This window comes from Dipodomys merriami, unplaced genomic scaffold (assembly GCF_024711535.1).
Source record: "Dipodomys merriami isolate MVZ:Mamm:240054 unplaced genomic scaffold, mDipMer1.0.p SCAF_17, whole genome shotgun sequence".
Lineage (NCBI taxonomy): Eukaryota > Metazoa > Chordata > Mammalia > Rodentia > Heteromyidae > Dipodomys > Dipodomys merriami.
This window is the reverse complement of record NW_027203048.1, coordinates 3,911,600-3,982,866: the sequence shown is the minus strand read 5'-3', so window position 1 is coordinate 3,982,866 and position 71,267 is coordinate 3,911,600. Positions and strand designations below refer to the sequence as shown.

General features: G+C 49.0%; 1 long non-coding RNA gene across 1 annotated transcript; it reads left to right on the top strand.

The window, feature by feature from the left end:
* The first annotated feature begins 35,487 nt into the window (after positions 1-35,487).
* On the top strand, positions 35,488-39,236 carry LOC138828998 (uncharacterized). The gene is made up of 3 exons (XR_011372462.1): positions 35,488-35,567; positions 35,936-35,985; positions 39,100-39,236. It is a non-coding gene; the product is annotated as an uncharacterized lncRNA (long non-coding RNA).
* The last annotated feature ends 32,031 nt before the right edge of the window (positions 39,237-71,267 follow it).

The window sequence follows — 71,267 nt, the reverse complement described above, 5'->3', positions numbered from 1 at the left end:
GGGCTGAAGCAGCCTGAAATAAGATGATGTTTGTCTTAGCATTTGGGGGAGTTGCGGGGAGGAGGGGCTTTTGCAAGTATTCCCTAAGTAGTGGTACAGCTCATTTCTTCTCTGCCTCAGGCAGCTCAGGGCCCCTGCATGCCAGTGGGCAAATAGGGGTGTCACTTGAATGGCTCTCAGATCCAGCCACTGGAGCCCATGTTCTTGCAAATAGTGGGGTGGAGGTGGGCAGCCTTCCAGGGAGCTGTCCAAGAGGATGCAGTGGTTCTGCTGCTGCCGAAAGGGAGCATGTCCCCTGGAGCTCTGCACCTGGAGCATGTCTGACCTACATCTCAGCTCTTCAGCAAAGTCAGTGAACCTCTTCTGTGTCACAGAAGGTATAGACCAACAGAGACATTGCTTTGGTCTCCGAAGAGCCCAGGGGTTCTGCGGCAAGAACACAAATGGGTTATTAGAGTATAGAAATCCAAGGACATGGTGGGCCCTCATGGCTCACGCCTGTCATCCTAGCTACTCAGGAGGCTGAGATCTGAGGATTGTGGTTCAAAGCCAGCCCAGGCAGGAAAGTCTCATCTCCAATTAACCACCAGAAAACCAGAAGTGATGCTGTGGCTCAAAGTAGTAGAGCGCAAGCCTTAAGCAAAATAGGAAAAGACATACCAAAAATAAAAAAAAAAAAGAGCTCCAGGGACAGCACCCAGGCCCTGAGTTCAAGTCCCACAACTGACCAAAAAGAAAAGAAGAAAGAAATCCAAGGACACAACTACAGGGATGCAGAGGAAGGGTACCTCCTGTAGTTCAGGAAGCTGGAGGAGGAGGAGGTCACTAAACAAGAGCCTCTCAGAGGGGCTAGCCAGAAAAGACAGCAGGACAGGATGCTCCCAGCACGTGCTAGGTGTACTCGTGGACCCACAGGAGCCACTCAGTGTGAGGCATCTTTATTGGGGATAGGAACCAGCGAAGGGTAGGCTGGCTGCCAAGGACTAGTAAAGGGCTTCATATCAAGGTCTAGGGTAAAGAGGTAGAGTGATGCGTGTTGGAGCTGACTTATGAGAGCTGATTGTGTACTTGTGTTCAGTAACCTCACATGGGTGGTTTGAATTGGCCATGGTGGGAGTACTTACAATATGAAAATTGCCAAGTGCTATCGCTCAGAGCCTGATTCTTTCCTTCCTACCTTTCTTTCTTTCTTTCTTTCTTTCTTTCTTTCTTTCTTTCTTTCTTTCTTTCTTTCTTTCTTTCTTTCTTTCTTTCTTTCTTTCTTCCCTTCCTTCCTTCCTTCCTTCCTTCCCTTCCCTCCTTCCTTCCCTTCCCTCCTTCCTTCCTTCCTTCCTTTCTTTCTTTCTTTCTTTCTTTCTTGCCTTTCGAGGGAAGGTGGGCAGCCTTTGGTGGCTTTTGAGTTAAGATGGGATACTTAGCTTTGTTCCCTAGAAGGATGCTGTGCTATGACAGAAGGAAGGGAAGATGGTGGAAGAGGAGGAGCCCCATGACTTCTCAGAGGGGGGTAGGAAGCTGTGTGAGAAGGGTCTAGGTAGCAGGGGAGGGACAGGCCCCTGCCTGGAAACCTGATTCCTGCTGTGTGGGGGCTCAGCCTGGGGGTGGGGAAGAGGATTAGGTAGCTCTCTTAGCCTTCCTTGGCTGGAGTCTGAGAATCTGCAGTAAAATCCTTAATGAAAAACACCTGGGCTCTGTCCCAGAGCTGGGCCTGGGAAGGGGATGGGAAGGGGATTAGGGGGTTGGAAGTGAGGGTAGAGAGAGACCATGTATTATTGCATCCACTTGTTTGATCATGGTTAACTCTGTGTCCTCCAGCTCCCTCACCTGGCCCTGGGGGAAGGAATAGGAGGAGGAAGAGGGAATGAGGAGCTGAAGAAAGAGGAGCTGAGGCAGACAGCCATAGACTCGCCACTCACACTGTGCCACGCCACCGTCTGTATGGGTGAGCCTGACCTCCAGAACCAAACAGGCCCATAGCCACCTCTGCCGTAGCTCTGGGAGAAGCTGGCTTCCAGGCCCTCTGCCGCTTTTCTGGAGGGAGATGCCCACGGCAGGCCTTGCTGGGGTTAGGAGGGCACTTTCCCCCAGGAAGTGCTTCTGTTTGGCTTTTCAGGAAGGCTCAGGGCTGGCCTAGATGCAGGCATGGGCCCCGGGGCACCATGCGGACTGGCCCAGTGCTCAGGTTCCTGGCTGAAAATGGCAGCAGTCCCAACCGGGTGGGGTTCTTGGAGAGAGGTTGCACTGACATTTAGGGACCTGAGTTCCCAGTTGTTACTGTGTGCGGCTGAGCCCCTGTCCATGTGGGATTCTGCCCAGGGATCAGTGGCCCCCAATCACAGTGCACTTGAGTATCTCTGCACACATTAGAAACAGCGCCCCCTCTGGAAAGATCACACCCTGCATAAGGTCTGGGCTGGGACACTTCCAAACAGCAGCCCTGGTCCAGAGCGCATCTGCACAGAGGCATTCCACTGGGGCCTGAGCCTGTCCTCCAAACCCAACCACTGTTCCCATATGCTCGCTGCCCTTCTCCCGCTCCCCTCACCCCCCATCCTCTCAACCCCCTTCCCAGTTAATAAACACCCCTTAAAAGGATGAAGGGACTTTGAGGATGGAGAGGGGCACTGGGAAAGCGCGACCCCCTGCCGTCAGCGCTGCCACCGGCAGCTCCCAGCAAGGGAAGCCCCACAGGCCTTCTGGGCGCCATGTGAGGATGGAGGCCCAGGCATCTGGAGATGAAAGGCTGAGGACCAGCTGCAGCCCCAGCCACCACCCAGGAGGCGGCCCAGCCGGTCTTCCCAGGGCTTCCCTCTGGGGCCATGTGGTCCCACCCTGTACCCCCCCCCCCCCCGCCCCCAGCCTGCAAGACACATGGCTTCTGTAGCGCACCCACAGATGGTCCTGGGCAGAGGAGACAGCCCTACTAGCTGGGTTGTTGAGTGCACACAGACACGTGCAGGTCAGCTCTTAAAAGCCAGACACTTTCCCAGTGTCTTGATCCCTCTCTGACCATTGGGGAAGGGCACAGTTAGCGGTGCCCAGGCCTAGCCCCAAGACCTGATGCTTCCCTTCTCTCCTGGGCCTCTGGTCTCCTCATCTGCAGAACAAACTCAGAAAGTTGCACATATGTTAGCAGAGGCAGAGTCAGGATTTGATTATTACCTTTTTTTTTTTTTTTTGGTCCAAGACCAGGACTCAAACTTGGTATCCCAGGCTAGTTCTCTATGGCCAGAGCTACCCCTTCAACACCTGCACCCCCCCACCTCTAGATTTGAACCCAGAACACACCTGAGAACTTTGGGGGCCAGGGAAGACAGTATTGGGGCTTGAACTTATGGCCTAGGCTCTGTCCTTTAGCTTTTTTGCTCAAAGCTAGCTTTCTACCACTTGAACCACAGCTCTGCTTCCCATTTTTTGCCTGTTAATTGGTGATAAAAGTCTTACAGGGCTGGGAAGATGGCTCAGTGGTAGAGTGCTGGCCTTGCATGCATGCATGAGGCCCTGGGTTCGATTTCTCAGTACCACATAAGCAGAAAAAACTGGAAGTGGCGCTGTGGCTCAAGTGGTAGAGCGCTAGCCTTGAGCTGAAGAGTGGAGGGACAGCGCCCAGGCCCAGAGTTCAAGCCCCACGACCGACAAAAATTAAATAAATAAATAAATAAATAAGTCTTACAGACTTTCCTACCCAGGCTGGCTTTGAACCACGATCTTTGGATCTCAGTCTCCTGAGTAGCTAGGATTACAGGGCTTGAACCACTTGCACCTGGCTCTAATTCTTTTCCACGTGGCTGGCTTTGCTGTATTCCTCTGAGGAATTTGGGGGGACACAGAGAGGTGAGGATTTTAGACCCCTCCAAATTGAGGTTCTGAGAAGAGGTGGGTGAGTTTCCCAGGCCCCTGCTCCCAGCCCAGTGCCCCTTCTTCTACAAAGTGGCTCTCTAGAAAGCTGTCCCCAGTAAAGGCCAAGAAGTCTAGTCTGTGACTGGTGGCCTCTTCTTGGGGAAGCAGAGCCAGAGATGCCCCTTCCCCCATGTCTTCAGCCATCACGGGAGGTACCACCTCCCTTTGCTCCCAATTATTGAGTCAGAGCTGCAATTGGCTCTCAAGCTGGGAGTGGCAGACATCAGTGACCTTCCTGCTGGGTGGGTCATTACCACCAGGCCCAGGCTTTCTTGACCAAGTTCCCCAGTAGCCTTCAAAGCTGAGCCCTTGGGCACAGATTCTGCAGCTCCTAGAGTCAGCAGCCGTGGAAGATGGGCTGGCAGGAGGGCACAAGGCACTGGGCTGAGGACTCAACTAATCACTGAGTCCCTGCCGGGCACTAACTGTGTGCTCAGCCCTTGGTTTTCCCCTGTAGCGGGCACCTGGCTCCTAGAGGTCTCACCACCTTTCCAGGAAGACGGATGGCAGAGCACAGGAATGTAGCAACTGTGAGCTGAAGTCACACAGCCAGGGGACAGGGAGGGGGTGTCAGGGAGCTGTGGCACAGAGGGGTTCTTGGGATGGCCAGGGGTGGAGGTGGGAAAAGATTGCAGAGCTGAGCCAGGGCACTGGTGGCTCATACCTGTCCTACTAACTACTCAGGAGGGTGCAATCTGAGGATCGCACTTCAAAGATAGCCTGGGCAGGAAAGTCCTTGAGAGTCTTATCTCCAATTAATCACCAGAAAACCGGAAGTGGAGCTGTGGCCCAAAGTGAGAATGTTAGCCTTGAGTAAATGAGCTCAGGGATAGTACCAGGCCCGAGTTCAAGCCTCACTGCTGACAAACACAAAAGCAAAACAACAATGAAGGTGTGGCTCAAGTAATAGAGTGCCCAGGCCCAGAGTTCAAGCCCAGGAGTGGCACTAAATAGGAAGATGGCGGAACTGAAAGGTTAGGAAGCCACAAGGGGCGTGTGGGAGGTGGGGCCAGGTGTGGTCTCTCTAGGGGGTGCTGGCAGAGGCCAGCTGCCCAGGGTCTCCCCGCAGCCACAGCACAGCCCCTCGGGAGCAGCCCTGGGGACTCAGGGCTTCTGTGAGTCAGGGACTGTTCTGGGAAAGTCCAACCGAGCCCCAATTCCCAGAGGCCTTCCTTCCCACCATTCCTCCCCACACAGAACGGCGTCTTCCTGTGAGGGTTAGTCACTGTGCCGGGGCCGTGCAGTCACTGTGTCCCCACCATCCAGTGCCTGCTCTTTGAAGAGAGAGCTCTCTTGGCCTTCTAGATGCTTCCTTTGTCCTGAACAGGCCCTCCATATTTATAGAGTACCCCCTCCTTGAGAGGGGCCTCTCCTGAGCCAGCCTCCCATGGGGGCCCAGGGATGGACGGGCACATGGCGTCTCCAGTCCCCCTCCGCTATCGCTCTTGGATTCCAAGCCTATCTGCACTTACAGGTGGGCTTTCAGGGAGAAGTGTTCATGGAAATGGATCCGGGAATATGAAAAGGGGCCAGAAACTTCTAGAAGGGGACCCAAGTCAGAGGCATTCCTGGAGGATGTGAGTGAAGCCATTGGGCCTTTCCCTCGCTCCACACTGACCCTCAACTTCTTTTCAGTCATGAGTGGGCGTGGGGCAGGGATGACAGCAGCAGGGAAAGTCTCTGCTCCGATGAAGGGGAGATGCTAGGGACACAGGCCAGAGCCCAGAGAGCAGCGGCAGGACCTGCTGTCCTTCCTCTTGCGCCGTCCCTCACAGGCGCATCCCTGACTCCCCCACCACTTCCACACGTCTGTTGCCCCTCCCTGGAGCCCCTGGTAGTATGGGGTGGTCCTCCGTGTGCTGGGCCATCCAGGGGGAGACTGGGGGAATCCAGTCCTGGATGGCTGGTGCACACAGCGGGGGTGTAAGCCAAGCACGGTGGACAGAGGGGCGACTGAGTAGCTCAGCTTGTGACAGTTATACCACCACCCCCTCCCCCAGCCCTCCCGGGAGACCCATCCCTTCCTGGAAAGGGATTCAGTGGAGGCTTTGTGAGATGGAACTTTCGAGGTGAACTGAGAACATCCTGCTCAAATGATCCCTGGGGCTCCTGAGCTCCTTCCTGGAAGCCAGGTCAGAATAGGCCTGAGCTAGACTTCTCTGAGAAGCCCTATGCGCAGGGCATACCCACCTAGGCGCTGGGCCTCGGGAGTCCTGCGACGGTCCTGGGCTCTCGGATGCTGCCCCCAGGGAAGCTGCGTGGTGATTGACCCTGGGAAGTGAACAGGGGACTCCCAAGCCCATCCGGGCCCTGACACACTCCTCCCCCTGCATCTTGGGAAGGGCTGAGACACCCAGTGCAGAGTCCAGGCCCTGAAGGCTCTAGACCTGGCCTGGACTCCTGCTTAGGGTGGGTTGTTTGTCAGAAGACTCTCCGAGAAGAGCTGACAAAGACCAATAAAGCCCTCTGCTATCATCCTCCTGTATGAACGAGAATGGAGTGGTTAGGTGGGGAGGCCGCCATCATGGTGGTTAATTCTCACGCTCAGGACTCCGGCATCACTGTCTGGTCTGTCTTGGGGTGTCCGAGTCTTGCTATAAGACAGGCACTCTACGACTGATGCCATGGAGACTCTGCCCCCAGCTCGGTACTACCCCGACTGTTGTACAGTCACAGCCCTGTGGAGTCCGAACCCTGGCGATATGGGGAGAAGGCCCTGCATGTGTTTCCAGCATGGGATCTGAGCAGAAAATGCTTTGGCAGAGGTATAGATGCCCTGACTTCCTGTGTAGTATCATTAGACCGCGCCCTCCGGATGGTGAAGGGCTCCAGATCCAGTGCTCAGCTGACTAATGGAGGAGTGCAGGAATAGGGGCTGGGGTGTATAAGGGAAGGCCTGGTTGAACCAGGAGGAAAGGCCTTACCTGAGCTTTTCATGCTCTGCGTCACCTGGTGAATCAGGACAGGTCAGGAGACTGGTTCTTAGGCTTGGCTCTGTTTGGATCTACCAAAGCTGCAGCCCACCCAGCCATCCCTGTTAGAGGCGTGAGCCTTGGACCCGACCCATTAGGTGGTCATCATGGGTCCCCCAAGGCATTAGCTATCAACCCACTGGGTTCCCTGTGAAGCAATGTGGCTGAATCAGGCGTAATCAGACACTCCTGAATACCAGCCTTGTTGACTGGAGCAAGAGGGGGTGGGGTGGGGGTTTGATGGCAGGCCAGCCTATCAGGAGGAGGAGACATGGCGATTCTTGTGGGCAACAGGCGAGAGACATTGTGAAAATCACCACCCCCTCAGAAGCAGGGAAGGGCGAGATAAGCCGCCGGCTGAGGGCTGACGGTGGGTGAGAGACAGCCCATCCCAAGAGAGGGTAATGCAGCACTGTGGCCAGAACGGTGAAGCGGTGAAAGCAAGTGTGTTTAACTTCTTGGGAGAAGGCAAACTAAACAGTGGCTCTGTTGAGAAATAGCCTTTCAAGTGTTTGGTTTCGGAAATTCCAAGTCATCAGAAAGCAGCACAATTAGGAAAGGCGAGAAGGCCTGAAGAAGTCTCAAGGAATGAACTTCCCAGACTCAACATGTATTCTTACCCAAGCACCCACACCTACCCGGGGAGAAAGTCTATATCGGTCCCCAGCCTCCTCAAAGCCACTACGGGTGGGCAGCTCAATAGAAGATTTAGCTGTGTGTGGATGGTATGCTTATAATCCTCACAACTCAGGAGGCTGAGAGCTGAGGATCTATGTTCAAAGCTAGCCGGGGCAGAAAAGTCCATGAGAATGTTATCTCTAACTAATCAGCAAAAAGATGGCAGTGGAGCTGTAGCTCAAATGGTAGAATACCAGCCTTAGCTAAAAAGAAAAGAAAAGGGGGCTGGGAAGGTGGCTCAGTGGTAGAGTGCTGGCCTTGCATGCATGAGGCCCTGGGTTCAGCACCACAAACACAAAAAAAGCCGGAAGTGGTGCTGTGGCTCAAATGGTAGAGTACTAGCCTTGAGCTGAAGGACAGTGCCCAGGCCCAGAGTTCAGGCCCCACGACTGACAAAAAAAAAAAAGGAAAGGAAAGCTAAGGGACAGTTTCTAGGCTCTCAGTTCAAACTCCACTAACCTGCACAGATAAACAAACAAGATTTAAGCCAAAGCCTCCCAGATGGAGTGTAGCCAATGGGTGGACCTCTCATCTTGTTCATGTCTTTCTAGCTTTACTGAATGGGTGGCCCTTCTGGATACAGAGTCCTCCTGAGCCTCCCTGAGGGATCCTGCATGCCTCTGTCATTCTGTGTGTGTGTGTGTGTGTGTGTGTGTGTCCTGGTACTAGGGCTTGGACTCAGAGCTTGGGTGCTGTTCCTTAACATTTTCACTCAAGGCTGGCACTCTGCCATTTGAGCCACAGCTTCACTTCTGGCTTTTTACTGGCTAATTAGAGATAAGAGTCTTTCCTACCTGGGCTGGCTTTGAACTGAAGCAGGGATGGGTGGGCCTTCTCCAGTCTGGGTGCTGATACTCTGTGATGGAGCCTGTGGGCCCAGCTCAGGTACTACGGTCACCTGAGGCATATCTCCAGCCAGGCTGGGCCGGCCACAGCCCTGGCAGCTTGACAGGGAGGCTGGAGACTGCACAGGCCAGGGTTGGGGAGATGGCACCGAATGTGGTTATCACACCTTACCAGGTTGGCCCTTATCCCTTCCTAGGGCCATCTCCTGAGTTTCTGGAGCCGGCCTGACTTCCTGTGTTGGGTACCTCCAGCCAGGCAGGCGGGTGCGGCAGCCATTATGCAAAGAGTGAGCTCACCTGCGCCCGCCTGGCCTGCACCAGCCTGCCTGCTGCTGGGTAATCATTGTTCAAACACCCTGGCAGGAGCATGCATGCGGAGGGAGACGTGACAGGGCAGGGCCGCCTCTGCCAGGTCTCAGCAGAGCTCTCCCAGCAGGTCCGGGTTTGCTGAACCCTATACTCCTGGGCCCCCCAGAAAGCATCCTTCAGGGGACCTAGACCACCCTTCCTAACCTACCCTTCCTTCCTTCCTTCCTTCCTTCCTTCCTTCCTTCCTTCCTTCCTTCCTTCCTTCCTTCCTTCCTCCCTCCCTCCCTCCCTCCCTCCCTCCCTTCCTTCCTTCCTTCCTTCCTTCCTTCCTTCCTTCCTTCCTTCCTTCCTTCCTGTCCTGGAGCTTGAACTCAGGGTCTGGGCTCTGTCCCTGAGCCTCTCTGTGCTCAAGGCTAGAGCTCTACCACTTGAGCCACTGTGCCCTTCCAGCATTTTCTGTTTATATGGTACTAACGAATCCAACCCAGGGCTTCATGCATGCTAGGCAAGCATTCTACCCCTAAGCCACATTCCCAGCCTCTCCTAATTCTTTAACAGGATCTCAGTACTCTTGGTTAAATTAAAAAGCCCTTTGGCAGGCATGGTTGCCCATGCCTGAAATGCTAGCTACTCAAGAGGCTGAGATCTGAGGATCGTGATTCAAAACCAGCCTGGAGAGGAAAGTCCGTGAGACTCTTATGTCCAATAAACTACTCAGAAAAAGCCCAGAAGTGGTGCTATGGATCAAGTGGTAGGGCACTAGCCTTGAACAAAAGAAGCTCATGGACAGTATCTATGCCCTGAGTTCAAGCCCCAGTACTAACACACACACACACACACACACACACACACACACACACACACACAATTAGATTCAGTCTTAATAAGAATAAACTCAGTGGTGTAGCTAGGAGAGTGGGTACTAGTGCCTAAATGCCTTGTTTCAATATTTCTACTGCTTACTGGCTGTGTGGTCTTGGCCAACTTTCATAACCTCTCTGTGCCTGTGCTGTAAAGGTGTTGATGATGATAATGCTGTACTTATAGAGCTGTTGTGAGGATTAGGACAAACATAAAGTGCTTACTGTATCAATAACCAGAAACCCCAATGCCTAGAGCCAAGACTAAAACAGTCATCACTGTACTCAGCTAATCACTAGGAGGTATGGGGGGCGGGGCTGGTCTGCCTGTACACATTGTCGAAGCACACACACGGGGTTCCTTGCGAGTTGGGTTCAACTCTTCCCATTTCCCAGCTGAGGACACTCAGTCTGGGAGGGTGTGGTGGGGGAGGTATGGGATCCAGTTCCAACTCAGCGTCCTGAGGTCTTAGGGACAAAGGAGGGTTTGAAGCCTCCTTTCTCCTGTTCTCTCCATCGCCAACTTGCCAGGTTTGCAGATCAAAGATGCAAATCTGAACTTGTCAGGCAATTAAACTTTGCCCATACTGACAATTCTCCCAAGCCCACATGGGGGTGGAGGGCCAGCGGTTCTGCTGGGAGAAAGACAGGAACTGACAAGGGCCCGCCCAATTGTGGGCTCGGAGAACCCCCAGCCAATGAGTGGAAGGAAGAGCTGGTGCCTGCCTGGGGCTGTGGCAGTGCCACTGCGGGTTCCAGGCCCTCTTGATGGGCAGAACCCATAGGGTTTTCTTGTGCAGTATTTGCTTATTTGTGGCCTGGTTTAGGTGGGCAGTGGCTGGCTGGCTGGGGAGCTTCAGGGATTATGGGAGACCTACAATTGTCTTCTTCTTCCACTTCAATGATGCTGCTATCGCTAAGATAGTGACATATGTTGGTGATGGAACTTGCGATTAAGAACCTTGGCAAGCTGGGCGCCGGTGGCTCACGCCTGTCATCCTAGCTACTCAGGTGGCTGAGATCTGAGGATCATGGTTCAAAGCCAGCCCAGACAGGAAAGTCTAGGAGACTCTTATCTCCAATTAGGTGCCTAAACCCTGGAAGTGGAACTGTGGCTCAAAGTGATAGAACCCGAGCTTTGAGGGAGAGAAAAAAAAAGAGCTCAAGGACAGCATCTGGGCCCTGAATTCAAGCCCCATGACCACCACTACCACCACCACCACCAAAACAACCTTGGCAATGAAACCCTGCCTCCCAGGAGTCTTGTTCCTCCATGGGCTCTGTGGAGGGAGATTTAGAAACACCTAGGCAGTTTAGGGAAAGATGGCTGGGACTCCACCCACCAAAGGGTCACTGTGTTGGGGGAAGGCAGGGCTGGGGGGAGGGGTCAAAGGGTATATAGTAGAGACCAGTGAAGCCATCAGGGGTCACCCAGCTCCTTTCTTTTCCAAGAACCTTGTTCTTTTCGCTTCTACAATAAACTTCTCTTTGGTTCCTATCATTTTTCCTTTTGGTTCCTAAGTCTTTACTTTTTCATCTAGTCAAACCTCCTGGGGGATAAGGTAGCTCCCTGCAGGTCTGCTCAGGGGTAATACTGGCTTGCCAGTTGGCAAGAAGGGACTGGCTCTTCCCTTCTCCTTTTCTCTTGTTTCTTCTCAAGTTCCCTCGCTGCTCCAATCTCACAATTCTTTGAGATTGGTTGAGAACACAGCCCTGAATCTCAATGATAAAACTGGTCTATTCCAGATGCACACCTTGGAGGAGAGTTCCAGGAATCAGGCAGATTGCTGGTGTTCTTGAGGGTGGGGCATTTGTAGAGTCTTACAGAAACATTGATGGGGACCCACGGGTGTTACCATAGCTAGGAAACAAGTCCATGTCAGGTACACAATCCAGAACCTTGGGAGAGAAAGGGCCTTGAGGTCTTTCTCAGGGCTCTGTGCGTGTGTCTGTGTGTGTGCACTACATACATGTATACCTGTGCATGCCTGTGTGTGCATGCATCTGCATCTGCACCTGCACTCTAGTGTGTGCTACAGTCCTCTGTAGAGGGGGTGGTAGAGTTAGTGAAGGCATCTGACCGTGGGTCCTTAAGCCTCTCTGCAGGTCCTCCACCTCCCACCTCCCATGGTATGCTGGCGTTCTTCCCAGGGGGTGCCCCCTTGCCCTGTAACTCAACACTTAGTGCCCTGTGCCCTCTCAGTCTCTTTCCATTCAAATAGGTTCTCAGAATATACTTGGAGGGGCTGGGAAAGTGGCTCGGTGGTAGCGTGCTTGCCTCCCATGCATGAGGCACTGGGTTTGATTCCTCAGCACCACATAAACAGTAAAAGCTGGAAGTGGGTGCTGTGGCTCAAGTGGTAGAGCGCTAGCCTTGAGCTGAAGAGCTGAGGGACAGCGCCCAGGCCCAGAGTTCAAGCCCCACGACCGACAAAAAAAAAAAAAAAAAGAATATACTTGGAGAAGCATTCTCCCCGAGGGGTGTAATCAGTGGTATAGTGCCTGCCTCGCAAGCATGAAGCCTGAGTTCAAACCCTGTCGTTGCCAAAAAGAAAATGGGAAAGAGGTACTTCCTGAGCAGTTGAAGTCTTCTATGCAAACTTTTCCGGCTACTCTCGCCATTCACTGACTCTTCTCTAGTCCCCAAATGCTTGGCTGGGAGCTGGGAGCTGAGCTGTATGGAGGAGTAGGATGCAAACCATCAGGCATGCCAGCTTTCCAGGCTAGCGGGCACCTGTTCCTCCTGGGGGCTGGAGACTAACGACACAGCTGGTGTGGTCTAAGGAAAGCTGGCCATCATGGTGAAGTCCAGCCCCTGACATCATCAGCTCAGCTACCTGCTTGACAACCTCCCTTAGAGGCCTCAGACAAGGAGACGCTTGCTGGCCATGGTGGGAGACAGCAAGGCGGGAAGAGGTAGTATGTGGGATACATGGTATTGGTACCAGGGAGGTATGGAGAAGTTTCTGGAAAGATCTTGAAGGGAGTGGAAAAGTCACTTTCTTCTCTCTGATCTATTTTCCACTGGCTAGACCAGAATTATCTTTCAGATTTTAGCCCATTTGGTTGTCAGTGGTGGTAGAGCCTGGAAGAATGAGGGAGGTATATAGACTATAAAACAATGGGAAGGTCTCATCTCTTTGTCAGTTTGTCATACACAGGATAGACACATGCACATATGCATGCGCGCGCACACACACACACACACACACACACACACAAACACACACACACGGTACTCACTGTTGTCTTTTTATTTTTTGAATTAATGTTATTAAGGAGTTGTATGTACAAAGAGGTTATAGTTCTATAAGTCAGGTAATGAGTATAGTGCTTAGACAATGTCATTTTCTCCTCTCTCTCTCTCTCTCTCTCTCTCTCTCTCTCTCTCTCTCTCTCCCTCTCACTCTCTCTCTCTCTCTCTTTCTCTCTCTCTCTCTCTCTGTCAGTCATGGGGCTTGAACTCAGGGCCAGAGAGCTTTCTGTCAGCTTTTTTCTCAAGGCTGGTCCTCTACCACTTTGAGCCACAGATCTACTTACAGTTTTATAGTGGCTAATTGGAGATAAGAGTCTCAAAGACTTTCCTGCCTGGGCTGGCTTTCAACCACAAGCCTCAGATCTCAGCCTCTTGAGTAGTTAGGATTATAGGTGTGAGCCACCAGTACCCAGCTGCTTCTGCTTCTCCTCCTCTTCCTCCTCCTCCTCCTCTTCTCTTCTTCCTTCTCCTCCTCTTCCTCCTCCTCCTCCTTGTTCTCCTCCTCCTCCTCCTTCTTCTTCCTCTCCTCTTCCTCCTTGTTCTCCTCCTCCTCCTCCTCCTCCTCCTCCTCCTCCTCCTCCTCCTCCTCCTCCTCCTCCTCCCTCCTCCTCCTCCTCCTCTTCTTCCTCCTCCTCCTCCTCCTCTTCCTCCCTCCTTTTTCTTCTTCTCTGGTCCTGGGGCTTGAACTCTGGGCCTGGGCACTGTTCCTGAGCTTCTTTGCTCAAAGCTAGTGCTCTACCACTTGAGCCATAATGCCACTTCTGGCTTTTTCTGAATAGTTTTTTTGGAGATAAGAGTCTCACAGACATTTTTTTTTAATTTAAAAATTTACAAATACTAAGCCGGGCGCTGGTGGCTCACGCCTGTAATCCTAGCTACTCAGGAGGCTGAGATCTGAGGATCGCGGTTCAAAGCCAGCCCGGGCAGGAGAGACCGTGAGACTCCTATCTCCAATAAAACCACCAGAAAACCGGAAGTGGCGCTGTAGCTCAAGTGGTAGAGCGCTCGCCTTGAGCTGAAGAGCTAAGGGACAACGCCCAGGCCCAGAGTTCAAGCCCCACGACCGACAAAAAAAAAAAAAAAAAAAAAAATTTACAAATACTAAAAAAAAAAAACCTTAAAAATGAAGATGTCTAATCTGCAAAGGTACATCTCTGTGCTGTCAGCAGAACCAGCCAATGGAATACGGAGCCTTCTAGCAGAGTTGACATTCAAAAAGGGAGACATGCTGGAGTCTGGTAGCCAGGCTTGCTAGAATGTTCTATATCACTTAAGCATAGACATAGGTGCCCATCGTTTCAAGCCAAACCTATTCCTTGAATAGCATTTACTTCAGTGACAAATTATTGAGCATATGGTAGTTAACGAGTTTAGGGGTAAGTATGTGTGGAACTTGCTGCCCAGCCATGGAATGTGAGTTGAAGTGCTAAGCAGCATCCCTAGAGCGGAAAGTGTAGTTCTCTCCGGCCCAGGCAAGCCTCCCTCCTGTTCATGAAGTACAGGTTTGAAGGGCCCCAGACAGGGCCACCTGCCCAGAGAATGTCAGCACCGCTGGCCAGGAGTTCTGCTGGTGGTCATGGTCACCTGCGCACTGCAGCCTTCAGCAACATCCGTGGCCCATCCAGAGAATAACAGCACCTTACCTTCTTCCAAGGTGAGCCAGACAAAGAGCACCTTCTTCCAAGGTGAGCCAGACAAAGAGCTTTCCAGACCTTGTCCCCCTTGGGGGCAGAAGCCTCCATGGGTAATAAACCAGTGAAGTGAGTGTTCCTATTTATTGTCTGTATTTTTGGGGGGTCTGGAATACTTTTTCATTTGAAAAATTTAAATAAATACAAAAATAGCATATCCACCAACAAACCATAACCACTATTTGCTGGGTCATTTTTATTTCATCTCTTTACCCGCCCACTTCCTGTTACCACTCCACCCTACTGGGTAATTTGAGTACAAATCTCAGGCAGTGGCATTCAGCTGTGCATATTTAAGTATTGATCTTCAAAAGATTTAAAGCAAGCCTTTCAGAACATAAAGTGAATACTTTTATATCTTGAAAAATGAAAAGCAAGACTTTAGCTGGGTGCCGGTGGCTCATGCTTGTAATCCTAGTTACTCAGGAGGCTAAAATCTGAGGATGGAGATTGGAAATCAGTCTGAACAGACAAATCTTGAGACTTTTATCTCCAATTAGCCAGCAAAAAGCCAGAAGTAGAGGTGTGGCTCAAGTGAAAGAGGACCAGCCTTGAGTGAAAATCTAAGGGACAACTCTCAAGCCCTGAGTTCAAGCCCCAGTGTACACACACACACACACACACACACACACACACACACACACACACACACACACACGCACACACGCACACGGAGACACTTTGATATAAAAAAATACCAGTAAGTGGGCTGGGAATGTGGCTTAGTGGTACAGTGCTTACCTAGCATGCTTGAAACCCTGGGTTGGGTTCCTCAGTACCACATACACAGAAAAAGTTGGAAGTGGTGCTGTGGCTCAAGTGGTACAGTGCTACCCTTGAGCACAGAGAGGCTCAGGGACAGAGCCCAGGCCCTGAGTTCAAGCCCCAGGACTGGCAACAACAACAACAACAACAACAAAAAGTAAGTGAAACTACGTCTCTCTCTCTCTCTCTCTGTCCTCTCTCTTTCTTACCTCTCCTCTCCTCTCCTCTCCCTCCCTCCCTCCCTCCTGTATTGAGATTTGAACTAGTATCTCACACTTCCTTCCCTTACTTGCTCTGCTGGCACTCTACTATTTGAGCCATGCATCCAGTCTGCCTTTTTGCTGTTTGTTTTGAAGGTGGAATCTTTTGGTCTTTTCTGCTTTGGCTGGCTTCGACCCAAGACCCTCTGGAGCTCAGCCTCTTGAGTAGCTAGGATTACAGGTGTGAGGCATAGGAGCGTGGCTGAATTCTCTTGAGTATGTAATGGGTATTCAGGGCATCAGGATCCCAGGGCAGCTGGCTTGAACCAGGACTGAAGGTATCAAGCGAGGCACAGGGAAGCCTTGGCTCTCCCTAACATAACCTTATCTAACACATGTGTCTCAAAGGCCACTCCCTTTCTCCAAGCCTCTATAGGCTCCCAGGACTGAAACACAAAGTTCCAATTCAGTCTACCTCCCCAGCCCTCTATGATGCTTCTACCTTCACTCCACCCTGCCCTGCCCCTCACCCCAGCTCAGCATGTTTGAGGGAGTGAGCTTCCTTGTGTCCCAGTGGGACTTCTCTGAGCCCAGGGGTCCCCCTCAAGGACAGTTGTACTGGGTGTGCCCTCTCCCTCCGCCATCAGAACTGCGTGGCCGGGGCTGCTGGCTTTCTGCATGTCCGCAGAGTGCTTGTGGGTTGAACTGGGGCGGGGGGGGGGGGAGAGGAGGGGGGCTTCTGGCAGAGTACAACTCACAGGTAACTAGAAACTTCCAGCTCTTGTGAGGCAATCACTCACAGCTCGGTCTCAGCCCACATAGCTTGGATCGGCTACAAACTACTGTGTAGTCCTTGGTCGCCCCACACTTAGGGTGTCTTCTAGACAAACAGCACCACGGTGTTGTCAGAACCTGTCCTTGGCTTCTCCTCACACCATCCAGGTCTCTATCCTGCAGGGAGACGCTGTCTGGGACCCCTGGTTCATCACAATGCCCAGTGCCTGGCCTGGCCTCGGGGGAGCCTCCAGCTTGTACCTCCTCCTGTGGCTACTCTTTTGGGCCCTTAGAATCTGTTCCTGGGAGAACACTTGAATTCACTTACTCATTAAATAAATATTTATTGAGTACCTACTATGTACCAGGAGGGGCTGGTACACACAGTCGTAATACAAACAAGCCAGGCAATGGTGGCTCACACCTGTAATCCTAGCTACTCAGGAGCTTGAGATCTGAGGAGCTCCACTCAAAGCCAGCTTAGACAAGAAAGTCTGTGTGACTCTTATCTCCAATTAACTATCAAAACGCTGAAAGTGGAGCTGTGGCTCAAGTGATAGAGCATTAGCCTTGAGCACAAAAGTTCAAGGACAATGTCCAGGCCCTGAGTTCAAGCCCCAGGATTGGCACATGTAACAAAACAAAACAAAACAAAAAATGAAACCCTTTACTCCAGAGGCAGTGAACACAGCGTACCCGAGTTTTTGCAGGGCAGGTTGGGGAGGGTTCTCTCTTCTCAAAGCCCTGGCATCTCATGCAAATTATTTTCCTCTTCCCAGTGGACTAGGTTTGCAGACCAAGGGGCCTTCCAAGAGACTTACAAAAGCCTCACTCTGGGCCATGTCTGCAGCCTAGCCCATATATTGGTTGGTTGTGGTAGCTCATGCCTGTAATCCTTGCTACTCAGGGAGCTGCGATCAGGGGAGTCTAGGTTTGAGAGGCCAGCCCTGGGAAAACCTTTTCAAGATCCCATTTCAACCAATGAAAGCTGGGTTTGGTGACAGCCACCAGCCATCCCAATATCCAGGAAATATAAATAGGAGGGGAATTGGAAAAATAAAGCAAAAAGACCTGGTGTGTGTAAGGGGGTGGGGGGTGGGCTCGAGAGAGGAACCCAAGTTCAAGGTGACTTGCTACTTCCATCGAGGGGACAGATTGTGAGTGTGTGCGTGCACAAGCATGCATGTATATGTATATGTGCGTGTGTGTGAGTAGCAACAGTGACAGGCTTCTAGACCAAGCTGGTGAGTTCTCTGGGGCTTCCTGGGGCTTCTAAAGGATTCTATGAAGCATCTATATGGATTCCATTAAGATCACATAAGGACTTTATGTTCATCCACAAGGACGTGGGTTCTATAAAGAGTCTCCGTGGTTTTAATGTTGAGGAGCTGGGCCTGGAAGTGGGGGTGGATGAACCAATGCTTTGCCTTCAGCTCCCCCTTCTCCCCAGAAGCTATAATGCCATTGCTTTTCTGCCAGGCTCCAGCTGCCTCATAGAGAGCCATTTAATGAGATGAATACAAAAATGAATAAAAGGAAAACCCCAGAGCAAACAGCACATGGGCTGGCAAGGACATCTCTGACATGAAAGAGTCCAGGGCACATCAAAGGTACTGGGAGATAGACTCGCAGTGCCCGCCCCTCCCCGGGCCAGTCATTATGACAAAGGCCATCGGCTTCCAAAAGGCATCAAGAACCACTTCCAGTCCCCCCCTCCTCCATCCCCCCCCCGACCCCCACCCAGGGTTGCTTTCCCCACGCCCCTATTTCCTGAGTGTTAGGTTTCTATCCTCCACGCTGTCTTTAGAAGACCATCTTCGGGATGTCTGTGAGGAGTGCTGCACCTGGGCTGGGCCACACTCACCAGCAGCCTAAAGGGAGTTCAACTGCTCCCATGATTGCTGGCTCCTGGTCAGCTCCTGGCAGGTCCCCACAAGCCCCGTTCTCCACCCCTGGGTGGTGGAGGAAGTTGCAGTCAGGCAGCAGGAGAGAAACAGGGGAAGAGAGCCTGCTGGGCTGGGGCTGGCAGGAGGAGGCAGTTGGGCCCAAGAGTGGGCAGGGTCCAGGTCAGTTAGGCCTTTAAGGCCTTCTCCCACCAAGAGCCATCCGGTTTAATTCCTGCCAGGGCAGGCATTGTCTTGCATGTTATCTGACTTTCTTCTGAGAGCTCAATGAAAAGATGGCCATTAAACACTTGAAATTGGAGCTAGTCCAACTAAGGAGCTAAATTTAAAATTACTCTTAATGTTAGGAAGTTTAAATATAAGTCATAAAGTGTGGCTAGCAGCAACTATATGAGGCAGCAGCTCGTGAACAGCAGTCTTGTTTCATCTGTCCTGTTCTTTCCTCTTTGTAACTATGGCACCCGGAAGAGAGGGTCCCATAGAGGCCTGAGAAACGGCAGGCCTCAGGCTTGGTGTCTTGAGCCCACGTATCTTATGGGACATCTTCCAGTTCATACCTGTCTGCAGTAGTGGCTCCTGTTGCCCACTGGGCACAGGGCAGTGGGGTTGTGGACATGTCTCGGCCTGCAGGTGATTGAGGAGACCTGGGGTCTAGTCTAAACACAGTACTAGACGTTGTGGGAGGCCGTAGGCAGGTCTGTCTCCAGTGAGGAAACAATGCTTGACTGTGCCCAAGGCTTAATGACTGTCTAGTGGCTGAGATGCTGGGTAGGAGAGCATCTGAGTCCTCTGCCTTACATCTCCTCATCCCACCAAAGGAGGAAGAGAAATATCAAGTGAGAATGGACAAGAACTTGGCTTGGGGTCAGCCTAGTTTCAAGTCTCAATTCCACTATTTACGGCGTATGGAGATCTGGTGCCTTGGCATTGCTGAGAGGGGCTGAGAACAAGGGGCTCTGGTGTGAGATGTCTTGGATCTAAACCAGCTGGAGCTGGTTCTATGAACTGGTGGGAATCAGTTGAAATCTCAGGGATTTTGTGAGTCAGTTGATAAACACACCATTACTAACAGCTAAATTGCAACTAAATAAGTTACATTAAAAGCAAAGGTAATAAGAACTCCAAACTGATCACTCTTTAACTATTTTACTATGGTCTATATTTCTGAGGCTATTTACATCTACTAGGTCTGGAAATAGACTCTCTGTGGGAAGGGGTTAGGGAGGGGTGGGAATCAAATCGCAGGGCCCTAGGAATGCTCACCAAGTGTCCTGACCAATAGACATAAATATTAAATAGTGGTCAATCCTCATCTCTGAGCTCATTGACACCACATTAATAACCTGAAATTAGCTACAGTGGAAATACTTACACTATGGAAATTGGCAAACACTACATATCATGGCTTGCTTTCCATTTTGTTGACTGTCTAGATGTATGTATGAAAGCAATGGAGAAAATGTAAATAATGCAGACGAAACTGAAGTATGTTGTGTCTGTAATTGTTACATTGTCAAATAATACCCCAAATGGAGAAAAACTTTCACATATTTGAACTCCTTGATTCAACAAAAAAAGGCATCCGTGCCACTGATGAATGTAGTTCTAATGTATCTTTGTTGTTTTACTTGCACTCATCAACAGAAAAATATCGGCTGACATTCATATTCCACCTAGATGTAGATGACTGGCTTTTAAATATCCACCTGTGAGCATCAGTTTAATTCCTGGCTTTGCCAATTGCTGATAGACAAGGTGACTGTTTTTCAAAAACTCTGTAAGCCCCACTGTGGCATCTGTAATATGGAGATGTAAATTATCACATGATTGGAGGCATGGCTCAAGTGGTAGGATATTTTCCTAGCAAGTATAAGGTTATGCCCCCCCCAAAAGGAGAAAAATCACTTGTTTCTGGCAGACTATCAGCATTCTTTTTTTTTTTTTTTTTTTTTTGTCAGTTGTAGGGCTTGAACTCTGGGCTTGGGTGTTGTCCCTGTACTCTTCAACTCAAAGCAAGCACTCTACCATATGAGCCACAGCGTCACTTCTGATTTTCTAGTGGTTTATTGGAGATAAGAGTCTCACGGCCTTTCCTGCCCAGGCTGGCTTTGAACCGTGATCCTCAGATCATGTGAGCCACTGGCTCCTGGCTCTTTTTTTTTTTTTTTGGTCAGTCATGGGGCTTGAACTCTGGGCCTGGGCTCTGTCCCTCAGCTCTTCAACTCAAGGTGAGTGCTCTACCACTTGAACCACAGCACCACTTCTGGTTTTCTGGTATTTAATTGAAGATAAGTCTCATGGACTTTCCTGCCTGGGCTGGCTTTGAACTGCGATCCTCAGATCTCAGCCTCCTGAGTAGCTAGGGTTACAGGTGTGAGCCACCAGTACCTGGCCTTTTCAGCATTCATTTCTGCCTCTGGTGTACCTTCCTGTCTACTCGAGGCTGAAGAGAAGGCACCAGCTCTTGTGGACTCTCGAAGCTAGGGTTCTGGGATGAGGTCAGTACCACTGAATAGACGCAGAAACTTGGAAAGCAGAAGTAAGCAGAGCCATCTTTGGGCCATGCTGTGTGGAGGGGATCATTTGGTAGCAGAGATCATGTCTCCTGGATTGGCAAGCTTTCCTCTGGCTCTTCTTAGGAGCACTGTTTGGTGGAGACCCCTGGGGGCTCCCCAGCTCTAAGGGAGAAGCCCAGGAGCATGAACACAGAGTACAGATAGCTATGGAGGGAGGGAGGAGCTACCACTGCTTCCATGAGTCTCAGTGCTCCTGCGTCCCGTATAGCACACTCCTCACCTCAGAGAGCTGTGCTCCCTGGGCGGAAGTCCCTGCTGAACGCTAGCCCCTCACTCCAGATCTGCGCTGATCCCCTCTGCTTGCCAGGGCCTTCCTGAACTTGGCATGAGCCCTCGTTCCCCACACCTCTGACATCAAGAATGAAGTCCTGGTGGAAATCCCCTCCAGCTCTTGGGGGCAAATTCTTGCTTTCAGAGGCATTCCAGCAGCAACCAGCATCGGAAGCCAACTGCAGTCCATTCGTTCCAATGGAACCTTCAGGGTCCAGCAGTAACCCCAGGGGAGCTCCTCCACCAGGCCTCTCCCACTTGTAGCTTTCCTATAGGAACTTGGCGAGGGACACACTGGAAAGGGACACTATCTCTTCCCCCTTTTTGAAAAACTTAAAAAACATATTATCTTTAAGTAGTCATACAAAGGGGTTTCCATTCAGTATGTCAGTCTATGATTTTTTTTTTTTTTGTCGGTCGTGGGGCTTGAACTCTGGGCAGTCTATGAGTTCAATGCATCTTGATCAATGTCACCCCTTTCATCATCCCCTCCCCCCCGAGCCCCACTCAGCCCCTGAAGTTACCTCGCTCCATTTACAGACATGTACAGGGAGTGAGGTAACTGTTCACCTTGGAAGAGGACGTTTTTCTATGGCTCCTGCTCCCACGTCCCCCCTTTTGGGTATGTCAGTTCTCTAGTCCTAACTGAACACGAGGTTTGACTCAGCCCTTCCAACCTCGGCCTTCTGCACATTCTTTTACTACAACGTCTTGCTGGGTGCCGGTGGCTCATGCCTGCAATCCAAGCCACTCAGGAGGCAGAGAGCCGAGGACTTCAGTTTGAAACCAGCCTGGGAAGATAAATCTAAGAGATTCTTATCTTCAGTTAACCAGTAGAAAGCTGCAAGTACAGGCCTTGCTTAAGATGGCCAGCCTTGAGCAATCAAGATTAAAGGGACAACACCCAGGTTCTGAGTTCAAATCCCAGTACCAGCATTAAAAAAAAAACACCCTTGGGCTGGGAAGGTGGCTCAGTGGTAGAGCGCTTGCCTTGCATGCTCGAAGCCCTGGGTTCAATTCCTCAGTACCACATAAGCAAAAAGGAAAAAAAAGCCGGAAGTGGTGCTGTGGCTCAAGTGGTAGAGTGCTAGCCTTGAGCTGAAGAGCTGAGGGACAGCGCCCAGGCCCAGAGTTCGGGCCCCACGACTGGACCCAAAAAAAAACAAAAACAAAAAACACCCTTATTTTACCTGCAAAAGTCCCCAAAGCCTACACTTTCACTATAGTCTGTTATTAAAGTTACTCTACAGTATTACTGTTGCCAGTCTCTTACTGTGCCTAATATATAAATTAAGCTTCATCATAGGATGTTTATATTGTTTTAAGAAACCATAGTTTATATAAAGTTTAGCACTATTGGTGATTTTAGACACTCACAGGGGACTTGGAGCACATCCTCACTGATAGTGCTGTGTGTGTGTATGCACTGGGCAGTATAGCCTCTGATTTTCCCCAGCTGAGTAGAAGAGAGGCAAGTGAGTCCCGCAGTACCCCACTTATGCTTTAAGCCTCATTCCATGGCCAAGTCCTTGTGTCAATGCCTGTGCACAGCTGTCAGTCCTGTGAAATGGGAGTAACATCCCTGGGGCCCTGCTCCTCCTGCTGGCCCCCTGCCCACCACCAAGGCCTCTGCTACCTGCTTGGCTGGCATCCTTGACCATCCCAGCTGCTGGCGAGGTCTTGCCTACACACCTGGCTGTTATACAAGCCACAGTCTGATATAACTCGGGCCATATTTTAGCCACTCACTACCATTCCCACAAAGAGGTTTGTTTGCTCAGAGCTGGAAATTAGAAGCCACTTGGAGAGGCCACAGAAGAAAAGGCAGAGTTGTCTGAGGTCTTAGACACACCCTGCACACCAGCCTGGATTTCCTATTAGACACCGAGCTTTACGGCAGGAAGGCCTGCCCGCTGGAGCCTGGGGCTGGGCTGCTCCCTCGGCTGGCCCTGGGCCTCTGTGTCTGCCCAAACAGATGCAATTTAACTTGCTGCAGGAGAAGTAGCTATAAAAGTTAACCATGGTCATGAAGGCAGCCTGTCAGAGCTGGGCAGCAGGACTGGGAAATGCCAGCCACTGGGCCAGCCCTCACCTTGGAGACCACAACTCTGACACCAAAAAGCCTCTTTCCCACCCAACTCTCACCTCAAGAAGGTGTCATGGTGCCTCCCATTACAGAGTTACTCGGATGGACCCAGGCTGGCCCTGTGTCCATGTCACAGCCATTGTCCAGAGCTGTCCACGTCCTTATACAGAGAACCCTGCACTCGAGAACATAGGAGCCGGGTGCTGGTGGCTCATGTCTGTAATTCTAGCTACTCAGAAGGCTGAGATCTGAGGATCCCAGTTCAAAGCCAGCCTGAGCAGGAAAATCTGTGAGACTCTTACCTTCAATTAACTACCCTAAAACCTAGAGCTATGGCTCAAAGTGGTAGAGGGCTAACCTTGAGCAAAAAAAGCTCAGGGACAGCATCCAGGCCCTGAGTTCAAGCCTCATGACTGACAAAAAAACCAAAACAAAATGAGACAACCCCCCATTACCCCCCCCCAGCAAAACAAACAAGTGAAACCAAACATACCATGTAGGTGGACTGGCCTGATGGAGTGCCCGCTCTGCTTGAACTCTGGGCCTGGGCGCTGTCCCTCAGCTCTTCAGCTCAAGGCGAGCGCTCTACCACTTGAGCTACAGAGTCCCTTCCGGTTCTCTGGTGGTTAATTGGAGATTAGAGTCTCATGGACTTTCCTGCCTGGGCTGGCTTTGAACCTTGATCCTCCCATCTCAGCCTCCTGAGTAGCTAGGATTACAGGCATGAGCCACCGGCACTGGCTCTCTTTGCTCTTTAGTTAGAAAGGAAGTAGGCAGACACCTTCAAATAGTGTCTCTCCCATCTGCTGTGCTAGAACTGCCACCACCCAGGTGGGGGGTGGGGGAGGCTAGGTTCCAGGTGAGGGATTGCACCTGGAAGGGTTTTACCTCTCCCTGGAACATCCCCCTTCTGTGCACAGCTCACAGCACCCACTCCTCATCTAGATGCTGAACGAGGTGAGCAGAGGCAGGTAATGGCCCCGAGTCCCATCTGTGTGTTTGGGGCTGGGTTCTCCCCAGCTCTCATACAGTTCACATCCTCCTTTCTTGGCCTGAAGACATCTCCAGCTTTGGCACATGGCTGTTTGGGGAAAAAATGTGTGGCAGTGGGCTTTGGGTGAAATGAAGGTCAGCAGAACTCTGCTGGCGGACTATCACGAGCTTCTCGGCTTCCCAGAACTTCTGTCTATGGGCTCTGAAGGCAGGTGCCTTGCTTGTGGGCACACCACGAGCCAGGATGGACAATGGAGCAGCTGGACCCCAGAAGGAAGAGGAACGGAAGAGCTGAGTATCTGTGAGGACAGTCAGAGGCAGATAGAGGTGAGGCCTGGCTCTTTGAGGGCCTCTGGGGACGCAGGAGAGGGGTGACTGGAATAGAGGAGTCACAGTGACCTCCTTCCCACTTGATGGACGTCACTTATGGACCGGCAGTTATGTGTGCAATGGTCATGAGGTGGACATGGGGCTCAGATGTTCATGGATCTCTCTTTCTCCCCCCCCATAACACACACACACACACACACACACACACACACACACATAGTGGGAATGAGGTGTGCTAGAGACAGAAGCTCAGAGCTTGGCAGCCTCAGTTGCATTTCCATGGGGCCACAAAGGAAGCTATACTCTGCCCCAAAGGGGTTTGGGGCCTGTCTAGAGGATGCACAAGCACACTTCCCAGGGTGCACAGCAGTGGGTGACTAAGCACGAGACAGTGTCTGTGTCATCCTGCTCTGTGAGCATGAGTAATGAGGCTGCACGATGCCACGGGACAGACAAAAGACACGCTGGGCCCACGTACCTTCTTCTTGGATTGAATCACAGCCACTACTTTCCAGACAAGCATCCATGGCCAGCTGAGTGAGGTCTTCTCCCAGGAGACTGATCATCTCCCCTGTCTCTCTAGATGGATCGTTAAGTTCCACTCTCCCCAGGGAAGAGGGAGGGAAGGAAGGAAGGAAGGAAGGAAGGAAGGAAGGAAGGAGGAAAAAAGGAAGGAAGGAAGGAAGGAAGGAAGGAAGGAAGGAAGGAAGGAAGGAAGGAAGGGAGGGAGGGAGGGAGGGAAATAGGGAGGGAGGGAGGGAGGAAGGAAGGAAGGAAAGGAGAAAGGGAGGGAGGGAGGAAGGAAACTCGCTAGAGAAGGTTCCCACAAAGTATGTCATCTGGGAACATCCATGCAAAACAGCTTTGTTTCTATGCAACAGTGAGTGACTGATTTGAAAATATATATAGAAAATATATGTAGCTACTCTTATTTCTTTTTAATTAATTGATTGATTGATTGATTGCCAGTCCTAGGTTTTAAACTCAGACCCTGGGTGTTGTCTCTGAGCTTCTTTGTGCTCACTCTATCACTTGAGCCACAGCACCATTTCTATCTTTTTCTGAGTAGTTTACTGGAGATGAGTCTCACTGAAGCTGGTGCCAGTAATCCTAGCCTGTAATCCTAGCTACTCAAGAGCCTGAGATCTGTGAATCACAGTTCAAAGCCAGCCTGGGAAGGAAACTCTGTGAGACTTTTATCTCCAATTAACCACCAGAAAACTGGAAGTGGCGCTGTGGCTCAAGTGGTAGAGTGCTTGCCCTGAGCTGAAGAGCTCAGGGACAGCACCCAGGCCCAGAGTTCAAGCCCCAAGACCAACCAATCAACCAACCAACAAACAAACAAATAGATAAAGAGTCTCATCAACAATTCTGCCTGGGGCTGGTTTTGAGCCAACATCCTCAGATCTCAGCCTCCTGAATAGCTAGGATTACATGCATGAGCCACCAGTCAGTGCCTGGCTAATGTAGCTATTCTTTTCTTTTTGGTCAGTTGTAGGGCTTGAACTCTGGGCCTGGACACTGTCCCTTAGCTCTTCAGCTCAATGCTAGAGCTCTACCACTTGAGCCACAGCTCCACTTCTTGTTTTCTGAGTGGTTTATTGGAGATAATAATCTCATGGACTTTCTGCCCAGGCTGGCTTTGAACTGTGATCCTCAGATCCCAGCCTCCTGAGTAGCTAGGATTATAGGTGTGAGCCACCAGCACCTGTCTAATATAGCTATTCTTTAACAACACAATTAAACTCATAACATATTTAGTGTTAGTCCTAAAAAGAAATCTGAGAAGCAAAATGAAAATTATGAAGCTCAACAAGAGTCATAAAAGAAGACTCACAGATATATACTAAATTGAATAATTCCAATATTGGGAAGATAGCCATTAAAATAATATCTATATGATGGTGCATGCCTATAATCCCAGCATTCATGAAGGAGGTAGAAGAAGGAAGATCTCAAGTTCAAGGCTTGCTGGAGCAAGTGACTATGTAAAAAAAAAAAAGCAAAAAAAAAAAGCACAGTCATTTATATATCCAGGGAAATATCAATCACCAGCTTTGTAATTAAGATTGACAAAATGATAATATGAACACATAAGTACATATTTATGTATTAACACATTAAGAATTTCTGTATTAACACATGCATTAAAATGCACTCCTAGTTTGAAAAGGCAGAACAGAGGTTTTCCGGTCAGATCTCAAAAGTTTAATGAGACTTAAGAGTTTGAGGAGGAAGAGCTGTGGCTCAGTGGTATAGCACAAACCTTGAGTGGGAAACCCAAGGGATAGTGTGAGGCCTGAGTTCTAGCCACAGAAGTATCAGTACAGTGTGTCTGTGCGCGTGCACACGCGTGCATGCACGCACGCGCGCGCGCGCACACACACACACACACGAGTACACACACACACACACACACACACACACACACACACACACACACACACACACACACACACACACACAGGAGTTTGTTTTATGACCTGGTCAACTCCAAACAAGGAATGGTTGAATTGCTGTACCCAGTGAATACAGAGGGAGACTTTTATAGCCTGAAAGGGAAATAACCATTAACCAATCAATTTGGCCTATCCTACTGGATAAGAGCATAAGGCCTTGAGTTCCAAGCCCAGGACCATCACAAAATAAGCTTAACTTAAAAACTTTTTAGCCTGCCTAGGGTTGGTGGGTCATGACTCGCCCCTGTAATCATAGCTACTCGGAAGGTTGAGATCTAAGGATCTTGTTTTGAAGCCAACTTGGGAAAGAAAGTCCATGAGACTTTTTCTCCAATGAATCACACAAAAGCTAGAAGTGGAGGTGTGGTTTAGGTAGTAGAGCTCCAGCCTTGAGTAAAAAAACCAAGTGAGAAGGTGACACCCTGAGTTCAAGCCCTATTTTCTTTTTCTTTTTCTTTTTGGGTCTGGTTGTGGGGCCTGAACTCTGGGCCTGGGCACTGTCCCTCAGCTTTTCAGCTCAAGGCTAGTGCTTCTACCACTTGAGCCACAGCGCCACTTCTGGCTTTTTTTCTTTTTGCTTATGTGGTGCTGAGGAATCGAACCCAGGGCCTCAGGCATTGCAAAGCAAGCACTCTACCACTGAGCCACCTTCCTAGCCCATCAAGCCCTATTTTCTGCTCACAAAAAAATACAGCAACAAAAGAAAACAGACAAACATTTCCCAAGAAAAAAAAAATCTAGGATACTATTTTTATGAATCAGCAATAAGAAGATGTGAAATAAGACACCTAATACCAAAGTCATAGGAAATATCAACAAATTTGTATACATAAAAACCAGGATAAATGAAATTGAAAACTAGCAACTAAGAGACATTTGCAGTAATTATAATGTATGATTATGCTATAATTCATATTCAAAACATATGAAGTAGCAATTAAAGGTCAATATGAAAAGAATACACCAGAAAACAAGGACAATTCCCACACACCTACGCAAAGATGTGACAGCTCTAAACCGGAACACAAGAGACCCCTTCGTGCTGTATCAGACAAGAAAAACAGAAGGTGTACTTGAGTTTAGGGCTAATAAAGGTGTGGGCAAGATTCTCATATTCTCTTGCTAGGTATCTACATTGGTAAAGTCACTTTGGAGATAGAATCTATTAGATTTTTTTAAATGCACTGACCTTATGGTTCAGTAAATCTATCCCTTGGTGCAAGGAGAAATAAGAGTGTAAGAGGCAGCTGTAAGGGTTCTTTTTTGCAAGCTTTCTTTACCAAGGTGAAGAATTAGGAGTGACCTGGCCAGCGTCACTGGGGAACAATTCAATAAGCTGTGGAACAGAACACTAAGTCTGTAGAACAGCGTGCACACATCTCACCAGAAAGAAAGCAACTTGCTAGATTATACATGGAGAATGGCAGGCATAGTGCATGTACACACACACACACACACACACACACACACACACACACACACACACACACACACACAATTGCTGAGGTAATTTTCATTCTGAATTCACCACCACAAACCTCAAATGATTGTGCAGCACAACACAAACTGGCAATTCTAAAAGGTTTCCTGGTAAGTTTATTTTTCTTTCTAAAAGGATTATTTTGTGCACGCTCATCTCTCCTCATCCATAGCCCCTCCCAAATCTCATCAAGCTCATGACCTTGCTTAAACAACCCCACTATGAAATCTCCAATTTTCTGTGCCAACATTAATTCCCCCCACACCTCCTCTCCACTCCATTCAAAAGACCCCCCCTCTCCCTCCCTCTCTCCCCCTCTCCCTCTTTCTTCCCCCCTTCTTTTTCCTTTACCACCTTCTCTCTCCCTCCCTCCTAGTCCTGGGGCTTGAGCTCAGGGCCTGGGTGCTAACACTCTACCACTTGAGCCACAGCGATACTTTTGGTTTTCTGGTGGTTAATTAGAGATAAGAGTTTCATGGACTTTCTTGCCCTGACTGGCTTCAAACCCTAATCCTCAGATCTCAGCCTCCTGAGTAGGTAGGATTACAGGTGAGCCGTCAGTGCCTGGCTACACACGTGTCTTTAAGCTGGGAAGTACTATAACAAAGCTAAGGGATTACATCAAAGGACTCTATCAAGAAAGTGAAAAAAATGTTTGCAAATCATATATCAGATAGGGATTAATATCCAGAATATATGAGTCTCATTCAGCTCAACCACAAAAACACATACTTCAATTCAAAAATGGTCCAAAGACTTAAATAGATACTGCTCCAAAGACAAGATATAAATGATTCATTGAAGGATGTTCAACATGAAAAGATTTGGGATGCAAGTTAGATTACAGTAGCATGTCACTTCATTTCATTGGGCTGTCTATTGTTGAAAAAACAATAAACAACAACAAACACAAACCAAATGAAACAAGTAGAAAGTATTTGTGTCAGCCAAAAGTGTTGGTGAGGATGTGACAAAACTCAAGCCTTGTGCATTGCTGGTGCAACCACTTGGAAAACAGTTTGGTGGTCCCTCAAAAAGCTAAAGATAGGTTGAGATACTAGTGGCTTACACCTATAATCCTAGCTACTCAGGAGACTGAGGGTCTGGAGGATTGTGGTTCAAAGCCATCCCAGGCAGGAGAATCTGTGAGACTCGATCACTAAATAACCAGAAAGCTGAGTTTGAGGTGTGGCTCAACTGGTAGGACACCAGCCAAACAAGCAAGCTGAGCAAATGCTAGCCCCTGAGTTCAAACCCCAGTGTGGGCAAGAATAACAAAATGAAGAACTGCTTTGTGGTCCAGCAATTCTGCTCCTAGGCATATAGCCCAAAGAAATGAAAAGACCAATTCAAACAAATTCTTACACAATGTTTATTGTAGCAATATTCACAGTAATCCACAGGCAAAAAGAATCCAAGTGAGCAGGACTCCGGTGGCTCACATCTGTAATCCTAGCTACTCAAGAGGCTCAGATCTAAGGATCACCATTTGAAGCCAACTGGGGCAGGAAAGTCCATGAGACTCCTATCTTTCACTATCAAAAAGCCAGATGTAGAACTGTAACTCAAGTGAGAGAGAGTTAGCCTAGAGCATAAAAAAAAAAAGCACACAACATTTCCCAGGCAATGATCTTCTCTCTCTCTCTCTCTCTCTCTCTCTCTCTCTCTCTCTCTCTCTCTCTCTCTCTCTCTCTCTCTCTCTCTCTCTCTCTCTCTCATACACATAATCTAAATGATTATCACAGGTAAGTGAATAAAACAAAATGCATATATATGCAATGAAATTCAACTATAGAAGGCAGAAAATTCTAACATGCCACAAATGTAGACTTGAAAAAGCCACACACAAAAGGACAAATAATGTTTGATCCCAGTTATATGGGCTACCTAGGATGGTCAAATTGACAGAGAAATAGAATCAGGGGAAAAGGTGGTTATTGTTTAGTAGGTGTAGGGTTATCATGTGGATGATAAAAAACATTCTGAAATGGATAGTAGTGATGGTTATACAACTTGTGAACGTATCCACACTGCTGAATCACATATTTTAAGAGGCTCAAAATGGTAAATTGTAGGTTATGCATGCTTTACCCTCTGCTGGGGTTTGAAGAGTGTATACGCCAAGGCTTCATGTGCCGGAAGCTTGGCGTCCAGTGTGACAATATTAAAAAGGGGTGGGCAGTTTACTGGGTGGAGCCTAGTGCAAGGTAATTAGATCATTGGGGGCACTGTCCTGGAGAGGAATTAATGTAGTTCTCCTGGGAACCTTGTCAGTTGTCCAGGGGGCGGGGCTGGTATTAGAGAATGAGACTGGCCCCTCCCCTTTTCTCTGGCTTCCGGTCCCACCCACCACGTGATGGCTTCCTCTTGCACCCAGTCCCTTCTTGGTGTCATCCTTGTGTGGTGACCCAGACAAGGGCTTCTCATCAGAGGTCAGATCACCTTGAAATTTCAGCCTCCAAAACCCATGAATTCAGCAAACCTCTTTTCTTTATAAAGAACCCATGCTCAGCATTTTGCTACAGTATTGGAACACAGACTCAAACACCTGTCCACCTCTCCCGGTTACACAACAGAGTCTGTCTGGTGTATGAGGGTAGGGAAGCAAATAAAGATATGTTGCTTTCAAAGGCAGTCTCTCCCCTGGTTGGCCATAAAACAGAAAAATGACACTTGGTTTTAGGAAGGGGCAGTTGGTAGGCCCTGCCTATTGCTCTGTGGTCCAGTGAGCTTTGCCTATTTTCAGGAGCTCTGGTGGATTTAGAACCTCAGCGGAAACCTCCCTCCCCTGTGTCCATCCCTCCGTGGGCCTGATCAAGATAGTCCTATTGGGCCCAGATGGTGAGACTTTTGCCAGCAAATAGGAAGTGGCAGGGTGGTCTGTGGGGAATTCATTTGCCAATTAGTGGTTGGTCCCAGCTCAGTCTCTGGCCTCCACATGTCCAGGGTTTAAGTCTGCTTCATGTAGTTATTTGTATCAGGATCTGCCAGGCAGCCCCTCAAACCAAGCCGTGAAACGAAACCATCTCTGATTCCTGAGAAGATTTTACACATCCCTTCAGACTTTTGGCAGCCCACAGCTTCTGCCAGTCGCCATCTGCTTTGGGGAAATACATGAGCAATAAATCAAAGTAACCTCGTGGAGTGCCCCTCACTTGACGGAGCATGTGTGTGCCATCAACAATGGCTTCAAGGCAATGGACTTCGAAACGAGTCTCATTTCCCCACTGATTTTCTCTCTTGAAATTGGCAGTGGAGTTTTATTGTTTTTTTTTTTTTCAGGAGGAAAAAAAATACCCTATTGATCATCTAGATATGACTTTTGAAAATTGTACTTGAGGGTATAGACAGCCTTAACCTATTATAGATGAATAAAAATGAAAGAAACCTCAGTAAGACTTGCCTATTAACAATGACATAGAAAATGAATCGGGAGCTAGCATACATAAGTCTCATGCATGCAACCAAAAGACATGGATGTGCAACCTAGTAGTAAAAGCCCCCCACAAGACCATGACAGGTGAGTTCCAGCAGCCCTGAAGTAGCAAGGATATGGTGAAAGACAGAGCTGTGTTTGTCCCTCCAAAGATCTATGCCCTGGAAACTTGGTTCAATACTTGGGCAATACTGTGTCAGTATTGGGTGGGGGAACCTTTAAAATGTGGAGCCAAATCCAGTGCCAGTAGCTCAAGCCTGTAATCCTAGCTACACAGGGGAGGTTGAGATCTGAGGATCACAGTTCGAAATCAGCCCAGGCAGGAAAGTCTGTGAGACTCTTATCTCCAATGAACCACCAGAAAACCAGAAGTGGCGCTGTGGTTCAAGTGGTAGAGTGCTAGCCTTGAGCTGAAGAGCTGAGGGACAGTGTCCAGGCCCAGAGTTCAAGACACACAACCAACCAAAAAAAAAAAAAAAAAGTGGAGTCCAGGAAGAGAGAGAACTAGGTCATGCAGGCTTCTCCCTCATGAATATGTTAATACTGTCTCCAGGGACAGGATTGGTTCTCTAGAGAATGAGTTGTTATAAGCGTGGCTGTCTGTCTGCACTCATGTGTGCCTCTTCTCCATGACACTTCCTTCTCTGTTTCTCCATCATGTGATGGAGCCTTGGGGCCCTCACAGAGCCAGCAAAATTATGGGCCAAATAAGTTCCTTTAATATATAAGTTATTCAGCTCCCAGGCATTTTGCTGTCACAGACTAGAATAAGTTCCTACTTTGCTTTTCTCATAAGTTGTTTCCTAAGCCCTATTTTCCCAAGTGTCTGGTGACAAAAAGAGCTGAGAAAGACTTGGTTGCCTTAAGAAGTGGTCCTTTTTTCATTCAACACACATTTATTGAATCACAGTATCATTAAGAGTGTCAGGGAGAAAAAAACAGGAATCGTCCTTGTCTTCATGGAGCTTATAGGCTTGTGTCAGACACCAGACAAATTACCAGACAAATAAATACCATTTGCACACAGACACACACACTCACACACACGCGCACACACAGAGGCATACCTCAGAGATACTGTGTTTGGTTCCACATTACTGCAAAAAGCAAATGTGATAAAATGAGTCCCATGAATTGTTTAACTTCTCTGTACACAGAAACATTTACAGTGTAAACTGAACACTGTCTGTTAAGTGAGCATTAGCATCATATAACAAAAAACATATACATATATATATAATTATATATATATATACATATATATATAATTATATATATATATATATATATACATATATATATACATATATATAAAATTATTTTTTGCCAGTCCTGGGCCTTGAGTTCTGGGCCAAGGTGCTGTCCCTATGTTCCTTTTGCTCAAGCCTAGCACTTTACCACTTGAGCTACAGCACCACTTCCAGCTTTTTCTGTGATTAATTGGAGAGAAGAGTCTTGTGGACTTTCCTGCCCAGGGCTGGCTTTGAACCGATATCCTTAGATCTCAGCCTCCTGAGTAGCTAGGATTACAGGCGTGAGCCATCACTACCTGGCTAATGTAAGAAATACTCCAGCCAGTAGCCAATAGCTCCTGACTATGAGTCTAGCTACTCAGGAGGCTGAGATCTAAGGATTGTGGTTTGAAGTTAGCCCAGGCAGGAGGTCCATGAGACTCATCTCCAATTAACCCCCCAGAGTCGGTAGTGGAGCTATGGCTTAAGTAGTACCACCAGCCTTGAGCAAAAATCAGCTCAGTGACAGTACCTATACCCTCCATTCAACCAGCACCCTGGTCAGTTAGCGTCCCTCAACATTGAGGCCAGACCCTCCACCAGCAAAAGACGATAACTCATGAAGGCCTACAAGATGCTTACTACTTGTTTTAGTGCTTACGAGAATGGGTTGGTGTAAGCATGGAAAAAACCCATGAGATCCTCAAAGAACCGCTGGGGTTATTTGGGTGGAGGCTGGAGGAGAGGAAGAGGTGATAGAGGAAGCTGATCTGGTAGACATGGCATGGACATGGATGGAAGCCCTTGACTTAGGATGTCAAAATACAACGTTGGAACACACCTGTACCGACAGCACCATACCCAAAGGCAGTAGTTTAGGTTTAAGGCATTGATGTATGGTGGCCTGCCTGCCCCGGGGAAGTCAGATGACACAGGATAGATTGAGTCCCACCCTCCCAGGGGTATAGGGGATAGATGATGGAGTCTTGGCAGGCCAGTGGCCACAAGACAGTCTAATAGTGTCCCCACACTATAGGTTTTCCTTTTCTTTCCTATTCCTGTGTGTGCCTGTACATGCCAGTGCTGGGGCTTGAACTCAGGGCCCGAGTGCTGTCCCTGAGTTTTGTTTTTGTTTTTGTTTTTGTTTTGCTCAAAGCTGGTGCTCCACCACTTGAGCCACACCTTCCCTCTGGCTTTTTGGAGGTTCATTGGAGATAAGAGTTTCATGGACATTCTTGCCTGGGCTGGCTTTGAACTGTGCTCCTCAGATCTCAGCATCCTGAGCAGCTAGGCTTACAGGTGTGCACCATCAGACCTGGCTGGACATGTTCTCTCTTGATTTGACAAGGCCACTTACTGACCTTGTGGCCATGGAGTACCAGCTGCTCTGAGTCTCAGGTTCTAATAAACAAAGTGTGTGTGTGTGTGTGTGTGTGTGTGTGTGTGTGTGTGTGTGTTTGGGGGTGGGGGGAATGGCCTCCCTTGGGGCTGTGTGGTGGCTCACAGGGGGAATGTGAAGACGTGGGTGACCTAGCCCAGCCCAGAACCCACAACTCTGTTGACATCCCTCACAAATGTGATTTCCCTTCCTTCACCCTTTATTCAATTTAAAGTTTAGTTCAACGAATTTCTGGGAGGCAAGAGATGTCTGTTCTCAAATTACTGTAACTGCTACTTTTAGGGGCAAGAGGTTGTTAGCAAGACTTCCTCGGGGCACTGGGTGAAGGCAGGCTGGGGAGCAGGGGTGGGGAACAAAGAAGCAACAATGGGAAAACCCAGGCCTTTGTCTTTCCTGTGAGGTGGTTGGTGGGGACCAAAGTCATGTGTGTGGATGTATGGGAGAGCTGGTCACGTGACCACGCTGGCACTTTAAAACCACCGCCTCTCGGCTCTGGTCACAACACAAAATAATTGCATGCAGACATTTCTTTTGATCACATTCTAATACCGATTTACAGCTCTGCTTCATTGTAACCCCAGAGAGAGGCCTAATCACTGAGTGCATACAAAGCTCGGGGCTGGAGTGGGTGTCTGCGAGGAGGAGGACGTTTACACTGGGGGCAGAGACTGAGGTTTTCTGAAGTTTAGTCCACCCTCCACCCAAATTAAGCTCTCCTTCTGGCTAGGGTATTTTCATCGGAATGGCTCAGTGGAGCACTGCAGGCAGAAGACAATTTTTTTTGTGTGTGTGGCTTGCTCCGGGCTAGGCAGTTTTTCCATTCTGTTCTTTTATTATGATCGTGATTACTTCATTACCTATTCCTGATGGGTTTCTTTAGGTCCTGGTCTGGTTTTAATAAGAAGCAGACTAAAAACAAAGTTTCGGTTGTATTTGAAATCTTCAGCTCCACCCCCACTTAAATAATAGGTTAAAGAATTTTATTTGTCTTCCGAGGTTCTGAGGTTTGCTTAGAAATTCTCTTGCCCAAGCCTTGGGGTAACAGGAAGCTGTACACGAGAGTCAAATACAGATCCCTGGGCTCCTCCCCAGGCTACTGAATGGAAAGGGACAAAGAGGAGGCCTGTGAACATGCCTTTTCAGCAGATATTCCAGGTGGTTCTTAAGAAGAAGGAGGAGGAAGAGGAGGAGGAGGAGGAGGAGAAGGAGGAAAAGGAAGAGGAGGAGGAGGAGGAGGAGGAGGAGGAGGAGGAGGAGGAGGAGGGGGAGGAGGGGGAGGAGGAAGAAGAGGGGCTGAACATTTGAGAACAGAGTATAGAAGAGAAAATCTATCAGCCAATTGTCAAATACCATAAAAGCCACCATTTTAAGGTATTTTAGTAGTCATAAGGTTTGACAACCATCATCGCCATCCAATTCTACACATTTTTATTCTCTCCACGGAAACTCACACCTAACAGTAATTAGTTTCTTTCTCTTCTCCCTGAAGCTGTTGTTAACCACTATTCTTTCTTTCTTTATAGATCTGCTTATTCTGGATGATTCCACAACATTTCATATGGTTCATATTGTTGTAAGTATCAGTATTTCACTTCCTTTTACATGGTTGTATAATAGTCTACCCTAGGGAAAAATCACCTTTTGTTAATGCGTTCATCAGTATTTACTGAATACTCTTTATGTGCAAGATGGGTTGCCAAGCTGCCCATGAGAGGGAGATGGGCCAGTTAAAGATAGCTCTCCATCACTACAGGGGGTTGGCAGGGAACAGAGAACATGGTAGACACCATAAAACAGAATGAGTGACTTCATATGCAGGAAAAAAGTGTATTTGGAAAGGCAGCATGTGTTGCTGCCCGGGGTGGTGGTTGGTGGTACCACTCAAGTTCAGGCTCAGCAGTGGCAGTCCCTCAGGCAGGTGTGGCCTTCAGTGAACACTGGATGTGGGCCCTGGGATCTCTCACAATGAATCAGACGTGATGCACTCCATGGAGTTCACAGTCTACGTTCGAGGAGGCCTGTATTGTGCTCAGGGAGCAGATGATACAGGGAAGTGATGGGGGCGAGGGCAGGGGCCTGTGAGGGAGAGAGCAACACAGTCCTGCCTGCTCAGGGGTCAGGAGAGGAGAAGGATGGGCAGCATGGCAGCCGGGCCTGGCAGCTGGAAGAGGGAGGGCACAAAGGACAGGACCAGGGAAACTAGCAGCCAGGAGGATCAGGGACTGAAGTAAGGGAGATGGGTGAGGTGGGGGGCAGGGGTGGGGCGGGAGGAGGGGGGCAGAGCTCCAGGGCACCTGCTGTAATTGGAGAAACCCGCCCCAGTCCCGGCTGCACATCAGCGTCCCCTAAAGGCTGAACAAAAGTCAAAGCTTGGGCCCCACTCCTGAAGATTCGGTTTTAATGTTCTTTTTGGGGGGGAGGGGGGACCTAGATGGTGGTGTTTATGAGAGTTCCCCAAGTGATTTTCCTCATGAGCTGGAGTTTGGATTCACCAAATCAGAGAATGAGAGACAGAGACAGAGAGACAGAGAGAGAGAGGTGGACTTCCATAGAACATCAGGCTGGAAAGGAAGCACACACAAGCCATCCCTGTTGGTTATTGCTCAAACCGAGCCACCTTTTGCCCGGAGGGGGGTGGGGGTGGGGGTTCTATTAATTACGATGCCAGGATCGCAGGTACAGAGTGCCTCGCTCTAAACGACTGGGCTGAACGCTTACCCAGCTGCCAGAGACCTTGAGTACAGGCTCAGGGGTTGCCTCCCTGAGAGGGGGAATCTTGGGAAAATTCTGGAACAGATGCAGATATCTAATATAATTGGAGGTGGGAAGGCAGCGGGCTGCAGGGAGGGTCACCTCTGGGAAAAGAAAAGACAGAAGAAAAGTCCCAGCTGAGGATGACTTGCCCAGGGCCATGATAAACCATCTTCAACAAAAGAGCAGGGAAGGGCTGGGAAGGTGGCTTAGTAGTAGAGTGCTTGCCTAGTGTGCATGAAGCCCTGGGCTCGATTCATCAGTACCACATACACAGAAAAAGCCAGAAGTGGTGCTGTGGCTCAAGTGGTACAGTGCTAGCCATGAGCAGAAGAAGCTCAAGGACAGTGCCCAGGCTCCGAGTTCAAGCCCCAGGACTGGCAAAAAAAAAAAAGCAGGGATCTTGCCGCCACCTCCTACAGGAAACCCCTGTGGTAACTACGGGTGAGAAGTGGGGAGTCGGGGGTCTCCTATTGCCCTAGGGGACCCACTTTGGGAGGTCTCTGAGAACTAATTGCACACAAAGCGTCCCCTGCTTATTGGGGAGTAGCCGGAACTTCTAGCTTGAGTGGACGGCACCCCATGTACCCCAGTCACCCCCAAAACCTCGGCCATGGCTGCTCCCCTTTACCATGTCCAGGCCATGTCCTTGGGAGTTCCTGCTTCACAGAGAGACCCCAGCCCCTCGTTCCTCTCCGGTTTTGGGGTGCTGAGGTTCTACTGTCTTGGGTCTGTCTCTTGCCTCTCAGAGCTTGTGTCCTGGAGCCCAGAAAACTGGATGTGCGTGGCTGCAAGTCCTGAACCAGCCTCGGGGCCTCGGAGCCTCCTTTCCAAAGGAACTAGAACCTGCTTGGAGGTTCTGGGTTCATCTGGCCACAGAGCTAAGGACATTTGCCCCTCGTGTCCCTGATCCTTGGGGCAGAAAGCCTTGGCTTCTTATATTGGAGGGTGGGAGAGAGTGCAGGGTCCACAGAGGTCAAGCTCTTGGCCTCCCTTGGGGGAGTGGTCATCGGAAAGGAAAAGCTGGAGATTAGAATGGCCGCCTCCCAGGTACAATGGCCCCATCACGCCTCCCTTTCCATCTGGGAGACTGCGTTCAATTGTGTCCCATGTCCTCGTATCATCAACACCACATCTACCTACCACCCCTTGTGCTCCTAGCACCCAGTAGGTAGTGCTCTCCAGGACAGCTTGGGGCCTGGCCTGAGGACTTGGGCTTGGGGACCTCCAATCAAGACAGGACCACCCTGTCCAACCAGGACACTGCTGTAGGATGAAATCAGCACTGAAGGCCGCGTGCTTACCTGGCTCAAGAAATAAGTGGATGAGCTCAATGTCTGGGAATTGGAGAATGGCTCTGTGTAGTCTGGAAAATCAGAACTTTTCTTTCTTTCTTAGTGAAGGTTGCCATCAGCTTCTTCTTTATCTAACTAGCTAAGAACAGACCTTCTTTGTTGAGGGGTGTGTCCCTTGAGTGCCCTCTTGGTTGTTTTCAGGTTAGGCCAGAGGGACAGGGCCTGGGAGGCACCTCTGCATCTCCTGACAGAGGAGCAGGGAGTCTGTTGGGGATCAGGGACCTGGGAAGAAAGGGGTGGAGACAGAGCCCCTTCCGGTTAAAGCCAGAATTCCTTAGTACCTGTGGTTCACCCCTGTGATCCTAGTTACTCAGGAGGCTGAGAGCTGAGGATCACAGTTTGAGGCCAGCCTGGGCAGGCAAGTCCTTGAGATTCTTATCTCCAAGTAATCATAAAAAAAAAAAGCCAGAAATGGAGCTGTGGCTCAAGTGGGAGAGCATCAGCCTTGAGTAGAAAAGCTAAGGGAGAGTGCCCTGGCCCCTGATGCCAGTACACACACACACACACACACACACACACACACACACACACTCACTCACTCACTCACTCACTCATTCAGTGTTGGAATTCCTCTCATGCAGGTTGGGTTAATAGCCCCTACCAGAGATACTTCGCAGATCCAGCCAACCAGGCAGGGCCTGTGCATGCTGTGCTGGGGGTATGGACTGTGATCCGGGACAGAAACCTGCCTGATCTGGCTGCTTTGATCATGGCCACACTCTGGGGATGAAGCAAGACTCGCCAGTCTTGAAACCCAGGCTCGGGCACTGCTGCATGTTAGTATTACGCTCACCTGTGGTCCTCAGCTCCACCCAGACCTGAGCCCCTCCCATCCCTGCAGTTCCTGCCATACAGCTGGCCCCTCCCTCTCCCAGCCCAGACCCACCTGAAATCCCACCTGAGCTCACTTCCTTCCCTCACACCCCTCCTGCTAGCTGGATGTGTAAGATGCCATGTGCTCCCTCTTGGGGGAAATATGGCTCCTCTAATAAACCTTACAATAACCTTTCTCCTGTGCCTGCCTGCCTCTGAGTGGTCCCCTGAGATGGATGTGTGGGACCTTCACTGCAGAGCCTGTCTCAAGGGTCAGGATCGAGGCTGGAATTTGGTAGACTTCAAGAACGATTTTCTGTAGACTCCATGGCTGGAGCAGAGCCAATGGGATGAGTGGCTCTCCCAGCTTCTCTCTGATTGCTGTTTGCACACAGAATTCCTGCTAGAAGCAAATACGCCTCCTTTCCGTGTGTGTGTGTGTGTGTGTGTGTGTGTGTGTGTGTGTGTGTGTGTGTGTGTGTGTGTGAGAGAGAGAGAGAGAGAGAGAGAGAGAGAGAGAGAGAGAGAGAATGAATAAGGGGTTCAGAGAAACAAGCCTACCTGACCCAGCAATCATTAAGGAACTAAGTTTGAAGTTATGACCCAAACGGGCAGGGTAGGGGTGGGGTGGGGAGGAAATAACATCTGTTTGCTCAGAGAAAAGGAAGGTGATACAACGAAAAGTTATTAAGTCGTTGCCTCTGGCTGTAAGATCATGATAATTCCATTCTTTTCAATTTTCTGTATTTTCTGTTTCCCTACATTGATCATGTATTTACTGGAATTTTTTTAAAAAGACACTTTAATGTGGCTCAAAAGAAAACTTGGGATCTAGAGGCCCTAAGAAAAGGCTATGTCTGTTTTCACTTATGCTGGAGGAAAAGAGGAATATATTATGTTTTGGAAAGATTTCCTGCCCCCCCCCCCAATGTCTAATAGCTAAAATAGAAAAGCTAGGTGCCTTCTGAGGTAGGTTCAGTTATCTGGAAAAAATCAACTACCCAGCACGTGTCAGCCACAGGACGGGAGAGAGGGGAGCAGCCTAAGAGGCTCTGACCATCCACGGGTGGGCGTGGTCTCTGAGAACCGACCTATGAGCAGAGGAGCACAGGGCTCCTTATTGCTCATAGGTCACAAGGGCCCTTGGAAGGAGGCAGGCCATATAGGGAAGGCCTTTCCAGCGGTCTGGCAGGTGTGTCCCCAGGTGGATGTCTGAAGCGATGCTGTAATGAAATGACCTCAAGCCTCCATCAACAAAGATGTCTGGCCTTCTGATTATTATGTCATTTTAAACATGATGGGTGAGGACAAGGAATGAGAGAAAAATGTGCCACACCTGAGCCAGCCAACGGACTCCAAAGAGAGGAGCTAGTTGGATCATGGTCAGTCTAGGAGGCTAGATTCCATTCCGTGTAGACTGAGGGGACCGGGAGATCAGCCTGGCACACTGCCTCAGGTGGGTGGGGTGGGTGGGCTCACAGGAGAGACAGAGGAGCGTTGGTGTGGTGTTCAAGCACTAGCTCATAGAATGTATGTGTACAAATCAAAAAAGGTGTGTGTGTGTGTGTGTGCCAGTCTAGGGCTTGAACTCGAGGCCTGGGCACTATCCCTGAGCTTCTTTTGCTCAGGGCTGACATACTCTACCAATTGAGCCACAACTCTACTTCTGGCTTTTTGGTAGTTTATTGGAGATAAGAATATTCTGGACTTTTCTGCTGCCCAGGATGGCTTTGAACCGTTGATCCGCAGATCCCAGCTTCCTGAGCAGCTAGGATTACAGGCGTGAGCCACCTACCAGAGTCCAGAGGCTCTTTTATTCTTGAGCCACCACATTCTCTGACTTCCAGAGGTGTTCTACCAACAAGCCTATTATTATTATCTTGTCAAAGTGCCCTTGGCCTGGTGCTGGCTGTTGCTGATCCTCAGGGTGCACCAAGCTGGCCAGGGCCCCGAGGTGTGGTATAGAGGGTATATAAGTGTCTCTGGTTCCGGCGAGAAGCCAAGGTGGGGGGCTCCCAGTCCAGGCTGGCTTGTGTTGCGGAATGCAGTACCTCTTCAGTGGAGGCTTTAGTCAGATGGGGGCTGATTTGGGAAGTTGTTTGAGGGCACAGGAAATATCTGGAATCTATGGGAATGGGAGCTCAGGTCAGAGGTCAGCTCAAATTAAAATGGAAAAAGCCCCCAGTGTGAAAGGAATCAAAGGAGGTGACGACATTTGTTCTTCCTGGAGCGGAGCCCAGATGTTATCGGTTAAAATTCCTGCAGGGCCAACAGCGGGCACAGGAGCGGCTCTCGGTCCCTGCCCCGCAGAGTGTGACTGCTCACATCCCAGGGCGCTGACCCCCGGGTCTGCTGAGCACAGGGCAGGGGTACTCAGGCCCACAAAGTGGGGGTGCTGGTGGGGTGGATGGGCACCGTGCGGTCTGGGCCCCTTCCCTGGGCCCCTCTTCAGCCGACTGCTCCCCAAATGAAACAGGATCCTGGATCCTGCTCTGGTGAGAGCCGAGACAGCTCATTAACTGGAGGGCAGGGGCCTTCAGATTTATGGCCGGGAGCCCCCTCTTCTGCAGGCCCAAGTCTTTTGATCTAGACCCAGGGTTGGGGACAGGGGATCCCCAGGTCTTAATTGGCATCAGCTAGGCTGATACTGACCAGGACTCTGTCCTAGCCCTTGGCCTCAGGCCCCGCCTCCCTGCCTGGTGCTTGGGGGGGGCGGGGAGGAAGCCATGGCCTGCTAGAGTTTATCCTCTGAACTGGGCCGCCCCTCCCCCTTACCCGGGCCACAGTAGTGGGAGGGAGCATTAACAACCCCAGAGGACCAGCCCCGTGCTCCTCTCAGCCTCCACCCCTCCCTGACCCTCTTCCTCCATTCCTGCCTCTGAACACATTTCCTGGATGGGGTTGGGGTTACCCTGTGCTAGTAATTGTGGGGACACAAGTCTGGCAGAAAGGTAAGATAGATGCAGAACTGGAAATTCCAAACAAAAGAACAGGTATACTGGGAGAACAGGAAGAGAGCAGGGAGAAGATGGGAGCCGCGGCATAGAAGGCAGGGAGAGAGGGCAGGGCGGGGGCGGGAGAGCTAGAGACTCCAGTTCTTGGTTCTGAACTCAGTGGCACCTAAACATAGCTGAACCAGTCCAGGACTTGCAGGCATGTGGTCTGGTAAATTCCCTCTGGGCTTAATGAGCTGGCCTCTTCTCTACATACATAGTTGATTTTAACTTGGAGAGCGTACCTCACTCTGACCCCCCCGGCCCCCCCCAGCACCCACCAGTAATCCAAGTGTGTCCCAGTACAGTTTCCCACATTAGACCAGAGGAGAGAGAGAGAAAATAGTATCTCATTAAAAGGAGAGCTTTGTTGTTGATGTTGTCAGTCGTGGGGCTTGAACTCTAGGCCTGGGCACTGCCCCTCAGCTCTTTGGCTCAAGGCTAGTGCTCTACCACTTGAGTCACAGCGCCACTTCTGGTTTTCTGAAGGCTTATTGGAAATAGTTTCCTTGAACCACAATCCTCAGATCTCAGCCTCGTGAGTAGCTAGGATTACAGGTGTGAGCCACCAGCTCAAAAGGAGAGCTGTTTAAATATTCCTAATAAACAGATGAGCTTTTTGCAAGTAGAGTTAGGATTATCCGATGAGAGATGGAGGTGGAGTCATCAGACAGGAAGGCTAGTGTGACTGCTCAAGATTTGAGGCTACTTGTCTAGTGTAGTGAAGGCCAACTCTTTTACATTCTGAGCAAGGAGGCTCAGACCAGGGCATCTTTGGGGACAATGTCTAGCACTGGCCCAGAGCCTCCTGGAGCAATCTGCCTCCGTTCCTGATTCTTTCCATGCTATTTCACAAGAGGTGGGGATGAGGATGAGGATGGAAAGTCCAGAAACCAAAGTGAGTTCCTGTTTCTGTTTCTGTTTGTGTTTCTTTTGCTAGCTTTGTGACTACTCCCTTCTTTTTCCTGGTCTCAGTTTCTCTACCTGTAAATGAACTTAAGGGTTCCAGCAGGTCTGATTCTCCATCTTAGTGAAGTTAGTGGTGATTCTAGGGGGCTGCAAGAGGCCTAGTCCCCTCTCTGTCTCTGTCTCTGTCTGTGTGTGTGTGTGTCTGTTTCTCTCTGTCTCTCTGTCTCTCTCTGTGTCTCTCTCCTCTCTCTCTTCTCTCTGTCTCTCTGTCTCTGTCTCTGTGTGTCTTCTTAGATATCCTTGGCGAATCCTGACAGAGCCTCTCTCTTTCTGGGAAAGGGGGCTTGTCCCGGGACACCTGCGTGCACCCTGTTTGCTCCTCCAGGCCTTGCCGAGAGACTCTGGCCCCTCCAGAAAAGGGGGTGGAGAAGGGAAAACAGAGGCAGCAGAGCCGGGTCATGGGAGAGCAAGGCCATTCCATCGAAACCAGGTCAGCCTCTTGCCGTTCCTATTAGCCTGGTGAAACTGGGAGAGCATACACCTGGGGCCATTCACATGGCGCCTACAGTTTTACGACCAGAGCAGCCTGAGAGGAAAGGATGAGTTCATCCAGCGGCCCCCGCCTCTCTATGCCCGCCCCTCCTGAGGCCTGTGCCAGGCCCCAAGGCCTCCATAGTCTGGCCTGAGGCACTGGGTGCATGCCATGGTGGCCCATGGAAGGCTGGGAAGGAGACTCCTGTCAGCACCCAGACTGCCCACCTCAGCCCCTGGATGTGGTTCATGGAGAGGTAGGCTGGGAAGGCCTGGGGAAGTCGAGGCAGACAGCAGACAGGCACCAGCTGGCTCCACTCCCGCCTCCCCCAGGACCTGTCTGGGCACTGGAAACACAAAGGCACTTTATTTCACAGACTTGGCTGTCAGATGACTCCTGGCTCTTCATTTTCTGGATGTTTCTTTGAAAGTTCTTGAGCATTTCAGCTTCCTAGAAGGCAGCATTCCCAAACCTCTTCCTTTAGGGCCCTGAGCCCCCCTCTTCCTGTCCCACAGTCCCTCGTACGGTAGGATGGTGGGAGAAAGGACAGACTTCGAGGAAGGACCAAGAGTGCCATTTTTGGCTCACAAAGATCTTTAGTTATCACCAAGGGTTGCCCTGCTGCGTCAGCCACGGCTGTTCCTGTGGCTCTGGCTGAAGGTCTCCAATGTTCTCTTTGGGGACCATTTCTATCGATGTCTCCCCTCAAACATACTTGGTCCTCTGAGATATGGAGGAATTCTTTCTCTGTGCTACCTCCCAGCTCCCATCGGCTGCTCGGATGCCACTGCCCTGGGTATTCGGTGCCTCAGCGGGATGCTGGGAGAGGCTTTCTGGGCCCTAAGGACTTGGGAAGTGAGGTTGGGGTAGCAGAGTAAGAAGGGGCAGGATAGGACCCAGGCTGTGGTCCTGGCTCCTGGGGTGAGGGATGACCAGCAGGATAAAGAGTGGGCAGGATCACAGGCACAGGGACCAGTCATACACGCTCAGAGCCACGGGCCTAGTACAGGAGCCTGCGTTTAGGCAGGACGATGGCTGGAAACTGGGGTTGCGCCCCCAACCTCCCCTAGTTGGGTGAGGAGTCCTAGCTCTTTCATCTTCCTTTCCCGGCTACTGCCTTGGGCTTGGGAATCAGGTGCGCCCACTCCCCTGTGGCCCCCTGGCAGTCCTCTGGCCTCTGTCCTTCTACACACCACTCCTACACAGAGAATTGCCCACATTTTGAGTTCCTTCCAGTCGGAGTAGAAACCAGAACTTGCTCTTCAGACTCCACAGGAGGCCGCATTATCACTGCGCTTTGATGACCCCAAGTCCCTGAACGTGCCCCACACAAGCTCTTTGCCACAGGCCTGCCACTGTGGCTCTGGGTGAGAGGAGACGCTATCACAAGTCCACTTAGCGTCTGAGTCACAAACTCCTTTCCCAGCATCCAGTGCCTTTGCAGAAAGCATGGTAATTGGTACTTCGCAGGAGGCAAGTGAGACTAACTGGCTGGTTTTGCTGAAGGTATCAGCCAGTGTGCTGCCCATGTCAAACATGTAACAACGATGTCAAAAGATACTCAGCTAGCACACCACATTTCTCATGCTTAAGAATCCACTATGGCCTGGCGCCCGTGGTGCAGGCCTGTAATCCTAGCTACTCAGGAGGCTGAGAGCTGAGCATCACGATTCAAAGCCAGCCTGGGCAGGAAAGTCCATGAGACTCTTAATCTCCAATTAACCACCAGAAGACTAGAAGTGGTGCTGTGGCTCAAGTGATAGAGCACTTGCCTTCAGCCCAAGAGCTGAGGGACAGCACCCAGGCCCAGAGTTCAAGCCCTACAACTGACCCAAAAAAAGAAGGAAAAAAAAGTCCACTATGAACGTGGGTGCAGTTGGCTCAGATCTGTCATATTAGCCACTCAGGAGTAGGCCAAGATCTAAAGATCATAGTTTGAAGCTAGCCTGGGAAAGAAAGCTTATGAGGGCTGGGAAGGTGGCTCAGTGGTAGAGCGCTTGCCTTGCATGCATGAGGCCATGTGTTCGATTCCTCAGTACCACATAAGCAGAAAAAAAAAAGCTGGAAGTGGTGCTGTGGTTCAAGTGGTAGAGCACTAGCCTTGAGCTGAAGAACCCAGGGACAGCGCCCAGGCCCAGAGTTCAGGCCCCACGACCAGAACCCGCCCCCCCCCCAAAAAAAAAAGAAAGCTTATGAAACTCTCATCTCCTATTAGCTAGAAACAGACAGAAGTGGAGGTGTGCCTCAAGTAGTAGCCAGCCTGAGAATGCAAGGTCCTGAATTCAAGCTCCAGTACTACTAAATAAATACATAAATAACAGCAAAAAGAGTGCGAATGAGGCATAGCTCACATGGTAGAGTGCCTAGCAATCCCAAGGCCCTGAGTTCAATCCCCAATTCTGGCACCAAAAGAAAAAAAATCTACTAATATGGGAAACATTTTATTCTAAACAAAATTATCTTTCTGTTATCAGTAGTTTTGAATGTTAGGCATTTCTTCCTATAAGATTGATTATGAGTGGGAAAAAAAGGTGACAGAAATTAGATACTGGCAGTTTTTTCTTTTCTCATCTATGTATAAATTATTAATATAAATATGGGTATAAAAAGCATTAATACAAGTCAAAATGTTTCAGTATTTTTTTTCTGTTAGCATCTGGAGTTTTGTTTTGTTTTTAAATAACTAAAGTTCCTTATTTATGATCCACCCCCACTTACCACACTAAATAATCTTTTCTTTAAAAATTTTTATTGTAAAATATACATACATAAAAATGCATAAAATATAATTGTGTACTTTTTGAATTTTTTTTTTTTTTGCTCGGTCATGGGGCTTGAACTCTGGGCCTGGGTGCTATCCCTCAGCTCTTCTGCTCAAGGATAGCACTCTTATCAATTGAGCTACAGCACCATTTCTGGTTTTCTGGTGGTTTATTGGAGATAAAGAGACACACAGTCTTTCCTGCTCAGGCTGGCTTTGAACCGTAATCCTCAGATCTCAGCCTCCTGAGTAGCTAGGATTGCAGGCATGAGCCACCAGGCAGGGCCTTGAAATTTTTTGAGATAGGATCTCATTATGTAGCCCAGACTGGCCTCAAACTCGAGATCCTTCTGCCTCACGCCTCTCAGATGCTGGGATTACAGGCATACACCACCACACCCAGCCATAAATATACACTTTAACAAATTATTACAATGTGTATGCTTTGTAACAATTGCTTAGGTCAACAAACGGGAAGTGGCCTCCGCCTCCTGTATGTACCTTATAAACAATCTTTCTGACAAAATGTCTCCTACATTCAGGAGACAATATAAAACAGATAGCTACAGTTGCTGTGTTCACTCTGTGAACAGAGTGCCCTTTAAATATGGTGTTACTAATACTTGCTTCTTCCTTTTCCTGAGACTTTTGTCACCCCAACATGTTCCCCCCCCCCAAGTCATTTACAGGCAGCGTTTGTATCTGTCAGCTCCTTGGCTGAAAACAACCCACCAAGAGTGACTGAGGAGACTTGATGAAAGGCTTGTTTACAAGGTTGTGAACAGAGTTGAAGGAAACCCAAAAGTCCCTGGGCTGGGAACAAGGAAGCCATTGCTACCCTTAGACCTGAAGGGTCAAGAGGACAGAGCAGTTACCAGAACCCTGGGGGCAGCCGTTGTCCCAGGAGAGGGCCCCTGCTGGCCTTAAATAGAGCGTGACAAGCAGGGCCCACTGAGTCCTGGTCTCACCACAAAATTCAGAGCACTAGGGAGGCCACTGAGGTCATCTGTAAAGGTCAGCCTCCCGGGCTAAGGCAGGCTGGACAGGGGTGGAGGGTGAGTCTGCCCAAGGTGGACAACAGCAAGCATACAGGAAAGGAAAAGATTCCTCCCCACCCACCGTGTGTGTGTGTGTGTGTGTGTGTGTGTGTGTGTGTGTGTGTGTGTGTGTGTGTGTGTGTGTGTGTGTCTGTGTGTGTGTGTGTGTGTGTGTGCTTGAACTGAACTCAGGATCTAGTCTAGCACTCTACCATTTGAGTTGTCCCTTCATGCCTGGCCTTTTGCTGGTTAATTGGAGATCAGAGTCTCACAGACTTTGCTGCCTGGTTCGCTTAGAACTGTGATTCTCAGATCACGCTTCTGGAATAGCTAGGATTACGGGCATCAGCTACTAGAGGCCAATGTTTTCTCTGCGTACAACAGGCCTAAAACGTCTTTATTCTTATACATAATTGGAAACAGGGCTAGGTTGAAGAGCATGTCCCTGCCTTATTCTGAGTTTTCTTTTCCTGTCAAGCACTGCTAATGAGACCCTCCAAGCCATCCGAGCCGCCATGTGACCAGTCTCCTGCCCTCCTCTTAAGACTTGGAGAATTCTTTGACCACGGATGTCTGAAGTCTCCCAAACTGTTTTGTCTTTTGCTGGACCTCTTTTCACTCTGCAATTTATGTTTCTTTCAATATTGGATTGATTACTTTATATTTTAGGTTCTTTTGGTCTTTTATTTTACTCAAAAAATAATATGTACCTATTTTCTTCCTTATTTCTAGATTTCTTAACTCTTATCTTCAAATTTTTTTTTTATTGCTGCTGCCTTGTTTTAATTGCCAGGGTGTTTCCCTTTCCCTCTCAGTACAGATTTTCTTTTTAATCACTCTAGGTGGGGCTGGTAGAGTGCTGACTACACCCAGGGGAGAGACATGAGTGTGCCACTTCTCAGGGAATCCCCACCATCAGGAGTTAGATTTTTCTCCTGAACTGGCTGGGTTTTCAGATTCTTCAAATCTCCTACTTCAAGGCAAGAGCTATACTATTTTTAGGGTGCTTGGAGCTAGAGTGCTGGGAGACAGAGGGTCTCCTTATGCATGTGATGCTAAGAATATTCCTTCCAGAACCTACCAGAACCTTCTAGAACTTACCCTGCAGCTGCATGGAGGAGGCACAAGGACTCATCTCCATCCTGTAACTGTTTTTCCTTCCTTCCTTCCTTCCTTCCTTCCTTCCTTCCTTCCTTCCTTCCTTCTTTCCTTCCTTCCTCCCTCTTTCTCTCTTTCTTTCTCTAGTACTAGAGATTGAATTCAGGGCCTGAGTTCTGTCCCTGAGCTTTTTCACTGAAAGCTTGACTTTACCACTTGAGCCACAGCTCCACTTCTGGCTTTTTTTGGTGGTTAACAGGATAAAAGTCCTTTGGATTGGTCTGCCTGGACTGGCTTTGAAAAAAAGATCCTCTGATCTCAGTCTCCTGAGTAGTTAGGATTATAGGCATGAGCCCAGCCTCTCAGCCAGTGCAATTCTAGCTCAAGGGGCTGCACAGACCCAAGCACAGTTGCGATCTGCACGAGACAAGAATTTCCTCCTGTGGACCGTGGATCATAGATTGTGGATCAGTGGATGGCTCAGCCTTATCCGTGGAACTTGGGACCACACTTCCTTCCAGGGTGAAAGTGACCTCGCAGGTGGGATTCAGTTAAAGACTGTAAGATGAGAGATCATTCTGGTTATCTGGGTCGATTCAGTGTAATCACAAAGTCGTTATAAGAGGGAAACAGGCACGTCCAAGAGAGAAAAGGCAAAAACTGAGGTCAGATAGGGAGAGATTAGAAGATGCTACACTGTAGCTTAGATGGTGGACGGGTGATCTGGCGGCTCTTCAAAACTTGAAAAGACAAAGGAGTGGATTCTTTCCTAGTCCCTCTAGAAGGATCCAAGCCCTGGTAGACTTTGGTTTTAGCCCTGAAGAACCCATTTTAGAAACTTCTGACCTCCAGAACCAGAAGATAATAAATCTGAGTGGTTCTAAGCCACTAGATCTGTAAGAGTTGTGTTCAGCATGAACAAGAACTAATACAGGAGCCCTTGTGCTTCCAGGGAGGGGCTGTGGTACCTGGCAAGGTAGGTGGGATGGGGGTAGAGGAAGGCAGACAGGTAGGCAAGACTTACCTAGGCTTTCTAAGCATAGGGAGCAAGTTCTAAGCAGTGTTTCAGGAAGGTCCCTGTTGTGGAAGATGGACAGGAGGAAGTGACTGGAGGCACAGTGACCAGATGGGGGTGCAGGGTGGGGACAGTACGGGGACAGGTGACAGTGATTGGGTCTGGACCTAGCTAGTGGCTGGACTGAAAAGCAGAGTGAGGGACTAAGTCAGAGCAGAGGGCAAATTCCTCCTCTCCCCTGGGCACTCCTCTTCCTTTCCTGCCTCACCCAGCCTTGGGGTCAAAGGCCCCAGAGGGCTACCTGAGATTAGATAAAGACTTGGGAGAAAGTACTGAAGTCCAGGAAGGTTCCCAAGGACTCAGTTGGGAAAGGATCAATTGGTTCTGGCATATACCCAGCACATAGGCAAACTCTGTGTGTGTGTGTCTCTGTCTGTCTGTCTCCCTCATCCCCCCCCCCCCCCAGTGTCTCTCTCTTGGAGGAATCTAGCATACCCATAGCATTTCTTCTTCTTGGCCATCTTGCTCACAGCACCAGGGAGACTGATGTCTGTGGCAAACAGAGTGACCCCCCTGAGGGTACACTGAAGCCTGGTGTCCAGCAGGGCTACCTTTGGGCTACTGAGAAGCCAGGAGTGGAGTCTCGGAGGTGGGGATTCTTTGTGTTCCCCCGGATCCCTGTCCGGGTGAAACATTAATTACTTCATCGGAAAGATCAAGCTGCCTGGAACGAATCCCAGGCCACAGCAGCTCTCCACCCATAACGCAGCTGCCTTCACCTCTGCAGACACCTGGCTCTCAGAGCACCGCCGCCTCCCTGCTGGTCTGCTCAGCCCGGACTTCTGGGATGCTAGGAGGCTGAGGCTGGTGGGACATGGGGTGACAGTGACTCTCGCTCTGTGCATCGCCAGCTATGCAATCTGTGGAAGCTCTTAGGGAGGCAAGGGACAAGAAAGCTCAAGCTGGCATTGGTGCAAAAAAAAAATGGCTTTGTTGGCTTATGAACCTGAACCACTTTAGGTTGGACTTCAGGGAAGGCTGTATCTCGGGCTCAAATAACAGAAATGGGGCCAGGTTTCTTACCTTCCATTTTCTAGCTTCATTTCCCCAAGCTCCATTCTCAGATGTACCATTTAGGGAAAAGGGTTTGTAAATGTGTGTGTGTGTGTGTGTGTGTGTGTGTGTGTGTGTGTGTTTGTGTGCGCACGTGCGTGTGCTTGTGCAAATCTGTGTGCACACTGTGTCTATGTAGCCTCTCCCTCTCCACATGGTCCCTACATATGGTCTCCTAAGCAGGGTAGCCAAGCATCTTACTTGGTGGCTCAGGGTTCTTAATAGTAAACAGAGGAACTAGAAGATACCATTTCTTCTCAAGGCTCACCTTGAAAGCAGCGATTTTGTTCCACGGTGTGGCCACAGATCACCTCGATTCAGAGTGGGAGATTTCCTCATGTCTGGAAAGGTGGAGGTGTGCTTCATGGAGGTCATTTTTAGAAGCCAAAGCAAACACAGCTGGGGGGGAGGGGAGAGAGAGAGGGAGGGGAGAGAGGGAGGTAGGGAGGGAGAGACACCACTGGTCAATGAGAGACTCTGGTGGCCTGGCCCCTCAGCTGGGCTAAGGAGATTTGGGGTCAGTCTTGGCTGTCGTTTTGCAGGGGTCAAGCTCAGACAGGCCTCTACACATCTCCCAGCCCAACATTTTGGCTTTGATCAGGACTTGGGCCCTGCTGTCCTCCAAGTAGATGTCCTTTGACTGGCCACACAGAAGAAATGAAGCTCTTGGCTTGGCAGTGGCTGCCATGTGGTTCCTCCCATGGCGGCGAAAACTCTAGTCTCATTTACCTAGCTGCCTTTCTAGATTGCTCCACTTGCATGTTCCAAAGACACCTCAAACTTAAGGTGGCAAGAAGGGATTCCCTCATGGCCGTCCCTACTGTAGAGATGACTCATGGGTTCTCTATTCTGGGAGAGCAGAAAAAGAGTCAAGCTTCCTGTCTGCAAGTGCCTTTGTCCTCTAGTGAAATGTGCTTGGCTCACGATTAGCTCCCTATTAAGCCAATTGGATAAATGATGTGGAAGTATGGGAAAATGTGAAGTGTTTTGCCAAACGAAGAGACTCATTTACGGCAGGGGATCTTTGATCTCTGTTGCTTTTCTAACACCACTTCTGCCATATTCTGAGACTACAGCCCTTTCCCTAAGGAAACCAATCATACCTTTAGTATAGATGGGGCTAGCCTGCTTGCCAAGTCGGCTCACACCTGAGGCCTAGCCAATCAGAGAACACCATATCTTTGACCAAAGGGATTGGTTCAGAAATGGACATGTGACTTCAGATTGGGCCAATCAGATTTCTCCAAGGCTTTTCAGCTGGAGATCTGAAGAAAGACAATTTTCTTTTTTTTTTTCATTTTATTTTATTTTATTTTATTTTATTTATTTTTTAATATTATTATTTTATTTGAGAACATACTGTACAGAGGGGCTACAATTACATGGGCAGGATAATGCATACATTTCTTACCAAGCATTGTTCAACCACTTTGGAAAGCAGTATGGAGGTTCCTCAAAAGACTTCACATAGAAAGACAATTTTCTGCGCTCTTACATTGCTTGTCAGTTTCGTGGTGCATCTGGTTGGGAAGAAGAGAGCCAGAGCTCTGTTGACATTATTCAAACTTCTGGATCTAACACTGCCTGAAGCCAGACCAACCCTCAGTTTCAAGAACCAGTGCATTTTCTTTCTTTCTAGCCTGAAGATTCTAATTAACTCAGTGTCTTTGAAACAAAGAAAAATCTTTCCCTCATTCCATGACTCGAGTATCTAGTTCAAATTCTTCTCTCCCAAGAAGCCTGCTCAAATCACCCTATCACACAGTTCCGATTACATTCTCTTGTATTGGTTTGTAAGATTACAATTGGGAAGGGGAATCATATTTTTTGGAACCTATGTCATCCTTTGTAGTAGCAGAGGAGCTCCTGGGGATAGAATATGTCATGTTAGCTGTAAGGATGTGTGTACTTGGGTCACTGCCTGAGGTCATGAGGATAGGCAAGTGTGTGTGTGTGTGTGTGTGTGTGTGTGTGTGTGTGCGCGTGTGTGTGTGTGTGTGTGTGTGTGTGTGTGTGTGAGACCAGAGCAGAAGCAATATGTGTGCCTGTGTGTATGACGAGTGCAGGAGTGAGCAGAAAGACAGGTTCTTGAGGCAGCAGGACCAGTTTAGGGACAAGTCCCTGCATGGCTAGCAGCCCTGGAGCTCTGTGTGTGTGTGTGTGTGTGTGTGTGTGTGTGTGTGTGTGTGCGCGCGCGCGCGCGCGCGTGTGTGTGGTGGGATTCAAGAGTGCCTTATGCACAGGTTGCACCATGTGCCTTTTGACTGGGGTCCATTTGACCCTCATAGTTCAGTTTTGTCTCTCCCTCCAGAGAGGTAAAGGGCTTTTCATTTCTGCCTCCCAGCTTCTGACCCTTCGTTAGAGCCCAGTGGTTAGTGCTGAATGAAAGAATGAGAGAATGAATGATACAGGTCCACATAACAGCCTGGTCAAAGTTCTCTTCTTCTCCACGCAGCCGGGGAGGCAGGAAAGGCGTTTTTGAGTATGATTTGCTCAGTCCTCTCAGCGACCTTTCTCTCTCCCTGGCTCTTTCTCCAGCCACGTAGTCTTACTGTTACCTGCCTTTTTAGTCTCTATGTCTCAGTTTGGACGCAGGTTTCCCCAGAAGCCTTCCCGTGCATGTGCAATAGGCAAGTGCCCCATCAAGCTGCCCATAGCCCATCTGGCTGTTTGTGGAGGTGTTCATCCACTGATATTCTAAATGCCGGGGTGTCTCTATCATTCCTCTGCATCGGACTCCCAGTGCAGGGATCAGCTCAGATTCTGGTTTAGTTTTATCCCCACTGTCTGGTCTCTGTTGGCTCATTTACTCCACGGAGATCTTTTGAACACCAGCTCAGGTGTCACGCACTGTCTCCACCTGTGTGATATAGCAGGAAATGTCCTAGGGAAGCTCCCTTCTCTCCCAGAGGCAAGAACCTATATCTTAGTTCAAGGAGGGGCAAGCAGCAAAGAGACAGACACCGTCCTCAGAACAGAGGGCCCGTGAGAAGTGCTGTGGGAAAGACAGATCAGGATGACACAGCCACAGGACCTTGAGGTTATCAGAGAACACTGCCTCTTTTGCAGGTGTGTGTGTTGGTATTAGGGCTTGAACTCAGGGCCTGGGTGCTGTCCCTGAGCTCTTTTGCTCAAGGCCAGCGCTCTACCACTTGAGCCACAAAGCCACTTCAGGCATTTTTTTTTCTTTTGGTGATTATTTGGAGATAAGAATCTTACAGATTTTTCTTGCCTGAGCTGACTTCAAATCACTGAGTAGCTAAGAGTAACAGGTGTGAGCCACTGACACCTGCCAGCAGGTGGTTTTTGAGCTGAGATGCAGGGCTGGGTGAAGATACTCTAAATGGAGGGAAGATCTGTATGCTCCCTGAAGGAGGAATAGTCTTCTGCTCCGTGAATTTGAACGTGCGGATGAAGGCTGTGGAGATGTGTGGGAACAGTGGGTGAGATGATCAGGCTTCTTGAAGGAATTGGAGGTGATGGCAAAAACCTCAAGATGTTATTCACATCACAACAGGGAAGTCTCCAAAAGACAGATACACATTTTTAGTTTTTTGCAGTAAGGTCTTTGCTAGGGAGCTCACGTTTGACTGGAAGTTGTGCTTCTCCTGCCTTTGGCTCTGAACGCTGGGATGACAGGCATGCACCATCATGCCAAGCTTATTTAAAAATTTAAAAGCATTCTAGCTGTTGTGGGTGGAATGGAATAAAATAGGTAAAATAGAAGCCAATGAGGTGGCTCTTAGCTCAGTGAATAAGACTAAGGTGACAGTGACAGAAATGGAGAAGAAAGGAGGGATTTAGGGCACACAGATGCTTTTCAGGGTGACTACATCCCAAGAAATCCATTGTAAGTTGAGGATATCGCAAAGCTTGACTGGAGGTATGACTCAAGTGGTAGAGAGCCTGCTTCACAAGCACAGGTCTTGAGATCAATGGAACACCCCTAACCTGGGGAACATCAGAGCTTAGGGCTCATACACTGGCCTAAGGGCTTCTGAGTGTACAGAGCTCACGGGGGAAGGTCAGGCTACCAGATGGCTAGCCCAGGAAAAGGTCAAGATAGAAAACTCAAAGCGAGGTTTCCACTGAATGCTTATCAGATCCACACCACCCTAAAGTTGCAAAATCATGTTTAAACCATGGTAAGTTAAAGCCCATTGGTACTGAGTTGAATTTATGGGACTCCTGGAGATCTTGTGGCCTCCAGTCTTGAGAAACTGACTGTGTGCTACTGCTGGTTATCAGGACCGGAAAGACCAGATGAGGGTGGGAACAGAAATCGAAAGTTCTGATTTATCTATGTTAATTTTCAATGTCTGGCAGCTGCACAAAGGGAGGGGACAAGGAGAAGTGAGCTCCAAGGGAAGGTCGGGGTTGAAAACTGGACTTGAAGGAGGCATTAGCATGGGGTGATTCTGAAAGATGCTGATGACATCATCTAGGTAGAAGCGTTTAAGGAAGGACAGTAGAAGGCCTGGGACCAAGCTGACAAATGCTACAACCCTTAGTGATGGACTGAACCTACAGAGGCAGGGAAGGAAAAAATCTAGAAACACACAGAGAGACAGTGACAGAGAAAGAAACACAGAGAGACAGGGGGTGGGGAGGGAGGGAGAAAGGGAGAAAGAGGGGTAATTTGTTTCCTTGACACCAAGAAAGCATTCCAATGAAGTGACTTGGTCAGCCATTCAAATAAGGTGAAAGGTCCAGCAAGTTGACGAAGAAGGAGCCTTATTGGATATTCCCAACATTATTGGATACTCTGATTGGAACACCTTTAGTGTAGTAGTGGGAACAGAAGGCCAACTGGGGAGGGTATGGAGAGAATTCAGTGGAGATGTGAGAGCAGTCAGCAAAGCCACAAAGCATGAAATGATAGCTGGTCAACGGTGAACCACATAGATAAAAAAATCTGGAAGATTCCTAACAGATAGTATGTATTATTTTATTTTTTACTACACTGGAGTTTGAACTCAGAGTCTTGCATTTGTCAGGCAGGTGCTCTACCACCTGATCCATTCGCCAACCTTCTTTGCTATGCTATTTGGCAACTAGGGTCTCTTGTTATGCCTGGTTTGCAACCTTTCTACTTATGACTCCTATATACCTGGGATAACTAGAGAACAACCTTCCATTTCTTTTTCTGTGCCAGTACTGGGGCTTGAATTCAGGGCCTGTGCACTGTCCCTGAGCTTTTTTGCTCAAGGCTAGCATGATACTACTTGAGCCACAGCTCTACTTCCAGCTTTTTGGTGGTTAATTGGAGATAGATAAGAGTCTCATGGACTTTTCTGCCTGAGCTGGTTTCAAACCTCCTGAGTAGCTAGGATTACAGATGTGAGCCACCAGAGCCTGGCTCACCCAACTTAAAAAAAAAAGCATCACCCAACTTTAAAAAATTACATTTATTACTTCCAATGTTTTTTCCGGTGGTCGTGGGGCCTGAACTCTGGGCCTGGATACTGTCCCTCAGCTCTTCAGCTCAAGGCTAACACTCTACCACTTGAGCCACAGCACCACTTCTGGATTTTTCTGCTTATGTGGTGCTAAGGAATCAAACCCAGGGCCTCATGCATACAAGGCAAGCACTCTACCACTGAGCCACCTTCCTAGCCCATTACTTCCAATTTTTTTTATTACTTCCAATTTTAAAGAATCTTTTCTCATTTACTTTTTCTTTAAGTACAATTTTGTTGTTATTATTAAGGAGTTGCACAGAATGGTTACAATTCCATTAATTAGGTAATGAGTGCAATTCTTCTTGGACAATGTCGCCCCTCCTTTGCTTCTCCCCATTTCCCCTTCCCATTCCTGCCCACAAATTGCATAGTTCATTTCCTACATGATCTATACTGAATACCATGACTGCATTTTTTTCACTTTTCCTCCTTCTATTTCTGTGACCCCCTTTTGCCCCTCTAAAAAGACAGCAGCAACAACAACAACAAACATGTCTTTATTTCCTGGAATTTGTTTTGGTGAATAGTATTTTAAATATTCAGAGGATTTATACCTTTGGGTTCCTCCCCAAGAATATACTCCTTTAGCTGACAGTGTGTGTGTGAATGCCTAGAGTCTTTTATAAGTTTCATGTCCCATTATGTTTTAGATCTAGTTTCCACATAGGAGAAAACATGCACCGTTTGTCTCTCTGAGCTTGACTTATCTCACTTAACATGATTTGTCCTAGGTCCACCCATTTTCCTGCAAATGACATAATACTATTTTTTTCTAATGGATGAGTAAAATTCCATTGTGTATACATACCACATTTTACTGATCTACTCATCTATTGTAGGGCATCTGGGCTGTTTCCACAACTTGGCTATTGTGAATAGTGCAGCAATGAGCATGGGTGTGCAAATGTCTTTATGGTATCCTGGCTTGTGATGTTCTGGATAGATGCCTAGAAGTAATATGGCTGGATCACAGGGAAGTTCTATGTTTAGTTTTTTGAGGAGCCTCCATACTGCCTTCCAGAGTGGTTGTACTAGTTTACATTCCCACCAGCATTGCAAAAGGGTTCCTTTCACTCCACATCCCTGCCAGCAGTTGTACTCGTTTGAATTTTCCACATTAGCCATTCTAACTGGGGTGCAGCTCACCCATTTATTTTTATTTTTTTACTGATTGCAATGAGATCTTTTGAACAGTAATTGCCCCATCTCCCTTACTGAATAGCAAGGACTGCAGGCATGAGCTAGAGTCCAGTTTATGCTGATTAGCATTTTCACTCTATCTTTTCTATGTCAAATATATATGAATGAAAATGGTAAATGTTAAAGACTCAGGTTTGTAGGCTAGATGAACAACAGGATATAACACCTCGGTTGTGTAAGCAAACTCTGCAATGCTCACACAAGGATAGTCAGGTAATAATGAATTTCTCAGAACACAATCCCGTCTTTAAGTGGCACATGACTTCATGGCACCCTTCCGGAAGGAACACCCACAATGGAGCGCAAAAGTCTAAGCAGTAGCTTCTGGAGAGGAAGGGACCTCAGAAGATAGTAGTGGGGTGTTTGGGGTTTGTTTTGTTTGTGTCAGTACGGAGGCTTGAGCTCAGGGCCTGGATGCTGTTCCTTGGCTTTTTCACTTAAGGCTGGTACTCTACCATATGAGCCATAGCTCCATTTTCAGCTGTTTGCTGGTTGATTGGAGATAAGAGTATCATGGACTTTCCTGCTCAGACTGGCTTCAAACTGAGATCCTTAGATCTCAGCCTCCTGAAAAGCTAGGATTATAGATGTGAGCCACTGGTGCCTGGCTAGAGAGAATGTATATATGTTGATGGAGAAATTCTTGGAGGAGGTAAAAGAAAGTCAGTGTTATGAGGGCTGGGGCAGAGTGAGAGGAAAGATCCAACACAAAGGTGGGCCTGCTTTCGGGTGGAAATGGAACTGGGATCATGGGCTGTTTACTGGTGCAATTGCAGGCAGATGTACAATTCTAGGTGTGGAAAAATAAAGGATTTCCTTGCAAGGTTTTGTTTTCTCAGTGTAGTATGAGATAGCATCATCAACTGAGGGACATTAGAGGGTAGAGAAGAAGGTCGAGTGAAGACATCAATGCATGGACAATGGTGCTAAGGACTCTAAGTTGAGGCGTGGTGTCCCACACTCCACTGCGTGGGTAGGAGCGTAGAGATGGCAGATGCTAAGAGATGAGACCTTTGGGAAACCAGAGCTTGGGCCTGACCAAGGGCCCGGATCTGTTCTATGGACAGATGAGGACTCCAGCCTTGAGTCAGATCTTTCTTGCTTTCTGGACTCAGAGCATTAATTCTGTGGTCCTGGTTAGTCTCGAACTCAACAACAGAGCAGTCTGACCCATGCTAGCAGTCCTCAGTGAGTCACCTCCCACACCACAGCAGTCCTTTCAGTATCTGGAGATCTGGGTGGGAAAGAGGGTGAGGGCATTAGTGGGGGTGCACATTCCTACTCCCCATCTCCCTCCCTGACTCCCATGGGCATGACACAGAGTGACCCCTCTACACTGTGGGCCCAGGAACACACAGATCACACAGGATGAGCTGGGGCTCTGGCTCCAAATGTGCTTGGAAGAAAAGTGGGTTGTTCTAAGGCCCGGCCCAGCCATAAAGAACTCCACAGAAGGAGTTTTATTGGGGTGCCTGTGTGGGTCTATCTCCCTCCTCATCAGACACCCACTTGCCTCCAAAGAAAGGGTTTGCTTATTCCTCACATTAGTCATCCATCCCCCAAACAACACCAGCCCTTTCCTACGTCTTACTCACCCAGCCCAGGTTAAAGCCCAGTGTAGGGCCTGGCATAGACAGGTGCTTCATAAATTCAATAAATGAATGGATATCTCAAAGCAACCATTCATACCGGGAAGAAAGCCCCTGCCGCCTCTGTAGCCTGGCTGTCACCCCTCAGTGGCAGCCATTTCTGGTACCCAAGTCTCGCTTCTTACCCACAGAGTATAGCTCCCACGTGTGCAGGCTGAGGACTCCCAAGCAGAAAAGCTGCCTTCGTGCCTGCTGGGCCGGGGGAACGCCTGACCTGGTGGACATGTGGGGAAGGGTTTTCAGCAGGCTTCCAGTTATGGGTCAAGGCTGCCACCCAAGGCTGTGGTCCAGCCAAGGACAGATGGGCCTACTGCTTCTCTCTCTGAGATAGCCAACCTCTGGGAACCCTGGGTGAGTCCCCCTAAACTTACTCTTAACTGAATCTGAGCTGGAGGAAGGTAGGCTGAGGCCAAGTGGCTCAATGGCTCAGAAAACAGCTCGGAGGCGGGGGTTGGGGGGTCCATGTGCAGCCCACTGGGCAGGGGTAGGCCATATGCCAGGCTGCCGACTAGAGAGGTCAGAGTGCCAGGGGCCTAAGAGGGCCACTGGCCTGGCTTGGGCTGCCCATTTGAAGGGACCCCTCACCCGCCTCAAAAATGAGGGGAGGGAGAGGAACTAGCCCCCAGTCAGCAAGCCTAGGCCCCAGGAAGTATGACCTGGGAGAAGGCCAGGGATAAATGAGGGGGACTTGTGGGGGAGCCTGGAGACTTCTTGGTGACTGTATTAGTCTCCTCCTGTTGCCATAGTAACATCCTGGACACCATAGAAGTGTACTTCCTCATAGTTCTGGAGGCTGAAGCCTAGGATCAATGCCCCAACAGGATGGTTTCTTCCAACCTTCATGCCTTGGCTTGTAGATGGCTATATTCTCACCACATCATCTCGTGGTCTTTTGTCTTCTTACAAGGAGAGCCATGAGATAAGTTAATACCCGTCCTAATGGGGTCTGTTTTAACTTATCACCTCTTTATAGATTCTGTGTCCAGGCAGGTGCTCGTGGCTCATGCCTGTAATCCTAGCTATTCAGGAGGCCGAGATCTGAGGATGGTGGTTTGAAGCCAGTCGAGACAGAAAAGTCCGTGAGACATTTATCTCCTATAAACTACTCAGAAAAAGCCAAAAGTGGCACTGTGGCTCAAGTGGTAGAGTGCTAGCTTTGAGCCAAAGAAGCTCAGGGCCAGCACCCAGGTCCTGAGTTCAAGCTCCCCCCTCCCCCCGCAAAAAAAAAAGATTCTGTGCTCAAATACAATCACATTCCAAGATACTAGAGGATTAGAGTGTCAACATATAAGTTTTGGAAGGAACAGAATTCAGGAAATAAGTGACCGTGGGAGCAGTATGCTAATCGTGACTGTGTTACAGAAAAATTAACTACTGGGTTCCAAATAATATCAACACCCACACCATCCACAGACAAGCTTCCCCTATGTACACATGTGTGTGCATATGCATGTGTGTATGTGTGTGTAAATGGGAATCTGTATGTACATGCATGTGTGTGTGTGTGTGTGTGTGTGTGTGTGTGTGTGTGTGTGTGTCCCTGACGCATTCCATGAGCCCAGCAGTCTAAGCACTAGGTCCACTTCCAAGAAGGTGGGAGAAGGAAGGACAGAGCAGAGTGAATACATTTTCTGGTTGTGCTGAAGAAAATAGCCCAGGTCTACAGCAAGACAAGGGGGGACTAGGCTAGAACCCCTGCTGGTAGCCTCCATGTCCCAGACTCCCCTGCACTCTACCAAGTCACACATAGAGATCTCCCAGGGCAGCCACCCATCCTCCCGCCCTGCGGCCTGCAAGAGGAAACGATGATGTTTTCCTGCTCACTGGAGGTGACGTGATTCTCAAGGCCTTCGGTTCACAGCTTACCTCCAAGTCTTATCTGCTCTGACTCACTTGGTTATCAGGCTCCGACAAGCCAAAGGATTTGTCTTAGGTTTGACAGTTCCCCACAACCTGGAAGAGAAGGTGTGGTCTCCTCTCCTTAGAGGGCCCTGTGTAGGTCCGGGAATCCTTTCCAAGCTGCTCTGAGCAGGCTCCAGGTTGGGCATATCCAGCTCCACTCTCCTGATCGCCAGCCTCTGTGGGCCATTGACCCTCTCATGCCAGAGGAATTCTCCAGGAGTGTCCTGGGCAGGGACCAGAGCCTTGGCAGGCCAGGTAGGAACACCAGGTTCTCAGGATGATGGCCGTGGAAGCTCTACTTGAATCCTGTGAGGAGAGTCGACCAGCCACCTGGCTGGCTGAGGCCTTACTTGAGTTTCTGGTGGGAAAAGCTGAGTCAGGACACTCTCAAGATGGTAAAAAGCTCTCCAGTGCTTGGCCCCATGGCCAAGGTAGGATAAGAATCCAGAAGGCCATTTCAAGTGAGGGCTCCCTGGGCTCTCAGGGGCAAGACAATGGTCTGGAGAGCTCATTGTGATCACTGGATTCTTCCAACCATGCAACTACTTAAAGACCCTAAACCGGGCTCCTAGAGTAGCTCTACAAACTTAGGTCTAACCGAGCTATCACCTCTTCACAGGGACCTGTGAGTGGTTGATGACCGCACTGTCCCAGTGCTTATGAAAGCCAAGTGGCTCATCATCACCTCCAGTCCCAGCATTCAGGCCCATCCCAGCCCAGCCTCCCCCCCACACATGCTAGGAAACGGTAAAGACCATGTGCTATGGAGCTAGATGCTCCCCCTCAAGAGAACCCTCCAAGTCTGCTTTTGAAAATAATGAGACTGACATTGCTTGGCCCTGTCAGTTCCCAGCCGTGACCCGTGCCTGGGAGGTGGCAGACACTCAAATATACCCGGGCTTGTGGAAGGAGTGAAGAGATTCGAGTCCCTAGGCAGGTCACGTCCCCATCCCCTTTCTCCCTATTCAGTGATGGTCAAGGAGTTGTAATCCTGACATTGGTGCAGGTGTTCACAAGGGGCCCACAAGAGGCTGCCAGGATGGAAAGAGGCCATGGGGTCTTCAAGAGGAAACATCCATCTTGTGGAGGGTGCCCAGCAGGTCACTGAAGATTGAGCCCCAAGCTCTGGGCTGGCAGAGCACCAAAAGGTGCTGATTGCCCCTGGCTGGCCTCCAGGAGGAGGGCGTGGGAACCTGGCCTTTAGTCCCTGCGGGCTGCACAGAAGTCAGTGGGACAAACCCCAGGGAGGCTTCTGATGGACACTCATGGGCACACCCGGCCTTGTGGTCCCTGATCAACCACTTCTTCCATATCCTCCTCCTCACTCAATTGGGTTTTGTCAGCTGGAAGGGCTCTTGGGGTTCTCACAGTCTTATGATGGACACTGGCCCATCCCAAAGACCACTCCTACCTGGGCTGGAGAAAAGTAACTGCTCGAGGGTGGACAGGCCACCGAGTAGTGGCCTTGCACCCTGTAGTCAATAATCCCAGTGTTTTTATTCTCTCCCCCTCCCCCACTGCATCTTTGAGAGCGGGGGATTTTAATGACTGTGGATGTGAGGGTCAGGTGGTGGGTGTTTTTGTCTAGGGCTGTGAGAAGAGCCAATATGAGTGGCAGCCCTGTTCTGCCAGAAACTCCTGGCATGGCATGGCCCTGCACAGCCCCAGGGGACAGGAAACCTGCCTTTCCTGCCCCACACCTCCCAGCCCTGCCACACTGGCCAAGGGCAGGGCACTTGTGTGAGCTCTCACACAACTGTTGGGTTGGGTTCCAGAAAAACAAGCCTTTCCCCAGCTGGCCAAACCCTTTCCCATCTTCCCTTCTTTCTCTGGTGTGACGGGTGATAGATTGTCTTGGGTTTGAGTCCTGACTCCAGCCCTCCCTGAGGCCCAAGGCAAGGCCATCTAGCAGCCTGAGCATGATTTTCCTGTCTGTAACCCAGCTCTGGTGGGATGGTTATGAGAATCTCCCAAGAAAATGCAAGTGTAAACCACCTTCCTACCTCCACCCCCGACCCATTACCTCTATGAATGGGAGGCATCCTAAATAGGAGGTCCTAGCCCCATTTCACCTCCATGTGGCCTGAACTCTACCTTTTGTCCTTGGCTGGCCCCTGCCAAACCCCAGCTGCCCAAAGCCAGGCTGGTCCTTCCAAGATCTCTCATGGCTCTTGCTCCCACAGTCATGGGTCAGGGCCTGTTGTACTACTGCAGAACAAGAGAGGCAGCAGAAGGGAGTTATCCATCATCTCCAGACAGACACCCCAGTCCCTGTTCAGGGCTCCCCACTCACTGGTCCTTTCTCCCTCCCTGGTCCTCGTGAGCAGGATGAACTCCAAAGACTGTGAGCTTAAGGACAGCATGAAAGGGAGCTCTTATCTGTGGTAGTTATGGAAGGCCAACCCTGCCTCTCTCTCTCTCCAGCTCAAGTGAGGGTCATGAAAGACAGAGGAGCTTCAGAGGAGGCCCTGGAGGAGAGTACTCTGCTTCCCACCACAGGAGTGGGATGCTGGAGGCTGGAGAGGCCAGGAGAAATCCAGCAGCTTGCTACCTCAGGCCATGGGAAAATGCATGCTATTTGCTCCATAGCATTCCTTGCCAGCACCCCAGGCTTCTGCCCTTACACACCTACTAGGCTGAGGTGTAGCCAGTACTAAGTCACAGCAGAACCTGGGCCCTGCCTGCACACTAGACCAAGGCCCTTAGGAGAACCAGGCCTGTGTGCTGTCTAGCAAGCAAACTGACAACTGCTTCTGCTAGTTTCCTGGAGCTTCCAGGCTTGGGATGGTCATGTCAGGAGAAAGGCTGGGAGTACGGGGGGAGGGAAAAGGAGGACATCTCCTGGAATTCCAGCTGATTCAGGAACTTGGAGCTCCGGCTGACTCAGGAACTTCAAGGGCAACATCATCTCCAGTATTTGTCTCCATGAGAGAAGATGCTAAGGGGAGGGCTTAAAGATCCATTTGCCAGCATCAAGAGCCTGTGAGATCTCCAGCAAAGGAGTCCTTTCCACAGATTACCCGGCTTTCCCACAACATACCCACACAGCTCGGGTGGTCACAGCATGGTGGCAAATTGCCTTATTGGATGATGAAGTCACCAAAGACCTAATCCTCTTTATCTCACCGACAGTTTGGCAGAGCAGTGGATCTCGCTGCCAACATGTCTCTTGTGGCTAGCCCCCTGAAGGAACTGCCACCAGACGTAACGCCACGGAGGTATCTTTGTTAGAGGCTCACCTTTAGATAGAAAGTTCTTCCAGAAAAGCCTGTAGCAGATGGTATTCTTCAAAGATGGCCTCCACAGTGAGGCTGCTCACATGCCCTTCCTGAGAGGCCTCCAATGGAGTAGTAGTCTGTGCCAGCTTCTTTGTGTGCTGAAGAAACTTTGTGACTTTCTTGATAAGTAGAAGTCACAGGAGAGGTGATACTATGTGAGTGCTGAAGTTCGGTCAGAAAAGTGCCATGCCCCTTCACCCTGTTCTCCCGCAGCTCTTGCTTTTAGTCAGCCGCCATATTGGGACGGAGTCCAAACCATACAGAGAGCCCATGTGTTTGAGCTGACCGCCCCCCAGTAGGTCCTACCAGACTCTCAGCATCAGCCACCAGACATGAACAGACATTTTCCAGATGTATCCAGCCTCAGGAACGAACCAGACACACCTGCGAGAAAGACCCCGACTAAGAACTGCCCAGCTGAGCCTCACCAACTCCAGAACTGTGGGAGATGATACAACCATCATAGTTGCCTTAAGTGACCGAGATTTGAGGCGACTGGTGAAATACCAATGGAAAATTCAGGAACAGCAGCTAGAGATCCTTGGCTCTCACCTATCTCTGTTACTAGAAAACTGGGAGTCCATGCCTTCCTCTCAAACTCCCTAATTTCTGAGTGATTCAGTCTCTCTCAAAGTGGACTTGAAAGTGGGAATTCCAGCAGCTGTTAGCTGTTCTTGCTCAAACTCTAAGGAAGTCATCCTCTTAAACATTTCTCTCAAGAGAGGCCATTATGATGCCTTAGGAAGTTCATCTTAGAGTCAGGTAGACTTGGATACAAAGCCCAATTCTGTTACCCTCTGGCACCATGTCCTCAGTTACTTTTTTGTTCCAAACTTTAGGAGCTTGTCATGAAATTGGACAGTATGTGACTACCTTGCTGAAATAGTATCACAACCAGATATTCTTTATAACTGGAATCATTGCAAAACAAGGGAGGGGAAGAAGTTGTGTGTTGTGTGTATGATCGGTAATAATAATTGACTTGTATGAGTTATTATATATATTATAATTATTATAGTTATTATATTATATGTATTATAATATATATAATATATATTATAGAGAGAGCAGTTTCCCAAGACAGTTAATAAGTAGCAGAGCTGAAATTTGAAGCCAGAAAATATGTCCTGGAGCTCATGCGCCAAATTGCCTCTGGGTAAACATTAGGTCTGTGAACGCTGGTGGCACGAGTTGCTCATCCTCACCCCCTTCTGAAGAAAGGACCTGGAGGAATGAAGCGCTTGAGCCAACGTACAGCAGTGGTGAGCTCCCCGCCAGCCAAGGTGTGCTGATGGGGCAGATAGACCAAGTGAGAGCCAACACCCAGTGGCCCCATACTACTATGAAGGCGGAGTCCTGGGAGGGTGTGTGTCATCCTGGAAAGGGGGCAACCATGAGTGCGGCTGCTGGACACATGCCCTTTTACTGGCCATGGGATGCACAGTGAGTCAGCCATCCTCCTTACGACAGTGCTAACTCCCACATGAAAAGATGAAGATAAAGAACTCTGAGACTTGGGATGTCAACAACCCAGCGCTCAGAAGATGGAAGGCTCAATGAAGCCAGTAACACCATCCTGGGACAGGTCACAATAATAGTTGTGTTGATCAGACCCCAGGTCAGAGTGTGCAGAAACCACAAGTGGGCAGCTAGATTTCCTAGTGATGGGGTATGGGGGGACAGGACCACCATGGCAGAGAGCACTGAGAAGATACAACAAAGAAGAGATGGTCAGCCTTGGAGAGGGACCAACAGCAAGCAGGACAGACAGGCCCAAGAGGGAGGAAAGCAGGGTAGCCTCACCCTAGCAGGACCCCATGCCACTCAAAGATCCAAGGAGAGTCTGAGTACTGACTGTGAGCACAGGAGCCCACAGAGATCTTAGAGGGGCTAGTCTGGCTTTGGGAAGCCAGAATCTGGCAGGGCTCAGCCAAGGACACAGACTAGGGTTCAGGCCACATGAAGATGGAGTGGGGTTAGGACCTCCTATTTTGGCATGCCTCCCATTCATGTCTTAAACAATAAATAAAAAGCAGAAACCAGCAGCTTCTGCTTCATTTGAGCTGGGGGTTGCTTTAGAATTCATCCCCAAGTTCGGGGACTTCATTCTCCTTGCCATGTCCTCCCAAAGGAGTCACAGACCACTTTGAGAACTGCTAAATTCCAGCCATGCTGGGTATCTGAGGCTCACTCCTGTAATCCTAGCTATTCAAGTGGCTGAGATCTGAGGATCCCACTTCAAAGCCAACCTTGGGCAGAAAAATCTGTGACTCTTCATTTCAGGCAAAAAGCCAGAAGTAGAGGTATGGCTCAAGTGGTAGAGCGCCAGCCTTAACGAAGTGAGAGCAAGAGGTCCTGAATTCAAGCCCTAGTACCAGGGGGGAAAAAAGCAATGCAAGTCAGAGGTCTGGGATACAGATATAGAATCTTTTCTTCCTGAAATAGCTCTCTTGAATGCTCCAATTTCATTTCCATTGCTCATCAAAAGAGCCTACCCCACAGGATCCCATCTGTGAAGCTATGGATGATAAACCAGGAGACTGTAAGAGTATGCTTTCTCCTTGTGTTCACTCATTCATTAAATATAGACAAACATCTTTGCAGGAGCTATTTTGTCATTACTTACAAGTCACTTCCCAACACAAGGACTTAGTGGAGTTATGAGCACTGAAACTAGTAGGAGGTCGTGAAGTCTCAGTGACCCTTACGGCTCCAGTTGTTGGCCAGGGATGCTCAGAGGGGCAGGGAGCTGATGGCCACGCTCTCCCACCCAATGTTTATGGACCATTATGATTGGATCAGGGATGATCTGCTTCTCAAGACCATCATGGTATATTTCTCAGCCTTCCTGTTTTATAGGAAAGAGTAGCTGTCCCTAGCTTCTGCTCAGGGGTCCAAGAACGTCTCCAAATCACTATGTAGCTGCTAGAACAGACTCCAAACAGTAATTCAACAGGACACTAGGTAAGAAATGTCCAACACACATTCAGCTAGCAAGAGAGGGCCCAGATATGACCCTGCGTGGCTCAGCTTCTCACTGTGATGGGCTTGCAGGTCAACACCTCACCCCAGAGTGGGTGGCAACCTTGGGGTATTTCTTCTTACGACCACCCCAGGACATGAACTTTGACCCTCAGTACAATCTTTTTTTTTTTTAATGAGGAAAAGAAGGATTCAAATACCAAAGGGAGTTGTTAAAATTTTATTTTGGTGATGGGGGTTTGGAACTCAGGGTCTCATACTTGCTAAGCCAAAGTTTACCACATGAGCCATACTTCCAGTCTTTTTTTTTTTTGCTTCTGTTATTCTGGGGATACGAGTCTTGCTTTTTTGCCTGGATTTGAACTTCAGTCTTCCCAACCTCAGCATCCTAAGTAGATAGCATTACAGGTATGAGCCATCATGCCTGGCTAAAATAAAAAGTATTGTTAGGCTCTAGATCTGTCCCCTTTAGATCTTTAGCCTACATAACCACATTCTTTTCGGTGTGTGTGTGTGTGTGTGTGTGTGTGTGTGTGTGTGTGTGTGTGTGTGTGTGTGTGTGTGTGCTGGTACCAGGGCTTAAACTCAGGGCTGTATCCTCTTGCTTGGTTTGCTTGCTCACAACTACTACTACCACCCTAGCCATGCCTCCAGTCTAGCACCAGCCTGGTTAACTGGAGATAGTCTCATGGGTTTTTCTGTCCTGGCTGGCTTCGGACTATCATTCTCCAGGTCTCAGCCTCCTGAACAGCTAAGATTAGCCTACTGCATAGCTATGATTACAGGTGTCAACTACTGATGCCCCAAGCTACATCCATATTCTTAATTCAGAGGTTCTCAGAAGGGTCTTGAGCCCTTTGGGGCTTTCCAAAACCCACTGAGGGAATCCAAAAGTCTAAATATAGTCATAACAATATGAAGACTAATTGCCTTTTCAGCCTCTCTCATAAGTGTTTGTGGAATTTTCCAGAGGCTACATGACCTGATATGGCAAGAAGCTGGGTACAGGAGCAATCACGAGAGCCTAACTGTCCTCTGCTAACCCTGATATTAGAGAGATTTGCAGAAGTGTAAAATAATGTTGCCTTTGTTAAGATGTTTTTGCTCTAAAAAGTCTAGTTATTTTCATAAACATGTTTAGCTGTTATAAAATGCTCTTTTAAAATGAATTAACAATTCTGAAAATTTCTGTTAGTTTCATATATATATATGTATGTATGTATATATTCACAGATACTGAAATTCACAATTGTTTTTGTAAACATGTACAAGTATGAGCCAGGAGCTAATGGCTCTCGCCTGTAATCCTAGCTACTTAGAAGGCTGAGAGCTGAGGATCATGGTTCGAAGCCAGCACAGGCAGAGACTCTTATCTCCAATTAACCAGCAAAATGCCAAATGTGGAGGTATGTCTCAAGCAGTAGAGTTCTAACCTTGAGTGAGAAAGCCACGTGAAATGTGAGTTCTGAGTTCAAGCCCTAGAACCCACACAAACAATAGCAAAAAACTATAAAGGGACAAAACATTTGGTCTGGCTAGAGGAGCTTATGTACTTTCAACTGTTACCTATAGTCTACCCACAATTGGAAAGGAGAAAAATACAGGAGGAAATGTGTGGGTGCTAAGGATGAACTGACATTACACCATGGTGACACAAGAGGGAGCCCTTACCAACGATCAGATTTCTTGGGGAGATGGACATAAGATCGCTGATATGTTAATTCTGTCATTACATTAATTAAGAAAAAAGCTCTTAGTCTCTTCCCTGCAATGTTGTTGGCGGGGGTTGAACTTAAGGCCTTGTGCTTGCTACAGGTGCTCTACCACTTGAGTCATGTCCCCAGTCAATATATTTTTTTACCTCTTAGTGTTTCTCTGTAACCAATGTGTTCTGATAAATATGTTTATGAGATGTGCGTGTGTGTGTGCATGTGTGCGTGTGTGCGTGCGTGTGTGTGTGTGTGTGTGTGTGTGTGTGTGTGTGTGTGTGTGTGTGTGTGTACTGGATTTTGAACTTGGGGCCTTGCGCTTTTGACTGGCTTTTTTCTGCTTAAACACAGATGCTCTACCATTTGAGCCACACTGCTCCACTTCTGCCTTTATGTTGGTTAATCAGGGATATGAATTTCATGGGCTTTTCTGCGTGGGTTTGGCTTCACACTACGATATTTAGATCTCAGCCTCCTGAGTAGCTAGGCATGAGCTATGGGCATTGGTTTATCTTTCTTATTTTTTTGTTGGTTGTGGGGCCTGAACTCTGGGCTTGGGCACTGTCCCTCAGCTCTACCACTTGAGCCACAGCGCCACTTCTGACTTTTTCTGCTTATGGGTGCTGAGGAGTCGAACGTAGGGCCTCATGCATGCAAGGCAAGCGCTCTACCACTGAACCACCTTCCCAGCCCAACTTATATTTTTAAAAAAAGAGACTCAGAGTAGGTGCAATCTCCCGTCCTTGGGCACTCCTTGACCACATCCTTCTGGTTCCACAGAACATCAGGCACCTGCCACTGCCTTTCCTGAAGTGGCTGAAACTGGCCCCCATGGAGTCCTAGCAAGGACCCCTTCGCGGCATGGATTCTGCAGAGCAATAGCTAGGCAGCCGTTTGTTTGACACCTGACAAGTTGCATCATGTCTCGGTTTTTATTCTCTGTCCCATTTCTGGGATTTTTTTTTTGAATACCTAATACTGACTCACAGCTGTAGCAAAACCTAGTTAACAGATGAATGGTACCAGAGAGGCACTGGCTGGGTAGGGGCCTGCCTTCCACCAGTGCCTTCTTCATGTGCCTTTGGGCCAGTCCTTGTGGCCCTTAAGGACAAAATTTCCCTTCTTATAGGACGCAGTGGCACAGAGATGATGATGATGACATTGTCAATCACAGTGAAGAATAAATTATAGAGCCAGGCAATGGTGGCTCAGGCCTGTGATCCCAGCTACTCAAGATGCTGGAGAATCTGATAAATCAGTGTTCTAACTGAAGTGATGGAGCCTGGGATGGGGGTTAGTATGTATGTTTATGTATGGTGAAAGGCAACTAAATTCTCATTTTCTATATTCTCAATTCAATGAATGACCAAGTGGGGAAATAGCCAGGTGTGTTGGCACACACCTGTAAGCCAAGTACTCAGGAAGCTAGGAAGATCATGAGTTGGAGGCCCATTGAGGCTAGATAGTGAGACTGTCTTAAAATAAAAGAAGGGAGCCAGGTGCTGGTGGCTCATGCCTGTAACCCTAGCTATTCAGAAGGCTGAGATCTAAGAATCATGGTTCAAAGCCAACCTGGACAGGAAAGTCTGTGAGACTCTGATCTTTAATAAAGTACTAAAAAAGCTGGAAGTGGAGCTATGGCTGAAGTTGTAGAGCACTAGCCTTGAGCAAAAGCAGCTCTGGGACAGCACCCAAGCCTAGAGTTGAAGCCCCAGCACAAAAAAAGAAAAGTAGGAAATCAGTCGGTGCTATGAGCATGCTGTTCAGAGCGATAGAGGTTAGACATTCATATTGATACTGAAACACTAGTACTGGTGGCTACAGAAATTCAAACTGAGGGCTGACTGACTTCCTACTGTCCCTGAAAATGAGAAAGGCTGTGAAGGCCCTTCCTGGACTCTAGGATGCACCCCACGTATTGGCCAATACAAATACTGCCAGGCTCAGCTCTAACCTTTGGGTGTAGACCTTACTTAAAAAGCAAGCTTGGTAAAAGCGTCAAATTTCTTGGAAAGATAGGACAATTAATTGAGCTATTATTAGGTGTTCTTCTAGTGGCTTTTCTTCTAGCCAGTCCCTAAACTTAACTATGCCTGAGGGATTTTCCTCAAGAAGGCTGGCTATGTGTATGTAATAAAAGCTGATTTTTTTTTTTTTAAGAGATGGTACTGATAGATGTCCTGCAGGGGGCCACCTTTGAAAGTAATTCCGAAGAGAGATTTCTCTGCAACGTGAAGGGAGATTAGCTCTATGACACTTTTGAACAAAAGATGGGCTGGGAATGTGGCTTAGTGGT